Source organism: Phyllobates terribilis, unplaced genomic scaffold, assembly GCF_046119375.1.
Source record: "Phyllobates terribilis strain yellow unplaced genomic scaffold, ASM4611937v1 Scaffold_5__5_contigs__length_657084704, whole genome shotgun sequence".
Lineage (NCBI taxonomy): Eukaryota > Metazoa > Chordata > Amphibia > Anura > Dendrobatidae > Phyllobates > Phyllobates terribilis.
This window is the reverse complement of record NW_027362765.1, coordinates 111725268-111797356: the sequence shown is the minus strand read 5'-3', so window position 1 is coordinate 111797356 and position 72089 is coordinate 111725268.

Here is a 72089-nt window from a genome sequence, read left to right as displayed (position 1 = left end):
AAGGGCTGTCAAAATTTGGGAAAAACCCTACTAACAATTTAAAGACACATGGAGCTGGGCTATAGTAACGAGGACGACATGTTCCCATTAAAAAGGAGTGGGTCTCTCATACTGTTTGCCTATGGACTGAATGTAATAGCTGCCAAAAATGTGGAGGAACTCCAGTGTCCCTTGCAAGAGACGTAGTGGTCGGAAGGCCTCCTGAAAACAATATTCCCATTAGGAAGTGGGTCTCCCATACTGTTTGCCTATGCAGTGAATGTAATGGTTGCCAAAAATTTGGAGGCACTCCAAAGCCCCGTGCAAGAGACGTAGAGGTCGGAGGGCCTCCTGAAAACAATGTTCCTATTATTAGGAAGTGGGTCTCCCATACTGTTTGCCTATGCAGTGAATGCAACGGCTGCGAAAATTTGGAGGAACTCCAATGCCCCTTGCAAGAGACATAGAGGTCGGATGGCCTCCTGAAAACAATGTTCCCATTATTAGGAAGTGGGTCTCCCATACTGTTTGCCTATGCAGTGAATGCAACGGCTGCCAAAAATTTTGAGGAACTCTAATGCCCCTGGCAAGAGATGTAGAGGTCAAAGGGCCTCCTGAAAACAATGTTCCCATTATTAGGAAGTGGGTCTCCCATATTGTTTGCCTATGCAGTGAATGCAACATCTGCCAAAAATTTGAAGGAACTCCAATGCCCCTTGCAACAGAAGTAGAGGTCAGAGGGCCTCCTGAAAACAATGTTCCCATTATAAGGAAATGTGTCTCCCATACTGTTTGCCTATGTAGTGAATGCAACAGCTGCCAAAAATTTGGAGGAACTCCAATTCCCCTTGCAAGAGATGTAGAGGTCAGAGGGCCTCCTGAAAACAATGTTCCCATTATTAGGAAGTGGGTCTCCCATACTGTTTGCCTATGCAGTGAATGCAACGGCTGCCAAAAATTTGGATGAACTCCAATGCCCCTTGCAAGAAAAGTAGATATAGTGATATGGTAGATATGGTGGTGACATGGAGAAGGATGTGGAGGATGAGGGGAAGGAGGAGGTCAAGAGCAAATAGACAAAATCAGGAAGCGCATTGTTAGGCGTCGGTCTGTGGCTGGATTCGAAATGGGTCCAAGACCTTCTGTGGTCTCCCATTCCAGTCAAATGGGGCTGATGCTGCTCAGCATCATTGCCAGCCCCAACACCTAGCTGTTCCACGAGCCGTGCAGATTGTCTCCCAGGCATTTGTGCCTAGCAGTGTTAAACATAGGCTGCAGAGGGAGACAGGGCTTGTGGAGTCTAAGTCCAGGATTCGCCACACTGAGCATGTTCGTGACCTGGCAGATCATGATTGGTGGGTTGGCACCCACCTGACTCGGTGACCTGGCACCGCCTGATTGGTCCACGGGTAACATCACCAATGGCGCGTCGCTGGGCAGGGCTTAGTCTTTAAAAGGCCCGCCCACAAACATGGCGGCGCGCTCAGATCTTTTTAGCTGGTTGTTTGTGGTGTGCACGCTGTAACTCTTGGGCTCCTCTAAGAGCCATAGCTTTATGCAGGCAGGTAGCTTGAGCCATATAGAGCGGGTCTGCTCAGTCCGGTAGCACGCCGGCTGAGTGCATGAATACCCGGCGGGTATCACACCCACATACCAGCGCCTTCTCCTATAGCATAGCTCCTGTATCGAAGACAGGGCTACTGCTCCTAGTCCGGTCACACGTCTCCCTGCAGTTCTTGGAGATTGTGTGAACCGCTTTAGCGCCATTCCCCATAGCGTAGCACCTGTATCAAAGACAGGGCTACTGCTGCTCCCACGGTTGCACGTCTTCCTGCGGTTCTTGGAGATTGTGCGAACCATCTTACCCTTCCGTGTGCATTAACACGAAGGGCTAAGATTGTGTTAGGTGCGTTGCCGGTCGCTCTCCCTCCGTGCAGTTAACGGAGATAGAGCGTACCGCTTTACCCGGTCCGGTGTGCTGTTAACACGGACGGGTTATCAGTTTAATTGTCGGTTTCCTTTCCACCCGGAAAGTGTTCGGTAGCAGTCCATTAGGCTGCATTGCGGACCCCGGGGTCGGTTGCGTTCCATTAAATAAAGTTGTCTGCAACCGCCCTCCTAACACGTATACTCTTGTCTGGGTGTGAATATAGAGGTGCATGGGAATAGATTTAGATCTCCCACAAAAAACTACTGTATTTGAGTATATGTTATTCTGCTATCATTTTGTGGTGTTGAGAAGTCTGGACCAATCCAGCCCTTGTTAATTTTTTATAAGAGTCAGCCTGTCAGCATTTTCAGTTGACCGGCGGATGCGCCTATCGGTTATAATTCCACCAGCGGCACTAAAAACCCGCTCTGATAAAACGCTAGCGGCAGGGCACGTGTCCAGCTTGGATACCCAATAATTATAAGGCACATAGGAATCATGGAGGATGTTGGTACGATCAGCAACGTACTCCCTCATCATCTTCCAAAACTTTTCCCTCCTTGGGAGAGTAATCCGCGCCTCAGGGCCTGTGCGATGGGAGGGTCTGAGAAAATTGTCCAAGAACTTTGACAGTGTTCCCCTGCCTCTGCTGGATTGCATTTGTGTCTCTCTCGCCTGTACTCCTTGTTTGTCCAACGAACTGTGACCTTTGCTGCCAGCGTTTTCAGCGTTGTGTGGTTTGTCACCTAAGCACATTAGTTTCAGCACAGCCTGTTGCCGCTTGACCGAGGCAGTGCTGCAGTGCTTCCAGCTTGTGACTGATGTGGTCATTTCGTAGATGGAAGCTGAAGAGGAGAAGTAGGAGGATGTGCAGGAGCTGTAGAATGTGGGAGCAACCCTGATTGACCCAGGACCCACAATCCTTGGCATCAGGAGGACGTGTTCCATCCCAAGATCCGACTGGGTCCCAGCTTCCACTATACTAACCCAGTGTGCCATCAGCGAGATGTACCATCCCTGCCCACAAGTACTTTGTCCACGTGTCTGTGGTTAGGTGGACTTTCCCTGTAACTGCGTTGTTGAGGGCACAGCTAATGTTGTGGGACACGTGCTCGTGTAATGCGGGGACTTCACACCGGGAAAAATAGTGGCGACTGGGAACCGAGTACCGAGGGACGGCTGCCGCCATCAGGTTGCGGAAAGCTTCCATCTCCATGAGCCTAAAAGGCAACATTTCAAGCGCAAGCAGTCATGAAATGTGTGAATTTGCTAGTGTGGCCTGTAGGGCATTGGCTGTGTATTTGCACTTGCGTTCCAAGGACTGGGGTAGGGACAACTGAACGCTGCGCTGATGGTGCTAGTTAAGAGTGTGCAATGACACGTGTAGGGCGGGAGGCATCTTGGCATGCGCCATGAACAGGGAATTGACGTGCACGCACAACAGCGGAAGAAGCAATGGTGTCACCCGCAGACACTATTTCTGGACCCTGGGGTTCGGCCCACTTAGTCGGGTGCTTTGCTGGCATGTGTCTGATCATGCTGGTGGTGGTAAGGCTGCTAGTTTTGCTACCCCTGCTGATGCTGGTGTGACGCTCGCAGCCCACCCTGGGAGATGGGGTTACTCGGAGCCGGGTCAGATGTTGGGGGGGGTTGCAGTCGTGGCCTGGACCCGTTCCGTGCCCAGGGCCGTCACAATAAAAGATGTAATGGGCTTTCAGGTTTTGGTGTTAATCGAGTGGTTCTATTGACTACGCCACCTGTGGTTTCTGGTGATCCTCCACCAGCACTGCGTTCAGTCCTCTGAGGCGGGATGTAGTGGCAGCAGAAGATGGTACTACTTCCCACAGGCGGAGCAGGGCCTCAGGGCAGAGAGAGCAGGAGGATGGGAATTGTAGTGGGAGATGTGGTGCGGTGTCGTGCGGTGCCACGTTGCAATTAGAAACCGGAGGCGATAGGGGTAGTCTTCCAAGCTTTACTCACGGTAGAATGCACAGCGCTGCGGCCACCAGAACCGGGGGTCCGACAACCTCCGGGTAATTCAGGTGCTTTGGTCAGGACCCCGCACCAGAGTGTTCCTAGACGTTCCCACTAGGTCCTCTCCTGTCCGTATGTGGTGCGTGTACTAAGGCCGGGTCTCCCTCTGGACTATGCACAGAACAAGGGTACGGGTGGCGACTCCGCTCCATCCGTTACCCAGTGGGATCCACTGAGCCTCCGGGCTTCTCCGACTAAGACTTAAAGTGACAGAGTCAGATATCCGGGGCCGGTACCCCTCTTGCAGCAGGAATCCCTCTGACTAGGACAGAATAGTGAGGACAGGTGGCGTATGCCGCTCCATCTGCATCCCCCTGGGATCCTTTTGCCTGCGGAGCTTTACTCCTCCGCTCCCCTCCAGACCTTCTTAAGTAAGGACCTTGACCGGGTAGAGACAGCCATTAACTCTTGCCCGCTCCTCGACTCAAGGCCAGAGTACGAGGACCGTGTCCCCATCAACTGCAGGTTCACACAGAAAGCCACGTTCAGTGATGAAGATCACAATCAAAAGACCTTGAATTTAAGATGGCTGGCTATTAAATATGAATTATTAAGTGTAACCTAAATGTGCGTCCTCCACCCTCACCCACTACTAGGTTCCCCCTAACTTTGGTTCCCCCATCTCCACTTATCCCGGCTGGGGCAGCACCCTGGTGCATATAAGCCCCCCACAGGTGGGAGAGGTCTAGTGATGAATGCAGAGGTGGGGTCCTGACAGCTGCACCATCCTTACCTCGAAGGAGAGATACCACACCTCATTAAAGAGATGCAGTACCTCTGTGGCGACCGAACCCTCAGGGGCGCCACACTGGCCTGACAGGTGGTGCAAATGCCCTTTTTGGGGTTATCTGTAGAGTCTTTAAGAAACAATTAGACTCAGTAAGACCTAACAGTTGTACTGGCAACTTCTGTCGTGTTGGCGTTATGAGGAATTCTTTCCCTCCTTGAGTCTGTGGCCACCACACTGCTTCTTCCTGCCTGTTGTAGCGCTATGCCTCTCTCCCCCTGTGTGCTGCTGTCCTCGCTCTGTATGTCCCCCTGCCAGGTTTTGTCAGTTACTATATCATCCACCACCTCGTCTTCCATTTCCGCACCCTGGTCCTCCTTCTGACTTTTTGGCAATTGTGTCTCATCATCATCGTCATCCACCTCTTCCGACAGTAATTGCACTTTCCTACAGTTGCCTTCGTGTGACCGTGGCTGCTCCAATATTTGGGCATCGCTACATGCGTTTTCCTCTTGACTCACTTGAAGATGGCCGGGTGAGAGGCCCGAATCTACAAATGGAAAAGTAAACAGCTCTTCTGAGTGTCCAAGTGTGGGATCAGTTGTCTCCGGGCACTCGGCATGGTGGGAGGAAGGAGGATCAGGGTGAGGAATATGAGTCCAGACTCACGGCTACTGAGACTTGACCGTGTGGCTCATTTTGGAACACTGTTATAGGTGACATGTCTAACAAAGATCCACGGTTTTAAATAACAGGCCTGTAATTTACAAATATTATTCTACACAGAGACCTAGTGTCAATAGCTTGAGCGACACAATGCAACAAAATGAAAATGGAAGAAATGGCTGATTTTGGAACACTGTTATAGGTGATATGTTTGACAGAGAACCACGGTTTTAAATAGTAGGCCTGTAATTTACTAATATTATTCTGCACAGAGACCTAGTGTGAATAGCTTGACTGACACACTGCAACGAAATGAAAATGTAAGAAATGGCTGATTTTGGAACACTGTTATAGGTGATATGTCTGACAGAGAACCACAGTTTTAAATAGCAGGCCTATAATTTACTAATATTATTCTGCACAGAGACCTAGTGTGAATAGCTTGACCGACACACTGCAACAAAATGAAAATGGAAGAAATGGCTGATTTTGGAACACTGTTATAGGTGATATGTCTGACAGAGAACCACGGTTTTAAATAGCAGGCCTGTAATTTACTAATATTATTCTACACAGAGACCTAGTGTGAATAGCTTGATTGACACACTGCAACAGAATGGAAAAGGAGGACAATATTTTCCAGGTTCAGTTCAAATTTATGGATTTTTATCGCTGAAATATGGAACAGATCTGGCAGTATTCTGCAGTGCTAACAAACAAATGGAGCAGAAAAATTGTATAGTCTGTATTGCTTTTTAAGCACATAACCAGGATTAAGATTAAAAAAAAAATTGCCCTGGCCCCTGATATCTGGGGTTATGTCTACAAATATCTCTAATTATTACAGCAGCAGCAGACAGGACATTCAATGGACCCTCTTGAGCTATATGCACTTCAGTCTGCCACATACACTGCCTGCCTAACTCTTGCCTAGCACTGATTATATTCAGCTGGATTAGTCCTCAGAAGGACTGTTATTTCAGATGGATATATAGATATATGTTGAGGAATACCTATACTAACTATAAACAAGCAAATCTCTCCCTGACTCAGCAGCACCTCTTCCTACTCTGCCTGTTTCCGGGGTAGACTGTGACGAGCATGGCGGTGCCCGGTCTTATATACACCTGATGATGCTGTGCAGCCAGCCAATCACTGTAATGCCACAACCAACATGGCTATGGCATTACAGTGCGTGGCAGACAATCCCTGCATGTTCATTAACTCTCTAAAGAGCGCCAAACATGCAGGTAGGGGACCCGAGTTCCCACCCGAGCAACCCGGAAATACTCGCTGAGCGCCGGGCTTGTTGAGCACCGTGATGCTCGGGCGAGTACCGAGCAGTGGCGAGCACGTTCGCTCATCTCACTAGACAGCTTTATATTCACGGGGAATAACTTCTCTGCCAATCAAATTTTCCAGAAAAAAAATGCGCAAAGAGATAAATTCTAATTTTGTCTTGTCTGCTCATCTCATGTTGGATATAGAAATCACATTTTTAAATACTAAATCAAAAAGTTTGGGCAAATGGGCACCCAACAAGAAACCAGTAAGATTGAAAAAAATTTTGAAGTATAATATAGCTTTTTAATTCCTTTTTTGTAAAATTTTATTAAGAGAAAAGGAAATAACAATAGCAATTTTGCTATTAGCACTTTATAGTTAACACCATATAGCTGGTCAATGGCGATATCAAATGTAGACAGCTTTTTATTTTTTTTATGAGTAACTACTTTTTTTGATGACCTTTTCTATGCTTTTTTTTTGTGGGAGGGTGAACAAAAACAGCAACTCTAGAATTATTTTTCATTTTTAAATAGCATTCACCAATCACCACTCATAATAATAAAATAAACGTGCTAATTTTATTCTCTAAATCACTACAATTATTATGATGACAAATTTATATATTTTTATGTTGTACCACTATAACACAAAAACCCAAACATGTTTTTCCTTTGACACCTTTGACAATTTCTATGAGCCATAAGTACTAATTATATTTCTGGGAAATAATATACACTCTATGGACAGAAGTATTGGGGCACAATAATTGAATAACAGGTGTTTCATTCAGTCCCATTGCTCCCGGTGTTTAACATCCAGACCCTCACCATCCCGTCTGCTTTTGCTAATATGTGACAGAATGGCTGGTGGTAAAGAGCTTACTGATACCAGCCCAGTCCTGTAACAGGAGCCACTGGGATAACAAGTCAGTTCATGACATTTCTTCCCTCCTAAATATTCCACCATCACCTCGGTGAGTGATATTATTGAGAAGTGGAAGGATACGCAACAACTCAGCCATGAAGTGGAGATCATGTAAAGTTATAGAGCGTTGTCACTGAGTGCTGAGGAACAGAGGGCAGAAAAGTTAGCTACATCTGTCCCTTTCTTGGTCAAGTAAGTCAATGGTTTGGCTATCTTAGAAAATCTTTTAAGAAATTTATGATAGTAGTTGGCAAACCCAAGAAAAAGCTATAAGGTCTTCAGTGACTTGGGTTGTACCCACTCATCAACAGCTACGACCTTAGGGAGATCCATTCGGAAAGCATTAGCGGACAAGATATACCCTGGGAAATTTACTTCTTCAACCAAGAACACACATTTTTCAAGCTTTGCAAATAACAAATTGTCTCTCAGTCTTTGAAGTACAGTATGTGCATGTTGGATGTGTGACATAATATGAGGTGAATAAATCAAGATGTCATCCAGATAGACAACCACATATTGACCATTTATATATCTGAATATGTCTTTAACAAAATTTTGAAAAACAGCTGCCACATTATTTAGCCCAAAATGCATTACAAGATACTCATAGTGACCCTCAAATGTGTTAAATGCTGTCTTCCACTTATCTCCTTCTATGATACGGATCAGGTTATATGTACCCCTGATATGAGATGAGGGATGAGTGGCAGAGGATACTGATTCTTCATAGTAATTTTGTTAAGTTTCTGATAAAAAAAAAAGATCTGGTCAGAAAGTCCAGCAAAGAAACCATAGCATAGGGCCTGGTTATTCCACTGTGAATAACTAGCCCAGCGGCAAAACTTCATACAATAATCCTCAGTAGAACGTTGCCCCTGACAGAGTATGGTTAATTTACCTTAATCAAAAGCTACCTGGTCAGGGGCGTCATACTCAAAAAATGTGTCAACTGCGGAGAGCTCTGAAGTGTCAGGGGGTAGAGAAAAGCCCCAAGCCTGGGAGTCACCCTGCAGCAGGGAAATATTGAGTTCTACACATTGACTCTCTGAGCCAAATGATGGTGGGTGTAGCCTGAAATACAGGCGGCAGCTTTCCCTAAGTAAAAAAAAAAATTGACCTTGAACTAAATGGACCAGGTCTTACATTTGATCCACCACCTTACATTTGATCCACCACTGTTTGGAGGAAATCCATAATTTGTGGGTCAGTCAATCTGTCACGTCAGCCTGAGGCCTTCTGCTCAAAAAGGCTACTGTTATGAAAGGCTACAAGCACTAAGGAAAGACAGGAGATCTGTCCCTACAATAGAACTAAGCTAGATCCCTACGATGTAACGGGGAACCTGATCCTGCGATCAGACCCGCTAAAGTTCTCAGCTAGTCTGAACGAAGACCTATAGATGTGAGGGAGGGATCCCTACAAGAACTAGGGACTGGGAGAAAGATGAACACCTCCTAGCAGAAATTGTAGCAGTAAAAAGACAAACAAACAACATAGAACATAGAGGTCAAAAGACCTAGCAAAACTGACTGAGAAAGGTAACAATGCACCTGGCTAGTTTAAGAGTAGAAATTACAATGAAGTCCAGCATGGCCAGAAGGGTGGAGCAGGATTAAATAGGCAAAAAAGGTCATGTGACCAGCAAAATAGAAAAAACCTAACAGGAGAGTTCTAACAGTACCCCCTCTTCTATGAGGATCCTCCGGATTCCCTAGGGCCAGGCTTATCAGGAAACCTCTTGTGAAACGCTCTGACAAGTCTGGAAGCAGAAACATCATCCGCCCTCACCCATGAGTTATCCTCGGGACCGAAACCCTTCCAAGCGACGAGATACTGCAAACTCCCCCTATACCGTCTAGAATTAAGGATGCGGGAAATTTCATATTCCCCGTCCTCCACCACCGGAGGAACAGTGGCAGTGGCGTCTCTATCTGATACATCAGCTTTTTTCAATAGAGAAACATGAAACACCGGATTAATCTTCCAGGAGGTAGGAACCTCCAACCTAACAGCAGATTGGTTAACTACCTGAAGCACCTTAAAGGGCCCTACAAACTTGGGACCCAATTTTTTAGAAGGAATCCTCAACCGCAGATTCTTAGAGGACAACCAAACCATGTCACCAACCGTAAACAAAACCTCTTGACGTTTCCTGTCAAAGTACCTCTTAGATTTTTTGTTAGCCTCCTGAAGATTACCACACACATCCGTCCAAACTCTCTCCAAATCACCGGAAAAACTCTCCTCCTCAGGCACAGCCGATACCAATTTGGAGAATGACCCAAAAGACGGATGTCTCCCAGAACAACAAAAAAAAGCCGAACACCCAGCAGAAGAGGATGTATGGTTGTTAAGAGCAAATTCAGCAAGCGGCAGAAACTCAGACCACCCCTCTTGATTGTCTGCCACAAAACAACGCAAGAACTGCTCAACATCCTGATTCTTCCTTTCTGTCTGGCCATTAGACTCAGGATGATATCCAGATGAAAACGACAAATGAACTCCCAACCTGTCACAAAAGGCACGCCAAAAATGAGCCACGAACTGAGGTCCCCTATCAGAAACAATGTCAGTAGGAACACCATGGAGTCTGACAATTTTCTTGACAAAGGCCTTAGCGAGTGTCTTAGCGCAGGGCAGTTTGATGAAGGGAACCAAGTGACACATCTTGCTAAAACGGTCCACGACCACCGACGGAAGTGAGTACAATAATTTTCCTCATTACCTGATCCCTGCCTCAAAAGTCTCAATTCCGTCTCAGCAGATGAGACACGATCAGGATCATCATACAACAACCCCAAAGCAGAAAAAAAACTATCCACTGATCTAAAGCACGGATCACTAGGTTGGAGAGAAAAGGCCCATCCCTGAGGTTCTTCGCGCAAAAGTGACATTATGAACCCTATGCGCTGTGATTCATCACCAGAGGATCTGGGTCTCAAACGAAAATACAATAAACAAGCATTTTTAAAGGAAAAAAAATCTTGTTGTTCACCAAAAAATAAATCAGGCAATAGTATCTTTGGCTCCACAAAATGCGCTCCAGAACAGCTACTCACGTGTTGTTGGAGCTCGGCCACCTCCAGAGAGAGTCCCTGCAGGCGTTGAGCCAAATCCTGAACCGACACCATGATGGAAACTGGAGGTCTTTCCTTAGAGATATTTTTGGGCTGGACTTACTGTTATGATAGGCTACAAGCACTAAGGAAAGACAGGAAATCTGTCCCTACAATAGAACTAAGCTAGATCCCTACGATGTAACGGGGAACCTGATCCTGCGATCAGACCCGCTAAAGTCCTCAGCTAGTCTGAATGAAGACCTATAGATGTGAGGGAGGGATCCCTACAAGAACTAGGGACTGGGAGAAAGATGGACACCTCCTAGCAGAAATTGTAGCAGTAAAAAGACAAACACACAACATAGAACATAAAGGTCAAAAGACCTAGCTAAACTGACTGAGAAAGATTACAAAGCACCTGGCTAGCTTTAAGAGTAGAAATTACAATGAAGTCTAGCATGGCCAGAAGGGCGGAGCAGGATTAAATAGGCAAAAAGGTAATGTGACCAGCAAAAAAGAGAAAAAAACTAACAGGAGAGTTCTAACAGCTACCTCAGCCAGACTTGGCTCAAGACACAAGACACATATCAAGCCGTGGTCAAAGAACGGGAATAATCAAGACAAAACAATGAAGCACAGCATAGAGGTCTGAATTTGGAAAGCTGAACCATTGACTGGCAGTGGAAGCTGGCTCTCAGGGGTTTATATAGAACAGCCCCACCTAGTGCTGACAGAAGACAGAAACCAAAACAACAAGATTAAACCCATAGCTTCCGGACTGGCCAGAGCCACAAGTCCCAGGAATAAAATAGGATTGATGCTATCAAGCATCACTTGCAACAATGGTTTGGCGCCGCCTAGCAGCCGAAACAGAAACCGGCACAGATGTTACACTTCATGGCCGAGCAGCTGCATAAAGCCTTACATCCCTTAGCACAATGCCAAGTGTCAGATGGGAGTGGTGTAAAGTGGTGCAAAGTGGTGTAAACCACCAGACTCTGGAACAGTGGAAATGTGTTCTGTGCAGTGACGGATCTCATTTCTGTATCTGGCATCTGATGGGCGAGTGTGGATTTGGTGGATGACAGGAGACCGTTACCTGCCTCACTACATTGTGCCAGCTGTAAAGTTAGGTGGAAGAGGGATGATGCTATGGTTTTTTTTTCAGGACTTGTCCTAGGCCCCTTAGTTCCAGTGAAGGGAATTCTTAATTCTTCAATATACTGGACATTTTAGACAATTATACACTTTCAACTTTGTGAGAACAGTTTGGGAGACGACCCTCTTCTGTTCTCCATGACTTTGCCCAAGTGAACAAAGTAAGTTCCAGAAAGACATAGTTGGGATAGTTTGATGGGAAGAACATGACTGCCTGTACAAAGCCCAGAATTTATTCCAATCTAACACCTTTGGAATGAACTAGAAAAGAATCCAAAATCTTGTAGAATTTTTTCCCAGAAAAGTGAAAGCTGTTATAGCTGCAAATTGGGAGCAACTCCATAGTAATGCCTGTGGATTTAGGATGGGATGTCATGTAGGTACAATATGGAGATTTTCCTATTTTTTTTTCCATATAGCATAATAGATTGTACCCCTTAGCTCGATCAAGGTACTCATGTGACATAATCATATGTCTGTAAGGCACAACATGTTGGGGCAATGAGAATAACCTTAATCCTGACTTTCAAGATATTCTCATTTTTTCAACAGATTTTTGCTCAGAATTCATTGACACAGCTGATGTTTAGCATTTTCTGTGTCCTATAGTGATAATAAGGCATTATCCACTACAGTATCCGATTTCTCCTAGAACTGCTCATCCCCTGAATCATTCAGGCTTTTACATCGCTGCAGCCACCAGACTTCTGAGGGAAACACTTGTAATGTTTTCCGGATTGTTTACTGCCACATCTACAAAGTGGCTTCTTCAGATGTCGATCTTTTTATTCAGCAGATGCTTAGGAGATGGGCACCATCTCTTCTCCATTGCTTGCTTCACACTCCTGCCACTTTATACAAGGTACATTTAACGTGCTAGAAATAATTGCTTTACTACAATGAGAGTAAATGAGATTTTCTACCCTGAAGAGCATTAAAAGAGTGTGAAACCATGCAAGGTAATAACTGCTGGGGTGTCAATGCTTTCTCAGTGCTGTGACAGTACGGCAGAAAGTGGGAAAATTCAATGTTTCCATGTCCCTATGAAGATATATAGGATGAAAAATAAGTACAATGTAAGTCTACAAATAATATGTAATTCTCAGCTTCATATATTTTATATACCCTCCTCAACAGGTAAATTACAACACCAAGAATGAAACGTCGTGGAATTATGGAAATCACAGGATAGATAGATAGGTGTCACTGATCCGCAAATGATGAAAAAATGGAAACGACATTTTCAAAACATCTCTATTTATTCAGTATGGAGTATTAGCGCCACGTGCAGGAATCCCCGTACTTACACAACTTGGCTGCGCTCAATGAGATCATTGCCTTACTGCTATCAAACCCCACGGTATTGTAACACAGGTGCCGAAATGCAATGCACAGAGACCACGAGGCAGGAACAGTCAGGGGTTGATATAACCACTTTATATGTATAGCAATTATTTTAAAGAGGTTAGTAACAATGGGAACAACAATAATATGGAACAACAAAAAGAAGTACTTTCCGTAAATATCAGTAAAGTTCTTTGCAAAATTGTAATGCACCCAGTCATGGGAATCACCACATAAGTTCGCTTTATATATATACGGCCCAAGCTGGGGTCACCGGTTCTTCACGCTAAGCCATAAGTCTCTCCCGGATATAGTCAATCAAGTCCCTTTTAGCTTCCCACGCACCAACCGACCCCCTCCCAACCTGAAGTCCTAATCCCAACTGTCCCCAGTACCGTAGGTGAAAGTCGGAAGTGACAGCCCTGTTCACTCGCGCTGTTCCTCCGCTACTGCTGGCACGTCTCTCCTGTCGCAGTCTTCTCGGCTTGACCATCCACGGTAGTCTCTCAGGCTTGAGGCAGGGGGGTCCAGACCTCGGCTCTTGACAGGTGACGTCTGATTCCGGGAACTTAATCAGTGCTGAGCGCGGGTCCTGGCTCTGGCCCTCATGTGCAGAACTCGGGGCATTTCTGTGACGGGCCCGGACCTAATCAGGCGGTGTCTGGCACATGGCCTGCACATGATGCAAGCCTCCGGCTGAGGCCTGTCTTGTTGGGCTCTACACTACAGCACCTCTAGATCATGTCTGCTCTGCTCTGCAGTTTGGCATCAAATCCGCCTGCGGTTTGGCACGCAGGGCTTTTATATCCAGGAAATCTTTCCTGGAGGCCACCTGATCAGGTCCAGCATCTGAATTTACTCCCCCTTCAAATCTTCCAGCACAACTTGGTTCCCTTTGATTTCTTGATTTCGCCTGGCCAGCAGATGGCAGTCCTTCCTCGCTAATGGTACATCCTGCAAGAGTTCTCTGATGTTTCATTGCTTTCTACTACAGCAGTGCTGGCGAACCTATGGCACGCGTGCCAGAGGGGGGACACGCAGAGCCCTCCCGGTGGGCACGCGTACCATCGCCACAGCACTAGCGCTACTGGATCGGGCCCGGCATGTGAGAACTCTGAGCCCGCCGAGTGCCGACACCAGCCCCGCTACTTCAACTAGATGTGCGTTTTCGGACGCACATCTAGCTGAAGTGTATTGCAGCGCACAAACTTGCCAGGCCCGTCCGCTGCAATACACGCTGCTGGCCAATCAGAGGCCAGCAGCTAGCAGCTGACGTCATGCGCACCTTCGCTAGGACGCTGGAGTCAGCTGCTGGCTACAGGAGAGGCCGCTGCGCTGGAGAAGAAGGAAAGTGAGTAGGAGTGTTTATTATGTTTTTTTTTTTTTTTAATATGCGATGCACAGTGGCGCCAGCAGGCTGGGGGGGGGAGAATATATACATGGACAGGGGGAGATGGAGCATATATACATGGACTGGGGGGGAGCATATATACATTGACAGGGGGGGAGCATATATACATGGACAGGGGGAGAGGGAGCATATATACATGGACTGGGGGGGCATATATACATGGACGGGGGGGAGCATATATACATGGACAGGGGGAGAGGGAGCATATAAACATGGACTGGGGGGCATATATACATGGACTGGGGGACGGAGCATATATACATGGACAGGGGGAGAAGGAGCATATATACATGAACTGGGGGGAGCATATATACATGAACTGGGGGGGGCATATATACATGAACTGGGGGGAGCATATATACATGGACTGGGGAGGAGCATATATACATGGATTGAGGGAAGGCAGCATATATACATGGACTGGGGGGAAGGGCAGCATATATACATGGACTGGGGGAGGAGCATATATACATGGATTGAGGGGAGGGCAGCATATATACAAGGATGAGGGGAGGGCAGCATATATACAAGGATGATGGGGGCAGCATATATACAAGGATGGAGAGGGCAGCATATATACAAGGATGGAGGGAGGACAGCATATATACAAGGATGGGGGAGCGCAGCATATATACAAGGATGGGGGAGGGCAGCATATATACAAGGAAGGGGGGGAGGGCAGCATATATACAAGGATGAGGGGAGGGCAGCATATATACAAGGATTATGGGGGCAGCATATATACAAAGATGGGGGAGGGCAGCATATATACAAGGATGAAGGGAGGACAGCATATATACAAGGATGGAGGGAGGACAGCATATATACAAGGATGGGGGAGTGCAGCATATATACAAGGATGGAGGGAGGACAGCATATATACAAGGATGGGGGAGCGCAGCATATATACAAGGATGGGGGAGGGCAGCATATATACAAGGATGGAGGGAGGGCAGCATATATACAAGGATGGGGGGAGGGCAGCATATATACAAGGATGGGGGGGAGGGCAGCATATATACAAGGATGGGGGGAGGGAAGCATATATACAAGGATGGGGGCATATACCAAGATGGGGGTGAGCACATTCTTTATTTCTGCAGTCTCATACCCCTGCTCCTTCCTGTGGCTGCTCTATGCTGCCCTCGTCTGCTCTTTGTATCAGTTGTTTGTATCAGTAAAACCTCAATATTTAGGTTAAATTGCCGTGTTGGCACTTGGTCATAAATAAGTGGGTTTTGTATTGCAGTTTGGGCACTCGGTCTCTAAAAGGTTCGCCATCACTGTACTACAGTATAGCACAGCCAATCAGGAGTCCTAAGATAAATTTTACTTTGTTTAAGAGAGCTTGTCACCGCTCCTAACATATCTGTTTTAGTAAATGATTGCAGTTATTTTACAGTGAATCTGTCAATAGGGCTTCACCCCCAAACTATATATATATGCATGTAGCTCTTTCAAAGATAAGTCCAACAATACCTTTATATGGCCAGTGCGCGCCTCCATTACTGATAAATCAGTGTTTTAATTTATATGCAAATTAGAAGGAGGAACTATTTGTGGATCTGAAGCCTTTGTCACTCAAGCTCTATTCCTTGCCCAGTGCTGTCTCCTCTAGCTTGACCGAAGGATCCTTGGCATGAAGTCACACAGCTGATTTCTCAGTAATGCAGGACCAAACTGGCCATGTAAAGGGATTGCTGGACTTGTCTTTAAAAGAGCCACATATGCCTACAAATAGTTCCAGGTTGAAATCCTGCTGACAGACTCCCTTTAAAATAATTGAAATGCATTATTTATTTTAAATCCCTATTGTGCGGTTTCTCTGTTATTCTGCCTAAAAACTGAATAAATTGACAACTGGGTGTTACTAATTGGAGTTGTGCCCCTATTACCTGATGCTGTCCAATCAGTGAGCCCCAATGGGGACAGTGATAATTTCAGTAAGGCGCTATGGAATTAATTGCACTATATGGTTATTGAATAAATAAATCAGTGCTGCCAGTGTAAGATTGTAAAAGGACACGTCCTTATATAAAACGAATGGTAACAGTTGTCAATTTGGTTATATATTTCTAGGAGGAATAACAGAAGAGCCATACAATGCAGTGTTATTTGAAAAAAAAGCTTCATGAGGGTATTTACCAAAAATTACATGTCAGCAAAGGTGACAAGTCACCTTTAAGATGTATTCATACTCTGACGAACATTACTGAAAATGGTGATAACATAAAAAAATAATTGTTCTGCTTCCATTTTCTGCTTCTTTTAGCTGCCAAACTGACAGATAAGAATGGTTTTCTGAGATTATGATTAGAAAGGCAAAATACATAGACCTTTAATTGCAAGAGGGATTTGCTCTAAAACCAGATTAATTATTATATAACAGCTGTGATCATGGCTGCGCCCGACACATATTTATATCAATGGGATGAAACCTGCAGAAAAGTCTAGAAAAGAATTGAATTTTAAATGGCAAATCATGGAAAGAATTAGAGATTGATAAACTGTAGACCCGGGGGATGGTAAGCAAGAAAATCCATCACAGAGGGGAATAGACATCTGGATCTGGGCATCACTCCGGCCGAGTGTAAAGCCAATGGATCATGGAGCAAGTAATGTGTTGGCCCAAAGGTCGAGCTTGAAGTTCCTGGACCCTGATAACATTTATATTGGGGTCCCTCAAACTGCCAAATGTTGGGTAAAGCACTGTCATCAACTTATGCATTTAAGTGTCTGTTGGACCCCCTGTGGCACTAAGGTATGTCCTGTTGTAACTGCGTTCTTTGCACCTTCTATAGTTCCCCAAGTGTGTTGACCTTTTCTAGTCCGTTCAGTAAAGGATGGGCTGCAAGTAGGGATGAGGGAACCCAAACTTTAAAGTTCGGGGTTCGTATCAGACAGCTAGTGTTGGGTGCCGATGTCCGAACACTGACTTTTTTCCCAGCAGCGCCAATGAACTGTGGTGAACTCATTGAGCTGCCGTTGGTAGCGCAGCCTCAATGACTGCTAGTCAGTGAGGCTGAGCGCACAGCAGCTTCATTCCTTAATAATATCAGCTCTCAGCTGCCCCAGAAGATGCGCCAAATCTGGCGCTTAGTCTTCCCTCTTCCCACTGTCGTGTAGCTTGCGAATGGGGTAATAGGGTTGGGGTTCATGTCAACCTTGTATTGGTGGCTGACATGAAGCCCAGGTTAGTAATGGAGTGGCTTCTATAAGAAGCCCCCATTACTAATCCTATAGTAAAATTTGAGAAATAAAGACAGGGCCAGAAAAAAGTCCTTTATTTGAAATAAAGAGCACACACAATTTTATTTGATTCTTAATTAACAAAAAAAAAAAAATACTTACCTAACGCCAAATCCATTGAAGCCCTTGTCTCCTGTAACAAAAATAAAATAAAAAAAACCCATGTCCCTTACCTGTCCAACATGATGACACTCCAGATTGTCCCACAGCGATCCGGGTCACATCACTCTAAAATAGTCACATCACTGATATGACTGTTCTAGAGGACCGCAGGTTATACACTGACACAGAAGTGTAATCACTTGTGTGTCAGGGTACAGGCTGAGCTGCCGGCAGAGAGATCAGACGAGGTCAGAACTTGTGTGACCTGACTTACAGCATTACTGCTGCGTGAGAAAATTCTCACGCAGCAGTAATGTCATAAGTGAGGTCACGAGTTCATCAGCTGCTGAACTCGTCTGACCTCTCTGCCAGCAGTTCATCGCGATACACTGCGGGAGCGATCGGCTGCAGATATTTTTCTAAATACATGTAACACAAAAACCTTATTTAAAAAAAATGGTAATTTTCTGAAATTAGTTTTGCTTTTAAGAGCGAGTTCCCATAACTGTCTGCAACAATGTATATGCTATAAACACAGCAATGGACCAACTCAACAAAACAGTTCCAGGATATGTTCTCTCTAAGTAGCTTTGCCGAAGCTTCAAAGTCAACCTCCTTTACACAATAACCTATTAAACTGCAGTCTACTACATCTGTATAATCGACTCAATCAACACCAAGCTCGCACCGAACCTGAATCCTTAAGAGGCTTGAAACATGTCTTCTTATATTGCAGATGACTTTATTTTGTCTTAAGCCCATACTGAGCCGCTATTAAACTCTTCACATAGTTACAGGGAAAGCAAAATGAGCAATGAGACCATTTGAGGCCTAAGAAATAAAAACGCAAAGTACTTTCCCCGGTAAGTAAATGGCCCCCATGATATCCTTCAATATCCTTTTCCTTCATTCGGCAATGACACAGACTAAAAAAAAAGGAGATATGATAGTTCAATAAATATTCACTCTGGGTCACATTTAACTCCGTTTCCATTATTCACATACTGTATAGAAATTTTGCCTCCTGCCTTATCAGCACAGCCACGTCTGGGGAAAGTAAGTGCGCACCCACTAGATCCATTTAGAGATGGCTATTATATTCTTTTGAATTCATCCATTTGAGCTTTACACTGATTCTTTATTCAGGAATTGACAGCAGCTTCAGTATGAAAAGCTCAGTATAATGTAACAGGCCCATTTCCCTGAGATCATTTATATATATAACGAAAAGTACATTAAATTGAGAAAGGGAAAAGTGCCAACCCGCCATTACAAAAATAATGCAATAAAAAACTGCAGAAAAGTCACAAATTTGCCAGAGGCAACAGCCTATACAGCGCTGTGATCATTATCCAGGGGCTCGGAGCATAAATAATATAGAGTCCAAATTCAAACCACTGTACAAAATAACATAACTGCTTCCCTAAGGCAAGCTGCCAAGCACACAAACATGGATCACGGATCCTGACGATGTTCTCATGATCACGTCGACTTAAAACCAACAGCCCGACAACACTCACGTCTGGTCATGCGAAAAGTCGACATTGACTCTTGAGTATTCAGTAGTACCTGTACAGAGATAAAAGCAGTGTGCCACCCACAAAGGAAAAATATATGTGGTAAAAAATATGAATTAAAAAATATTACTATTATTTACTAATTATTCTAATTATTAAAGAAAAGGTAATGCGTTCACTTCAAATGTTCTTCACTAGATATGGAAAAAAGGAGACAGGGATCAGAAAAGATTTTGAGGTGCGAGGTGGTTGTACATTGAGGAGACAGGGCTCTATATTGACATTTTCAATGTAAACCCCTTTATGCGTTGGCTCTTATGGAGTCAAGTGTATCCAATACTTACTTACTCACTGCCCCTGCTGTTCATACGTCTCCACAAACTCTTCCCTGATCCATTCTGGCTACATCTCCTTAGGCATATTCTGGTCTGTCCCACATAAATCTCCATAAACCACCCCCTGATATGTCCCACCTACATTTCTATAACCCACACCCTAATTTGTCCAGCATACAGATGTGTCCTCCCTTAATAAACTACTCCAAGATCTACACTTACTGCATTTCTGTAAACCACACCTGTGCTTTCTATATCGTAATGTGTACTACTTACAGTTCAGACATTTCCATAAACCACACAGTAATTTGTCATTCCTGCATTGCTAAAAAAACAAATCCTGGTCTATCCTACTCACATCTCTTCAACCCACACCCTGGTCAATCCTGCCAACATCTCCATAACCCACATCCTGGTCTATCCTGCCCACATCTCTATTATCCACGCCCTGGTCAATCCTGTCCACATCTCTATAACTGACACCATGGTCTGTCCTGCCCACATCTCTATAACCGACACCCTAGTGTGTCCTTCCCACATTTCTATAATCTACATTCTTGTTTGTCCTGTCCACATCTATATAGCCTACATCCTAGCATGCCCTGCCACATCTCCATAACCCACACCCTGGTCTATCCTGCCCACATCTCTATAATCCACACCCTGGTCAATCCTGCCGACATCTCCATAACCCACACCCTGGTCTATCCTGCCCACATCTCTATAATCCACGCCATGGTCAATCCTGCTGACCTCTCCATAGCCCATATCCTGGTCTATCCTGCCCACATCACTATAACCCATTCCCTGGTCAATCCTGCCGACATCTCCATAACCCACATCCTGGTCTATCCTGTCCACATCTCTATAATCCATGGCCTGGTCAATCATGCCGACATCTCCATAACCCACATCCTGGATTATCCTGCCTACATCTCTATAATCTACGCCCTGGTCAATCCTGCTGACATCTCCATAACTCACATCCTCATTTATCCTGTCCACATCTCTACAATCCATACCCTGGTCTGTCCTGCCCATATCTCTATCACTGACACCATGGTCTGGCCTGCCCACATCTCTATAACCCACACCCTAGTGTGTCCTTCCCACATTTCTATAACCCACATTCTGGTTTGTCCTGCCCACATCTATATAGCCAACATCCTGGTGTGTTATGTCCATATCTCTTCAACCCACTGTCTGGTCAGACCTGTCAACATCTCTATAACCCACACCCTGGTGTGTCCAGCCACATCTCTATAACCCACACCCTGATGTGTCCTGCTACATCTCTATAACCCACACCCTAGTGTGTCCTACCACATCTCTATAACCCACACCCTGGTGTGTCCTGCCACATCTCTATAACCCACACCCTCGTGTGTCCTACCACATCTCTATAACCCACACCCTGGTGTGTCCAGCCACATCTCTATAACTCACACTCTGGTGTGTCCTGCCACATCTCTATAACCCACACCCTGGTGTGTCCTGCCACATCTCTATAACCCACACCCTGGTGTGTCCGACCACATCTCTATAACCCACACCCTGGTGTGTCCAGCCACATCTCCATAACCCACACCCTGGTGTGTCTTGCCACATCTCTATAACCCACGCCCTGGTGTGTCCGGCCACATCTCTATAACCCACGCCCTGGTGTGTCCTGCCACATCTTCATAACCCACGCCCTGGTGTGTCCTGCCACATCTCTATAACCCACACCCTGGCGTGTCCTGCCACATCTCTATAACCCACACCCTGGTGTGTCCTGCCACATCTCTATAACCCACACCCTGGTGTGTCCGGCCACATCTCTATAACCCACACCCTGGTGTGTCCGGCCACATCTCTATAACCCACACCCTGGTGTGTCCTGCCACATCTCTATAACCCACACCCTGGTGTGTCCTGCCACATCTCTATAACCCACACCCTGGTGTGTCCGACCCCATCTCTATAACCCACACCCTGGTCAATCCTGCCGACATCTCCATAACCCACATCCTGGTCTATCCTGCCCACATCTCTATAATCCACACCCTGGTCAATCCTGCCGACATCTCCATAACCCACACCCTGGTCTATCCTGCCCACATCTCTATAATCCACGCCCTGGTCAATCCTGCTGACATCTCCATAGCCCATATCCTGGTCTATCCTGCCCACATCTCTATAACCCATGCCCTGGTCAATCCTGCCGACATCTCCATAACCCACATCCTGGTCTATCCTGTCCACATCTCTATAATCCATGGCCTGGTCAATCCTGCTGACATCTCCATAACTCACATCCTCATTTATCCTGTCCACATCTCTACAATCCATACCCTGGTCTGTCCTGCCCATATCTCTATCACTGACACCATGGTCTGGCCTGCCCACATCTCTATAACCCACACCCTAGTGTGTCCTTCCCACATTTCTATAACGCACATTCTGGTTTGTCCTGCCCACATCTATATAGCCAACATCCTGGTGTGTTATGTCCATATCTCTTCAACCCACTGTCTGGTCAGACGTGTCAACATCTCTATAACCCACTCCCTGGTGTGTCCAGCCACATCTCTATAACCCACACCCTGATGTGTCCAGCTACATCTCTATAACCCACACCCTAGTGTGTCCTACCACATCTCTATAACCCACACCCTGGTGTGTCCTGCCACATCTCTATAACCCACATCCTCGTGTGTCCTACCACATCTCTATAACCCACACCCTGGTGTGTCCAGCCACATCTCTATAACTCACACTCTGGTGTGTCCTGCCACATCTCTATAACCCAAACCCTGGTGTGTCCTGCCACATCTCTATAACCCACACCCTGGTGTGTCCGACCACATCTCTATAACCCACACCCTGGTGTGTCCTGCCACATCTCCATAACCCACACCCTGGTGTGTCTTGCCACATCTCTATAACCCACGCCCTGGTGTGTCCGGCCACATCTCTATAACCCACGCCCTGGTGTGTCCTGCCACATCTCTATAACCCACACCCTGGTGTGTCCTGCCACATCTCTATGACCCACACCCTGGTGTGTCCTGCCACATCTCTATAACCCACACCCTGGTGTGTCCTCCCACATCTCTATAACCCACACCGTGGTGTGTCCTGCCACATCTCTATAACCCACACCCTGGTGTGTCCTGCCACATCTCTATAACCCACACCCTGGTGTGTGCTGCCCACATTTTATAAATTGCAACACGATGTGTCCTGCTGACATTTCTCACTCAAATAGGTTCTGCCTAAATAATCAAATTAATAAATTAGCTCCTGAGCTGCATGAGTATATTATCAGATCCTTCTTTCCGGCCTCCCATAAAGAAAACCCTTTTTATAAAGCTCCACCACTTACAATGCCTATAAAAAAAAATGAGCCCGGGCAAGTGGCCAATATTTGGAAAGTATAACACCTAATGGATGTGGCTATTCACATGCAACAAAATGACTAGATTTACTAAATAATAAAGATGAAAAGTCAAAAATAAGTTTTTCTGTTTGAAATTGAGAGAGAATTTTATTTCAAACATGTCCCAGAGTCGACCCAAAATAAAACACAACAAACTTTCTCTCCGTTTTCTCTTGACAGCGGGAAGGTTGCAGAGTTATCTTGCCGAGCTGTATTTACACCACGTTCTGTCTTAAGTAAATCAATTGATGATGTTCAGCTTGTAGTCAGTCTCCTCTTCAGTAGAGGGTTTCAGCTCTACAGAGCAAGGCAAAAAACAGATCCTTGATTAATTGATACAATTATGTCATTATGTGGATTTGCTCATTAGTTTTCTCTTGATACTTTCCTTAAAAGATGCAAAATAGTGACAGGTAACAAATTAACCAAAATTGTATCAAACACTCAAGGAGAATCTAAGTCTACACAGAAAATGTCATTCATTCAACATAAGGGTAAAAGGATGTGCAAAGCACTAGACAAGTCTTCATCTGGAAACAGTAAAATCTGATAAAAAAAATAATATTTTTTCTAAATTACTTCTACATACATACAAAATCAATATCATATGGGTAAAAAAAAGTATCTGTGCGGAGTCTCCGGCCGGAACTCCGCACAACCAGCGAGACACCTGCCAGCATCCAGCTGCAACCGGAGTGATGAGTTTCTTAACAGCGACTCTACCAGGAACCACCAAACAGACCTGATTCACAGAAGGCACACCGAGTCTCCAACCAAACATAACAAGGTCAGTCTCCCACGCTAGCAGTGAACTGCCACAGAGACTATCAGCTGCAAGACAGCAGCAGCCTCCAACCAAAGATGGCATGTTCCTCAGAACAGCAGTAAAACAGCGGCTCCATGTGGAGTCTCCTCTTCCTATACATGGGAGACACAGAATCAGCCTGCTGCCTATTATAGTTCCGCCTTGTCAGCGCTACTATTGCATACCATTACTGACTTTATCTTACAGGTGAGCATTTGGAGCTAATGTCATCTCCTTTACTTAGACCACCTAAGTAGTGACTCACTACCTAACCTTCTTTACCTACAGAGTGAGGACGTACCTCAACCACCAGCACCTATCTATAATCATAGGTGCAAATACTTACCTAGTTTCTCCTGCATCTACAGGTAAAAACCCCCAATAGGGGATAATAAGGTATAGATTCATCATTTGTCTGTATCATCACCTATACCAGTTTCTCTAAACTGTTTATATTTATCTTCTAGCCTCCATACGACAGAATGCTGGATCATAAACAACTCACCAACTCTACCCTACCCTTAGGATAACACCATTCAAGGTACCCGCTTCAGTAGGTCTAGATTAATCTGTCATTGTACCCACACACATACCTACAATTATCCCTTTATCAACAGGATACCTACAAGAAACCACCATGATCTAGTACGAATTTGGTTATACCTCCATCGTGGACCATATAGCCACCTGAATTTATTTGAGTACCTTTTAAATTGAATTTTGCAATAAAATCTTATAATTTTATAAAATCTTCTATTTAGTCTTCAATTTAAATGCCAAACCCCGAGGAACCAGCGCTGGTTATACCATTTTGATTTTCAAGGAATGACAGAATGGAGAAGGTGGAGAAACTTTTTTTTTCCTCTCCACCTCCGAGAAAAACTTATGTCACTCTAGTTTAACATAAAAAGAAGTACGACTGCGTCTGAGCAAATGAAACATTGACAAATCCCCCGGCCTAGATGGCATTCATCCACGGATACTTAGGGAATTGAGCTCAGTAATTGACAAACTGCTGTATCTCGTATTCTTAGACTCTCTTGTAACAGGGGTACTGCCACAGGATTGGAGGATAGCCAAATATGGTACCAATATTTAAGAAAGGTAAGAAGGTGGATCCAGGTAACTACCGTCCAGTAAATCTGACATCAGTAGTGTGCAAAGTATTTGAGGGCATCATAAGAGATGACCTACAGAGTTATATTGCAGAGAATAATATAATAAATGATAATCAGCATGGATTCATGAAGGAAAAGTCATGTTTAACCAACATGTTGGGGTTCTATGAGGAGGTAAGTGAAAATCTGGATGTTGGTAATGCGGCTGATGTGATATATCTGGACTTTGCAAAGGCTTTTGATACTGTACCACATAGCAGCCTTATACTGAAGCTACAGAAGCAAGGACTTGGGTGGACTATATGTAGATGGGTAAGGAATTGGCTAAATGATAGAAAACAAAGAGTCGTCATAAATGGTACACTCTCTAAATGGGATATAGTCAGCAGTGGGGTGCCACAGGGATCTGTGCTAGGACCGATTCTTTTTAACCTCTTTATTAATGACTTAGTGAATGGGATTGACAGTAAAGTTTCAGTTTTTGCTGACGACACCAAACTATGTAGGATATTAAAATCTGATCTTGACATTACGATATTGCAGAACGATCTGGATAAGATGTCTGAATGGGCAAACACTTGGCAGATGAGGTTTAATGTAGATAAATGTAGAGTAATTAACCGAGGACGGAGTAATCCTATTGCTGCATATACATTAAATGGGAGTATACTCGGGACGACAGAACAGGAGAAGGACTTGGGTATTCTGGTTACCAGTAAGCTGAGTGTTACACTCGCGCCGGGACTAACTGGCGTGAGCGTGATTAGTGACCCCACTGTACCATGAACCAAGGAGTGCCTGGAGGGGCGTAACTAAGTATCTACCCGATCCGACCAAGGTCGCACGGCGGCTAACGACTCTGTGAACCAAGGAGGAACCGAGCAGAGGGACCAGGTGCCACTCCAGGTCAGACGCCGGTCACAGCTGTTGACACACACCGGGGAATGCAGAAACAGGCAGGTTAGGCTGGCATACAGACAGGTGTGTATTGGCAGGCACGGCTGGTATGCAGATAGGTGGATACTGGTAAGCACGGCTGGTATGCAGACAGGTGGGTGCTGGCAAGCACGGCTGGTATGCAGACATGGGGGGTACTGACAAGCACGGCTGGAGTGCAGACAGGGAAATACTGGCAAGCACGGCTGGAGTGCAGACAGGTAGGTACTAGCAGGTTGGAGCGCAGGCTGGATAGAGTCCAGTACAGACTGGGAGGCAGGAACAGAGCCGCAGATGCGGTAGACAAGCAGAGTAAAGCGAAACCACCGGAGCGGAGGACAAGGCAGAGCAGAGCTGAACCGCAGGTGCGGTGAACAGGGCTGAGCAGAGAGGAACCGCCAGAGCGGTAGGCTAGGCAGAGCAGAGAGGAACCACCGGAGCGTTAGGCTAGGCAGAGCAGAGAGGAACCGCCAGAGCGGTGGGTTAGGCAGAGCAGAGGGGAACCGCCGGAGCGGTGAGCAAGCAGAGCAGAACTAAACCGCAGGTGCGGTGAACAAGGCAGAGCAGAGAGGAACCGCCGGAGCGGTGGGCTAGGCAGAGCAGAGGGGAACCGCCGGAGCGGTGAGCAAGCAGAGCAGAACTAAACCGCAGGTGCGGTGAACAAGGCAGAGCAGAGAGGAACCGCCGGAGCGGTGGGCAAGTCAGAGCAGAGAGAAACCGCCGGAGCGGTGGGCAAGTCAGAGCAGAGAGAAACCGCTGGTGCGGTGGACAAGGCAGAGAGGACAGGGCTCTGTTCACATGGAACAGACTGGAAAATACAGGAAGATATGGAGGAAGGGAAAAGGGACAAGCAGAACCAGATACACACAAGGTACTTACTATGAAGTAGCGAGTGGACACAAAACTCACAAACAGAAGTACAGCGACAACAAGTTGGAGTTAGGTGCAAGTTCAGATACTGCAGGAAAAGGGAAGGTACGGACATAGAGACAAACAGATAACAGGCTCAGATACAGTTCAGACAGGAACTGCTACTGCAAGGAGATACAAGTATAGGCCTGGGTATACAGCCCCCAGAGATGGCGGAGACAGACAAGAAGGCACAGATAACAGGTCTGGGTATGCGGCCCACAGAGATGGCGGAACAGACAAGAAGATACAGAACTGGATCTGGCAACTTCAGAGTCAATGCGCACACTGAAAGTTAGTGTTGCTCAGGCACCTCCTACTGGGTGGAGGGGGTTTAAATATCCAGTGACTCACAGCAATAGGCTGGAGACGCATTAGGGGTGCGCCCACAGCAGCTATAAGAATCAGGAAGTAACCAGGCCGCCGCCCTAAGCAGTCAGTCAAGAGACAAGCACACAGCATGAACAATAGCACGGTTTGCAGGCTGGACTGACAGGTAAGATTGCGGTCTTGCATAGTGGGAGGTGGTGCACTATGCAAGCACGCCGCCAGAGATCTTACACTGAGCAGCAGTACTCAATGTCAAGCAACAGCTGCAAAAGCAAAAAAGATTCTAGGGTGTATAAAAAGAGAGAGAAAATCCCGTGATCCCAACAACTTGTCACCCCTTTATAAATCAATGGTGAGGCCACATCTGGAATATGGGATCCAGTTGGGCTCCACATTTTAAAAAGGATATTCAGATGTTAATAGTCAGTTCAAAGGCGGGCAACTAGATTATTACAAGGGATGGAAGGCCTCTCATATGATGAGAGGTTGGAAAAGTTGAGTTTGTTTAGCTTGGAAAAAAAGCCTCAGAGAAGATCTCATTTACATGTATAAATATATGTGTGGTCAGTACAAAGGATTAGCACATGACTTATTCCTTCTAAAGACCATACTAAGGACCAGGGGGCACTCATTATAGAGGGAAGAAAGACTATTCCGGCACCTAAACAGGAAAGGGTTCTTTACAGTCAGAGCAGTCAGACTGTGGAATGCCGACCGCAAGAGATATTAATGGCCGACACTATAACAGTTTTCAAAAAAGGGCTGGATGATTTCCTCGATACACATAACATTGTGGGTTACAGTTAAATCAGTAACAAAATATATAATTTGAGAAGGAAGATTGAGCTTGATGGTCCAAGGTATTTTTTCAACTATGTAAGTATGTAACTATGATCAAACTCTGATCAAAGTCTGATTGGAATAATTGGACCGCTTTTCTCGGATGGAGAGAAAATCGGTCATGTGCACCTACACTAAATATAAGATGTGAAAAACAAACAAAAGTAATACCCACCTCAACACTCACCTCTCTTGCCGCCCTTCAGCTTGCTGTCGTCTTCTTCTTTCTGACGTCATGTGCAGTATCTTCGTCACCTTCACCATAGTCCAGGACTTCCAGCCCTGTTATGACGTTGCGACTTAATGACACCCAAAGCCTGGAAGTCCTGGCCTATAGTCTAAAGGTCGGAATGGCGGAAAAAAAAGAGGCCCTGGGCAACAAGCAGTGAGCAGCCGGGGAGAGGTGAGGTGCGTATTATTATTATTTTTTTATCATTTGCTTGTCATAAAAGGTTCACAAAAATGGCAGCTGCGAATTTTTTAATTTTGTAAATCCTGTATCGAATCGCAAAGTGTCTGAATTCACCTGGAACCACAAATTTCTTTAAATTCAACCCAAACTTGGATCAATCTGCTCATCTCTAGGGATGATTTATATAGGCACTGTTTACTATTGTTACATACCTATTTTATGGATCTACTGTTTTGGCACTACTTGGCTTTGTTATCTGGTAAGTTGATGGATCTATTATGTTGTCAATATATGGTTCTATTAGGTCATGGCTTCACTGAAAGCTCCATCAAACATCTGTGCTGAAAAAATCTGTCATATTCGAGGGGAATACAAGTGCAGTAAGTAGCCCTATTCTTCAATGACTAGCATCTGAAAGACTCCTTTGGAAACTTTTCAGATCATCTGTGTCAGTATGGATAGCTTTTATTTGGACACTGTATGGCTCTATCATTTGAACACTTTATTAATTTAAATGGAGAAATGCCTGGCTCTGTTAACTGGCAAAGCAGAGATAATCATGGCTCCTTTCTCAAGGTAAAGAACCAAGAAAGTTGTTGTTTGGGAAAGGCGCTGGACTAGCACCGAAAAAAACTTATTGGTGTGAATAAAAAAGCATTACTTATACTCTCTGGATCTGTTCTCCGTGAGCACAGAACGCACATCGTGATAATCTCCGCTTTGTTAAATTGCTATCAGGACGATACTCTCCACCAGCCATGATGATACAACTACAGCATATCCGGCTTCTACAGGTGTTATTTCCTTACACAACCTCTACAGGTGAATGCTGCCATCACCCCCATCTTGTTTCTTATGGTACTGCCCTATCTGTGTGCATTTGTCCCATCCAGATCTTCCCTGACTTTGTTAATTGGACATGTAAAGGATCTATTACATCAGAACTGTAAGGATCTGAGCACACATTGTGGTTTTGTAGCGTTTTTGATGCTTTTTTTTTAAGTGCAGATTCGTCACAAAACTTGAAGGATTTCCTAGAGTCCGCAAAGTGAATGACATCCTTGAAGCCTCATTGCTTATTCTTTCCTTGACAATTTACAGTGGATTTAAATCTGCAGCATGTCAATTCTTTCTGCTGTTTTTCTGCAGATTTCACCCATACAAAAAAATGCATCAAAACCGAAGCAAAAATGCACCGCATTTTTTTTCCTACCAAGTGATGCAGAGATGGTGCAGAAATATTTGAGTCAAATACTTAATTGCGTGCACCTACCCATAGGCTTTGACATGGACACTGTATAACTCTGTTATTTGGCTACTTTAGGAATCTATGTGGGCATAGATTTAAAGGGCTTGTATAAAGTTTTAAAGGGAACCTGTCAGCTGATTTATGCTGCTCAAATAACAGGTTGGTCACTTTTACTTTAAAACGCTCTGACGACCATAGATAAGACTAGGTTGGTTCTTCCAAGCACTGCTTCAGGTAATTGACAGGTCTCTTACTATGGGAGAGACCTGAAATAATGCAGAGGCAATGAAATAGAACAATTGTACCAATTATTTATTATCTATCTATTAAATGTTCAACCCAATCAAACATGAAAACATGTTCTCTGATTCATTGATCTGCATGCAAATCCCCTTTTTTTCATATAGTCAAAAAATATATATATTACAAGCAGAGCTGCAAGCAAAACTCAGAAAATTGACTTTTGCATTCTCTCTGTTTTGCTTATTTATTTGTTTTTTTTTTACTTTTAACCCCACATTAATTTTTTATCGCATCTGGTAAACACAAGGAGCCGGGAAAAAGCATGTGAATGTAAACTTGCTGTCCCCTGTTGTCTATTAAATCTGAAGTTAGCAAGGTCAGGGTTGAATAGAGAGAAGAACTCACACCGGTTTATTTTTTTTCAAGTTTATATTTATTCTGAAAATCAAAATAAATTCTTAAAAAGTTTTGTTGTGTTAGGAGACATTTATCTAACAACCAGATTGTTTTCTTCAGTCTAAACTGTTCCTTCAACCAGAAAACAAATTGGAATATTTTACCAAGTTTGCCCATTAAAATTGAACAAACTTGAAGCAATAGTCAGTATTATGGATGAAGAATACTCAGCCAAATGCATATGTAAAGTGTTTCCTTGGAAAACATGTACTGAGTAGCATGTACAAATATAAAGGGAATGTATCAACAGAAAAAAAAACATTATTTAATCCATCTGTTATAATAAACATTTTTTTCACTATTTCTGAATACGTTGAATATTTTTGTGACTGTCAACATAAAAAGTACTGAAATATTGCAGTTCTTACTCTCAAGCTTCCTCTATAGGCTAACAATTCCTGTTTTTTTTGTGGCTAACTTGTCAGCTTTGCTGTTTAGACTGGGATAGATTGCGCAGAGTCATCTCATTATCACTAAAAGTTACCAGTGTTAATAACAACATATTATCTCAATATTGTTCTTCTTACATCTAATTACTAGAGAGGAGTGGATGAGGCAAAATTGAAATTCACCGGTTCGCACAGATTTTCCTGAGAAATTCAATTAGCAGAGAAGTAATTTGCTGCAAATTTATTATCCATTTTATGCTTTGAGGTTCCTCCAGACTCCAGGGCATAATGAACATAAAATGTAGAAAAAAAATTCTTACACTCATAAACACATCAATACTCACCTTTGCGGCCTAAGCCAAAATGTGGATTTTTTTGTAACCTGCTTCTGCGACGCCACAGGCCGCCATTTTTCAGAGCCATAAAGCGCCACCAAAAGGTTAAAAGAAAACTCATGCTCATCTTTTCCACCGTGAGCAATGAAACCCCTGGTTCCCTCGCACTAGGCCAGTGCTTACGGCTCTGATGAGGCTCGGGAGGGTTCTGTGCAAATGTGTGAAAGATCAGGACTTTATAACTTAACAATGTGCGCTTTGACCTTGTGTGCACATGTGCAGAACCATTCCAGAGCCTGAAGAACCTGCCTAGTGTGAGAACCCAAGCGTTTTATTACTCACAATGGAGAATCGTCCCAGTCTAGCGTTAAAGAAACAGGGATTTTAGGGCTCATGAGGACAAGCAGAAGATGTCTCAAGGACAGGACGGGTGACGGAGAGGAGTGGAGAGGCTGGAGATGCAAGCGATAAGGTGAGTATAAGTATTTTTATTTTCTTTTTAACCCGTTGATGAAACTTACGGTTCAGAAAAATAGTCGCATTACTAAGAATCCATATTTTGGTGAATGCTGATTTTTGTAAGAGTGGAGAATTCAATTCCACTCGAATATATTCCCTCATCTCTACCAATTACAAAAACTAAGATGACACATTTTCAGCTATACAGTTGTGCACAAATTGTTCTATTTGTTCTATTCGTATTTGTACAACCTTTAGCTGTTAAGTAATTTCTCCCCATATAGGCAATCAACAGCAATTAGAACTTTTTTCCCAGCTTGCTTCTTGCTTCAGCTTCACAGAACAATGCACTGCCTCTTCAGCAAGTTTACTCCGGGTCATAGAGCTCTATGCCCAACTCTCAGGCTTGGGCTTCTGCACATGGCCCACTCCCTTAGAAAGTAGTCTAAATGGTCATTCCATATTCCTGCACCAACTGTAATGAAATTGAGTCTGGAGCTTCTATTACAGCTCTGCATTTTTTAGAGTAGAAGGATGCATGCTTAAGGGGTTGTTTTTTCGCAGAGGTCATTGATTTCTTTGCACTCCTTCCTCTTTGTCCACTGTTCTTGCTACAACGCCCACTGCAATGCATCCATCATCATCTTTATCTGGCAGCTCTGGTCACACTCTATACATCCAATTTACAGATCTCTATAGCATCATGTTTGAATAGTATGGCACAGAACCCCACATTATTGAGTTTGTGCCCCCACAGATCTGGCCCTATATATGGGAGCCAATGAAACAAAGGGCACTATTGCTAGTTGATCATGTGTAATGCCAATGATGCTCTACTCTGCCATAGGTCACACACGTGGTGTGCGGGTATTACCACTTCACTAAGGCAGGAATAAAAGTAAAAGAAAATGTAGTTTGTGATGCCAGGGTGCACGCTATTAACTTCAGTTTCCTGGTGTGATGATATGTAGTGCACCTGACAGTCCAGAAAAACAGAGAGGCCAATAGGCTATTGATAAACTTTACTTCTTGCAAAAAACTACAGATAAATCCAGACAGATGATTCAGCAGAGTTTCAATTTCAATGCAGCAAGCACAGTTACTTTCCAGTATGGTAATGCAGATACATAAACGGTGCAGTGACTCCTGAGTCCTAGCTTCTGCTTATCTGTACAGTCCTTAAAACACAGCTGATTGCAGCTGTGACTGTGGTCTCTCATACATCACATATCAGTCCATACCTGCTCCTCAGCTCATTACAGGCAAGACCAGACACCACACCATGTCTCCTCCTCTCTTCTTCTCCCTAAGTCCTCTCTGAACTAAGCTCAGGACCTTGTCATGTGGTCTAACCATGTGACCTTATTGCCATATATGGAAAGCAGGGCTGATTCATTAACTCTTAGTAATCTGATAGCAGAGCACAATAAGTACATCACTGTGCATATATAAACCATTCTGTATACTGGATCCTCATGTACATTATCTGCAAAGGGAAATATAAACATTGTGCAAACATAATGAGATAGCTGCTGACTCTGTACATCTTAAAGGTACATACACATACAACTTTGGGGTATTACACATGTCCTTCTTCCCATTTGGGTTTTGAACTTGAGCAACATTTTAGAAGGTACTGCAACATAAACAAAGAAGAGTCAAGAATGTATAGACAACACATAAAGGAAGAGATAGAGAGAGGTAGAAAAAATGTTTGATCAGTGCCCATAGCCCACACATGCAGGTCTACTTGAATTCTAACTTCCATGTATCCTCTGACCTCAGATCTAAATGTTACACAACAGTCGCACCTATTAAGAACATTGCAGGTTTCTACAGAGATGATTAATACTAGCAGCAAAAATATAGACAGTTGCCGTAATGAAGAGGGCAGATAGAATATGTTGACAGGCTGCTGGGACACAATTCCCTCTTTTGTTGCAAGATTTATTACCGTGATACCACTGAGAATGATGTTAGGCTCTATTATGTATGAGTTATGCATATCAGGTTACAAAAGGACAGATTTTTCACTTCTCTTTTTCTAGTTAAATGAACTTTTCATGAGTACAAGAACAGATAATGCCACGGAGGTGTCAGCGGTAACGCTTCCAACCTAGATGATCAAGTCTGATTGTTTTAGCAAAGGGAAAGTTTTTATAGACAGAATTCGGCATCAATTGCTCTACACTCTCAGATCTTTTTCACTATTCCGGTAGTTATTAAAGCGATGAGAATGCTGCATCGGATCTCTCGATGGGGATGTAAACATAATAGCTGAAAGGATAAAGATAAAGGGATGGACCAAGAATCAGGTGACCCATCAAATGGGTTACTTGTCATTTGCAAGTTACAACAGGAAGAATTCTCAGTATTTCACATTTTGAGAATTTTTTAAGCCTAATTTAAAGGTTAAGCTAGAAACATGTCCCCGTGGTTTATTTATGTACAGAAGTGGGGCTACATACACATTTCATTTTATGCACGGGTGGAGCTATATACACTTTCCTTTCTTGTTCAGGGTTGGAGCTATATACACTTTCCTTTCTTGTTCAGGGGTGGAGCTATATACACTTTCCTTTCTTGTTCAGGGGTGGAGCTATATACACTTTCCTTTCTTGTTCAGGGGTGGAGCTATATACACTTTCCTTTCTTGTTCAGGGGCGGAGCTATATACACTTTCCTTTCTTGTTCAGGGGTGGAGCTATATAAACTTTCCTTTCTTGTTCAGGGGTGAAGCAATATACACTTTCCTTTCTTGTTCAGGGGTGGAGCTGTATACACTTTCCTTTCTTGTTCAGGGGTGGAGCTATATACACTTTCCTTTCTTGTTCAGGGGTGGAGCTATATACACTTTCCATTCTTGTTCAGGGGTGGAGCTATATACACTTTCCTTTCTTTTCCAGGTGTGGAGCTATATACACTTTCCTTTCTTCTTCAGGGGTGGAGCTATATACACTTTCCTTTCTTCTTCAGAGGTGGAGCTATATACACTTTCCTTTCTTGTTCAGGGGTGAAGCAATATACACTTTCCTTTCTTGTTCAGGGGTGGAGCTATATACACTTTCCTTTCTTGTTCAGGGGTGGAGCTATATACATGTTCCGTCCTTGTTCAGGGATGGAGCTATGTACACTTTCCTTTCTTCTTCAGGGGTGGAGCTATATACACGGTCCTTTCTTGTTCAGGGGGGAGCTATATACACGTTCCTTCCTTGTTCGGGGATGGAGCTATATACACTTTCCTTTCTTGTTCAGGGGTGGAGTTATGTACACTTTCCTTTCTTGTTCAGGGGTGGAGCTATATAGACTTTCCTTTCGTGTTCAGGGGTGGAGCTATATACACTTTCCTTTCTTGTTCAGGGGTGGCGCTATATACACTTTCCTTTCTTGTTCAGGGGTGGAGCTATATACACTTTCCTTTCTTGTTCAGGGGTGGAGCTATATACACTTTCCTTTCTTGTTCAGGGGTGGAGCTATATACACATTCCTATCTTGTTCAGGGGTGGAGCTATATACACTTTCCTTTCTTGTTCAGAGGTGGAGCTATATACACTTTCCATTCTTGTTCAGGGGTGGAGCTATATGCACTTTCCTTTCTTGTTCAGGGGTGGTGTTATATACACTTTCCTTTTTGTTCAGGGGTGGAGCTATATGCACTTTCCTTTCTTGTTCAGGGGTGGAGCTGTATACCCATTCCTTTCTTGTTCAGGGGTGGAGCTATGTAAACTTTCCTTTCTTGTTCAGGGGTGGAGCTATATACACTTTCCTTTCTTGTTCAGGGGTGGAGCTATATACACTTTCCTTTCTTGTTCAGGGATGGAGCTATGTACACTTTCCGTTCTTGTTCAGGGGTGGTGCTATGTACACTTTCCTTTCTTGTGCAGGGGTGGAGCTATATACACTTTCCTTTCTTGTTCAGGGGTGGAGCTATATATACTTTCCTTTCTTGTTCAGTGATGGAGCTATGTACACTTTCCTTTCTTGTTCAGGGGTGGAGCTATATACACGTTCCTTTCTTCTTCAGGGGTGGAGCTATATACACTTTCCTTTCTTGTTCAGGGGTGGAGCTATATACACTTTCCTTTCTTGTTCAGGGATGGAGCTATGTACACTTTCCTTTCTTGTTCAGGGGTGGAGCTATACACACTTTCCTTTCTTGTTCAGGGTGGTGCTATATGCACTTTCCTTTCTTGTTCAGGGGTGGAGCTATATGCACCTTCCTTTCTTGTTCACGGGTGGAGCTGTATACACTTTCCTTTCTTGTTCAGGGGTGGAGCTATATACACTTTCCTTTCTTGTTCAGGGATGGAGCTATATACACTATCCTTTCTTGTTCGGGGTGGAGCTATGTACACTTTCCTTTCTTGTTCAAAGGTGAAGCTATATACACTTTCCTTTCTTGTTCAGGGGTGGAGCTATATACACTTTCCGTTCTTGTTCAAGGGTGGTGCTATGTACACTTTCCTTTCTTGTTCAGGGGTGGAGCTATGTACACTTTCCTTTCTTGTGCAGGGGTGGAGCTATATACACTTTCCTTTCTTGTTCACAGGTGGAGCTATATACACTTTCCATTCTTGTTCAGGGGTGGAGCTATATGCACTTTCCTTTCTTGTTCAGGGGTGGTGCTATATACACTTTCCTTTTTGTTCAGGGGTGGAGCTATATGCACTTTCCTTTCTTGTTCAGGGGTGGAGCTGTATACCCATTCCTTTCTTGTTTAGGGGTGGAGCTATGTAAACTTTCCTTTCTTGTTCAGGGGTGGAGCTATATACACTTTCCTTTCTTGTTCAGGGGTGGAGCTATATACACTTTCCTTTCTTGTTCAGGGATGGAGCTATGTACACTTTCCGTTCTTGTTCAGGGGTGGTGCTATGTACACTTTCCTTTCTTGTGCAGGGTTGGAGCTATATACACTTTCCTTTCTTCTTCAGGGGTGGAGCTATATACACTTTCCTTTCTTGTTCAGGGGTGGAGCTATATATACTTTCCTTTCTTGTTCAGTGATGGAGCTATGTACACTTTCCTTTCTTGTTCAGGGGTGCAGCTATATACACGTTCCTTTCTTCTTCAGGGGTGGAGCTATATACACTTTCCTTTCTTGTTCAGGGGTGGAGCTATATACACTTTCCTTTCTTGTTCAGGGATGGAGCTATGTACACTTTCCTTTCTTGTTCAGAGGTGGAGCTATATACACTTTCCTTTCTTGTTCAGGGGTGGAGCTATATACACTTTCCTTTCTTGTTCAGTGGTGGAGCTATATACACTTTCCTTTCTTTTTCAGGGTGGTGCTATGTGCACTTTCCTTTCTTGTTCAGGGGTGGAGCTATATGCACTTTCCTTTCTTGTTCACGGGTGGAGCTGTATACACTTTCCTTTCTTGTTCAGGGGTGGAGCTATATACACTTTCCTTTCTTGTTCAGGGATGGAGCTATATACACTATCCTTTCTTGTTCGGGGGTGGAGCTATATACACTTTCCTTTCTTGTTCAAAGGTGAAGCTATATACACTTTCCTTTCTTGTTCAGGGGTGGAGCTATATACACTTTCCGTTCTTGTTCAAGGGTGGTGCTATGTACACTTTCCTTTCTTGTTCAGGGGTGGAGCTATGTACACTTTCCTTTCTTGTGCAGGGGTGGAGCTATATACACTTTCCTTTCTTGTTCAGGGGTGGAGCTATATACACTTTCCTTTCTTGTTCACTGATGGAGCTACGTACACTTTCCTTTCTTGTTCAGGGATGGAGCTATATACACTTTCCTTTCTTGTTCAGGGGTGGAGCTATATACACTTTCCTTTCTTGTTCAGGGGTGGAGCTATATGCACTTTCCTTTCTTGTTCAGGGGTGGAGCTATATACACTTTCCTTTCTTGTTCAGGGGTGGAGCTATATACACTTTCCTTTCTTGTTCAGGGATGGAGCTATATACACTTTCCTTTCTTGTTCAGGGGTGGAGCTATATACACTTTCCTTTCTTGTTCAGGGATGGAGCTATATACACTATCCTTTCTTGTTTGGGGGTGGAGCTATATACACTTTCCTTTCTTGTTCAAAGGTGAAGCTATATACACTTTCCTTTCTTGTTCAGGGGTGGAGCTATATACACTTTCCGTTCTTGTTCAGGGGTGGTGCTATGTACACTTTCCTTTCTTGTTCAGGGGTGGAGCTATGTACACTTTCCTTTCTTGTGCAGTGGTGGAGCTATATACACTTTCCTTTCTTGTTCAGGGGTGGAGCTATATACACTTTCCTTTCTTGTTCACTGATGGAGCTACGTACACTTTCCTTTCTTGTTCAGGGGTGGAGCTATATACACTTTCCTTTCTTGTTCAGGGGTGGAGCTATATACACTTTCCTTTCTTGTTCAGGGGTGGAGCTATATATACTTTCCTTTCTTGTTCAGGGGTGGAGCTATATACACTTTCCTTTCATCTTCAGGGGTGGAGCTATATACACTTTCCTTTCTTGTTCAGGGGTGGTGCTATGTACACTTTCCTTTCTTGTTCAGTGATAGAGCTATGTACACTTTCCTTTCTTGTTCAGGGATGGAGCTATATACAAGTTCCTTTCTTGTTCAGGGGTGGAGCTATATACACTTTCCTTTCTTGTTCAGGGGTGGAGCTATATGCACTTTCCTTTCTTGTTCATGGGTGGAGCTGTATACACTTTCCTTTCTTGTTCAGGGGTGGAGCTATATACACTTTCCTTTCTTGTTCAGGGGTGGAGCTATATATACTTTCCTTTCTTGTTCAGGGGTGGAGCTATATACACTTTCCTTTCTTGTTCAGGGGTGGAGCTATATACACTTTCCTTTCTTGTTCAGGGATGGAGCTATATACACTATCCTTTCATGTTTGGGGTGGAGCTATATACACTTTCCTTTCTTGTTCAGGGGTGGAGCTATATACACTTTCCTTTCTTGTTCAGGGGTGGAGCTATATATACTTTCCTTTCTTGTTCAGGGGTGGAGCTATATACACTTTCCTTTCTTGTTCAGGGGTGGAGCTATATATACTTTCCTTTCTTGTTCAGGGGTGGAGCTATATACACTTTCCTTTCTTTTGTTCAGGGGTGGAGCTATATACACTTTCCTTTCTTGTTCAGGGATGGAGCTATATACACTATCCTTTCTTGTTTGGGGGTGGAGCTATATACACTTTCCTTTCTTGTTCAAAGGTGAAGCTATATACACTTTCCTTTCTTGTTCAGGGGTGGAGCTATATACAATTTCCGTTCTTGTTCAGGGGTGGCGCTATGTACACTTTCCTTTTTTGTTCAGGGGTGGAGCTATGTACACTTTCCTTTCTTGTGCAGGGGTGGAGCTATATACACTTTCCTTTCTTGTTCAGGGGTGGAGCTATATACACTTTCCTTTCTTGTTCACTGATGGAGCTACGTACACTTTCCTTTCTTGTTCAGGGGTGGAGCTATATACACTTTCCTTTCTTGTTCAGGCGTGGAGCTATATATACTTTCCTTTCTTGTTCAGGGGTGGAGCTATATACACTTTCCTTTCATCTTCAGGGGTGGAGCTATATACACTTTCCTTTCTTGTTCAGGGGTGGTGCTATGTACACTTTCCTTTCTTGTTCAGGGATAGAGCTATGTACACTTTCCTTTCTTGTTCAGGGATGGAGCTATATACACGTTCCTTTCTTGTTCAGGGGTGGAGCTATATACACTTTCCTTTCTTGTTCAGGGGTGGAGCTATATACACTTTCCTTTCTTGTTCAGGGGTGGAGCTATATACCCATTCCTTTCTTGTTCAGGGGTGGAGCTATATGCACTTTCCTTTCTTGTTCAGAGGTGGAGCTATATACACTTTCCTTTCTTGTTCAGGGGTGGAGCTATATACACTTTCCTTTCTTGTTCAGGGGTGGAGCTATATATACTTTCCTTTCTTGTTCAGGGGTGGTGCTATATACACTTTCCTTTCTTGTTCAGGAGTGGAGCTATATGCACTTTCCTTTCTTGTTCAGGGGTGGAGCTGTATACACTTTCCTTTCTTGTTCAGGAGTGGAGCTATATACACTTTCCTTTCTTGTTCAGGGATGCAGCTATATACACTATCCTTTCTTGTTTGGGGGTGGAGCTATATACACTTTCCTTTCTTGTTCAAGGGTGGAGCTATATACACTTCCTTTCTTGTTCAGGGGTGCAGCTATATACACGTTCCTTTCTTGTTCAGGGGTGGTGCTATGTACACTTTACTTTCTTGTTCAGGGGTGGAGCTATGTACACTTTCTTTTCTTGTACAGGGGTGGAGCTATATACACTTTCCTTTCTTGTTCAGGGGTGGAGCTATATACACTTTCCTTTCTTGTTTAGGGGTGGAGCTATATATACTTTCCTTTCTTGTTCAGTGATGGAGCTATGTACACTTTCCTTTCTTGTTCAGGGGTGGAGATAAATACACTTTCCTTTCTTCTTCAGGGGTGGAGCTATATACACTTTCCTTTCTTGTTCACGGGTGGAGCTATATACACTTTCCTTTCTTGTTCAGGGGTGGAGCTATATACACTTTGCTTTCTTGGTCAGGGGTGGAGCTATATATACTTTCCTTTCATCTTCAGGTGTGGAGCTATATACACTTTCCTTTCATCTTCAGGGGTGGAGCTATATACATTTTCCTTTCTTGTTCAGGGGTGGAGCTATATACACTATCCTTTCTTGTTCAGGGGTGGAGCTATATACACTTTCCTTTCTTGTTCATAGTTGGAGCTATGTACACTTTCCTTTCTTCTTCAGGGGTGGAGCTATATACACTTTCCTTTCTTGTTCAAGGGTGGAGCTATATATGCTTTCCTTTCTTGTTCAGGGATGTGATCGGACTCAAAGGGTGGTTGTAAATGGCTTCACATCCAGCTGGATGAATGTCTCAAGTGGGGTACCACAGGGCTCCGTCCTGGGACCTGTATTGTTCAACATCTTTATCAATGATTTAGATGAAGGAATTGAGGGTAAGCTGATTAAATTTGCTGATGACACAAAGCTAGGAGGGATAGCTAATACTAGAGAAGAGAGAGAGAGGATTCAAAAAGACCTAAATAAACTGGAGCAGTGGGCAGCAACCAACAGAATGGTTTTTAACAGGGAAAAATGCAAAGTACTACATCTGGGCAATAAAAATGAAAAAAGCATATACAGAATGGGAGGAATAGAGCTAAGCAACAGTACATGTGAAAAAGACTTAGGTATACTAATAGATCATAGACTGAACATGAGTCAACAGTGTGATGCAGCAGCAAAAAAGGCAAATACAATTCTGGGATGTATTAACAGAAGCATACAGTCTAGATCACGTGAAGTCATTATCGGTCTTTACTCCTCTTTGGTCAGACCTCATCTGGAATACTGTGTACAGTTTTGGGCACCACATTTTAAAAAAGACATAGACAAACTGGAGCAAGTTCAGAGAAGAGCGACCAGAATGGTGACTGGTCTGCAAACCATGTCCTATGAGGAACGGTTGCAGGATTTGGGAATGTTTAGCTTGCAAAAAAGAAGACTGAGAGGAGACTTAATAGCTGTCTACAAATATGTCAAGGGCTGTCACATTGTAGAAGGATCATCTTTATTCTCATTTGCACAAGGAAAGACTAGAAGCAATGGGATGAAACTAAATGGGAGGAGACACAGATTAGATATTAGAAAAAACTTTTTGACAGTTAGGGTGATTAATGAGTGGAACAGGCTGCCACGAGAGGTGGTGAGTTCCCCTTCAATGGACGTCTTCAAACAGAGGCTGGACAGACATCTGTCTGAGATGATCTAGTGAATCCTGCTTTGAGCAGGGGGTTGGACCAGATGACCCAGGAGGTCCCTTCCAACTCTACCATTCTATGATTCTATAATTCTATGATTCTATGTAGCTGTATACACATTCCTCTCTTGTTCAGGGGTGGAGCTATATACACTTTCCTTTCTTGTTCAGGGGTGGAGCTATATACAGTTTCCTTTCTTGTTCAGGGGTGGAGCTATATACACTTTCCTTTCTTGTTCAGAGGTGGAGCTATATAAACTTTCCTCTCTTGTTCAGGGGTGGAGCTGTATACACTTTCCTTTCTAGTTCAGGGGTGGAGCTATATACACTTTCCTTTCTTGTTCAGATGTGGAGGTGTATACACTTTCCTTTCTTGTTCAGGGGTGGAGCTATATGCACTATCCTTTCTTGTTTAGGGGTGGAGCTATATACACATTCCTTTCTTGTTCAGGAGTGGACCTATATACACTATCCTTTCTTGTTTAGGGGTGGAGCTATATACACACTTTCCTTTCTTGTTCAGGGGTGAAGCTATATACACTATCATTTCTTGTTCAGGGGTGGAGCTATATACACTTTCCTTTCTTGTTCAGGGGTGGAGCTATATACACTATCCTTTCTTGTTTGGGGGTGGAGCTATACACACTTTCCTTTCTTGTTCATGGGTGGAGCTGTATACACTTTCCTTTCTTTTTCAGGGGTGGAGCTATGTACACTTTCATTTCTTATTCAGGGGTGGAGCTATATATACTTTCCTTTCTTGTTCAGGGCTGGAGCTATATACACTTTCCTTTCATCTTAAGGGGTGGAGCTATATACGCTTTCCTTTCTTGTTCAGGGGTGGAGCTATGTACACTTTTCTTTCTTGTTCAGGGGTGGAGCTATATACACTTTCCTTTCTTGTTCAGGGATGGAGCTATATACACTTTCCTTTCTTGTTCAGGGGTGGAGCTATATACACTTTCCTTTCTTGTTCAGGGGTGGAGCGATGTACACTTTCCTTTCTTCTTCAGGGGTGGAGCTATATATACTTTCCTCTCTTGTTTAGGGGTGGAGCTATATACACTTTCCTTTCTTGTTCAGGGATGGAGCTATATACACTTTCCTTTCTTGTTCAGGGATAGAGCTTTGTACACTTTCCTTTCTTGTTCAGGGTTGGAGCTATATACACTTTCCTTTCTTGTTCAGGGGTGGAGCTATATACACTTTCCTTTCTTCTTCAGGGGTGGAGCTATATACACTTTCCTTTCTTCAGGGGTGGAGCTATATACACATTCCTTTCTTGTTCAGGGGTGGAGCTATATACACTTTCCTTTCTTCTTCAGGGGTGGAGCTATATACACTTTCCTTTCTTCAGGGGTGGAGCTATATACACATTCCTTTCTTGTTCAGGGGTGGAGCTATATACACTTTCCTTTCTTGTTCAGGGGTGGAGCAATATACACTTTCCGTTCTTGTTCAAGGGTGGTGCTATGTACACTTTCCTTTCTTGTTCAGGGGTGGAGCTATGTACACTTTCCTTTCTTGTGCAGGGGTGGAGCTATATACACTTTCCTTTCTTGTTCAGGGGTGGAGCTATATACACTTTCCTTTCTTGTTCACTGATGGAGATACGTACACTTTCCTTTCTTGTTCAGGGGTGGAGCTATATACACTTTCCTTTCTTGTTCAGGGGTGGAGCTATATACACTTTCCTTTCTTGTTCAGGGATGGAGCTATGTACACTTTCCTTTCTTCTTCAGGGGTGGAGCTATATACACTTTCCTTTCTTGTTCAGGGGTGGAGCTATATACACTTTCCTTTCTTGTTCAGGGATGGAGCTATATACACTTTCCTTTCTTGTTCAGGGGTGGAGCTATATACACTTTCCTTTCTTGTTCAGGGATGGAGCTATATACACTATCCTTTCTTGTTTGGGGTGGAGCTATATACACTTTCCTTTCTTGTTCAAAGGTGAAGCTATATACACTTTCCTTTCTTGTTCAGGGGTGGAGCTATATACACTTTCCGTTCTTGTTCAGGGGTGGTGCTATGTACACTTTCCTTTCTTGTTCAGGGGTGGAGCTATGTACACTTTCCTTTCTTGTGCAGGGGTGGAGCTATATACACTTTCCTTTCTTGTTCAGGGGTGGAGCTATATACACTTTCCTTTCTTGTTCACTGATGGAGCTACGTACACTTTCCTTTCTTGTTCAGGGGTGGAGCTATATACACTTTCCTTTCTTGTTCAGGGGTGGAGCTATATACACTTTCCTTTCTTGTTCAGGGGTGGAGCTATATATACTTTCCTTTCTTGTTCAGGGGTGGAGCTATATACACTTTCCTTTCATCTTCAGGGGTGGAGCTATATACACTTTCCTTTCTTGTTCAGGGGTGGTGCTATGTACACTTTCCTTTCTTGTTCAGGGATAGAGCTATGTACACTTTCCTTTCTTGTTCAGGGATGGAGCTATATACACATTCCTTTCTTGTTCAGGGGTGGAGCTATATACACTTTCCTTTCTTGTTCAGGGGTGGAGCTATATGCACTTTCCTTTCTTGTTCACGGGTGGAGCTGTATACACTTTCCTTTCTTGTTCAGGGGTGGAGCTATATACACTTTCCTTTCTTGTTCAGGGATGGAGCTATATACACTATCCTTTCTTGTTCGGGGGTGGAGCTATATACACTTTCCTTTCTTGTTCAAAGGTGAAGCTATATACACTTTCCTTTCTTGTTCAGGGGTGGAGCTATATACACTTTCCGTTCTTGTTCAAGGGTGGTGCTATGTACACTTTCCTTTCTTGTTCAGGGGTGGAGCTATGTACACTTTCCTTTCTTGTGCAGGGGTGGAGCTATATACACTTTCCTATCTTGTTCAGGGGTGGAGCTATATACACTTTCCTTTCTTGTTCACTGATGGAGCTACGTACACTTTCCTTTCTTGTTCAGGGGTGGAGCTATATACACTTTTCTTTCTTGTTCAGGGGTGGAGCTATATACACTTTCCTTTCTTGTTCAGGGGTGGAGCTATATACACTTTCCTTTCTTGTTCAGCGGTGGAGCTATATATACTTTCCTTTCTTGTTCAGGGGTGGAGCTATATACACTTTCCTTTCTTGTTCAGGGGTGGAGCTATATACACTTTCCTTTCTTGTTCAGGGATGGAGCTATATACACTATCCTTTCTTGTTTGGGGGTGGAGCTATATACATCTTCCTTTCTTGATCAGGGGTGGAGCTATATACACTTTCCTTTCTTGTTCAGGGGTGGAGCTATATATACTTTCCTTTCTTGTTCAGGGGTGGAGCTATATACACTTTCCTTTCTTGTTCAGGGGTGGAGCTATATATACTTTCCTTTCTTGTTCAGGGGTGGAACTACATACACTTTCCTTTCTTGTTCAGGGGTGGAGCTATATACACTTTCCTTTCTTGTTCAGGGATGGAGCTATATACACTATCCTTTCTTGTTTGGGGGTGGAGCTATATACACTTTCCTTTCTTGTTCAAAGGTGAAGCTATATACACTTTCCTTTCTTGTTCAGGGGTGGAGCTATATACACTTTCCGTTCTTGTTCAGGGGTGGTGCTATGTACACTTTCCTTTCTTGTTCAGGGGTGGAGCTATGTACACTTTCCTTTCTTGTGCAGGGGTGGAGCTATATACACTTTCCTTTCTTGTTCAGGGGTGGAGCTATATACACTTTCCTTTCTTGTTCACTGATGGAGCTACGTACACTTTCCTTTCTTGTTCAGGGGTGGAGCTATATACACTTTCCTTTCTTGTTCAGGGGTGGAGCTATATATACTTTCCTTTCTTGTTCAGGGGTGGAGCTATATACACTTTCCTTTCATCTTCAGGGGTGGAGCTATATACACTTTCCTTTCTTGTTCAGGGGTGGTGCTATGTACACTTTCCTTTCTTGTTCAGGGATAGAGCTATGTACACTTTCCTTTCTTTTTCAGGGATGGAGCTATATACACGTTCCTTTCTTGTTCAGGGGTGGAGCTATATACACTTTCCTTTCTTGTTCAGGGGTGGAGCTATATACACTTTCCTTTCTTGTTCAGGGGTGGAGCTATATACCCATTCCTTTCTTGTTCAGGGGTGGAGCTATATACACTTTCCTTTCTTGTTCAGAGGTGGAGCTATATACACTTTCCTTTCTTGTTCAGGGGTGGAGCTATATACACTTTCCTTTCTTGTTCAGGGGTGGAGCTATATATACTTTCCTTTCTTGTTCAGGGGTGGTGCTATATACACTTTCCTTTCTTGTTCAGGAGTGGAGCTATATGCACTTTCCTTTCTTGTTCAGGGGTGGAGCTGTATACACTTTCCTTTCTTGTTCAGGAGTGGAGCTATATACACTTTCCTTTCTTGTTCAGGGATGCAGCTATATACACTATCCTTTCTTGTTTGGGGGTGGAGCTATATACACTTTCCTTTCTTGTTCAAGGGTGGAGCTATATACACTTCCTTTCTTGTTCAGGGGTGCAGCTATATACACGTTCCTTTCTTGTTCAGGGGTGGTGCTATGTACACTTTCCTTTCTTGTTCAGGGGTGGAGCTATGTACACTTTCTTTTCTTGTGCAGGGGTGGAGCTATATATACTTTCCTTTCTTGTTCAGGGGTGGAGCTATATACACTTTCCTTTCTTGTTCAGGGGTGGAGCTATATACACTTTCCTTTCTTGTTCACTGATGGAGCTACGTACACTTTCCTTTCTTGTTCAGGGGTGGAGCTATGTACACTTTCCTTTCTTGTTCAGGGGTGGAGCTATATATACTTTCCTTTCTTGTTCAGGGGTGGAGCTATATACACTTTCCTTTCATCTTCAGGGGTGGAGCTATATACACTTTCCTTTCTTGTTCAGGGGTGGTGCTATGTACACTTTCCTTTCTTGTTCAGGGATAGAGCTATGTACACTTTCCTTTCTTTTTCAGGGATGGAGCTATATACACGTTCCTTTCTTGTTCAGGGGTGGAGATAAATACACTTTCCTTTCTTCTTCAGGGGTGGAGCTATATACACTTTCCTTTCTTTCTCACGGGTGGAGCTATATACACTTTCCTTTCTTGTTCAGGGGTGGAGCTATATACACTTTCCTTTCTTGGTCAGGGGTGGAGCTATATATACTTTCCTTTCATCTTCAGGGGTGGAGCTATATACACTTTCCTTTCATCTTCAGGGGTGGAGCTATATACACTTTTCTTTCTTGTTCAGGGGTGGAGCTATATACACTATCCTTTCTTCTTCAGGCGTGGAGCTATATACAATTTCCTTTCTTGTTCAGGGGTGGAGCTATGTACACTTTCCTTTCTTCTTCAGGGGTGGAGCTATATACACTTTCCTTTCTTGTTCAAGGTTGGAGCTATATATGCTTTCCTTTCTTGTTCAGGGATGTAGCTGTATACACATTCCTCTCTTGTTCAGGGGTGGAGCTATATACACTTTCCTTTCTTGTTCAGGGGTGGAGCTATATACACTTTCCTTTCTTGTTCAGGAGTGGACCTATATACACTATCCTTTCTTGTTTAGGGGTGGAGCTATATACACACTTTCCTTTCTTGTTCAGGGGTGAAGCTATATACACTATCATTTCTTGTTCAGGGGTGGAGCTATATACACTTTCCTTTCTTGTTCAGGGGTGGAGCTATATACACATTCCTTTCTTGTTCAGGAGTGGACCTATATACACTATCCTTTCTTGTTTAGGGGTGGAGCTATATACACACTTTCCTTTCTTGTTCAGGGGTGAAGCTATATACACTATCATTTCTTGTTCAGGGGTGGAGCTATATACACTTTCCTTTCTTGTTCAGGGGTGGAGCTATATACACTATCCTTTCTTGTTTGGGGGTGGAGCTATACACACTTTCCTTTCTTGTTCAGGGGTGGAGCTGTATACACTTTCCTTTCTTTTTCAGGGGTGGAGCTGTATACACTTTCCTTTCTTTTTCAGGGGTGGAGCTATGTACACTTTCATTTCTTATTCAGGGGTGGAGCTATGTATCCTTTCCTTTTTTGTTCAGGGCTGGAGCTATATACACTTTCCTTTCATCTTAAGGGGTGGAGCTATATACGCTTTCCTTTCTTGTTCAGGGGTGGAGCTATGTACACTTTTCTTTCTTGTTCAGGGGTGGAGCTATATACACTTTCCTTTCTTGTTCAGGGATGGAGCTATATACACTATCCTTTCTTGTTCAGGGGTGGAGCTATATACACTTTCCTTTCTTGTTCAGGGGTGGAGCTATGTACACTTTCCTTTCTTCTTCAGGGGTGGAGCTATATATACTTTCCTTTCTTGTTCAAGGGTGGAGCTATATACGCTTTCCTTTCTTGTTTAGGGATGTAGCTGTATACACATTCCTCTCTTGTTTAGGGGTGGAGCTATATACACTTTCCTTTCTTGTTCAGGGATGGAGCTATATACACTTTCCTTTCTTGTTCAGGGATAGAGCTTTGTACACTTTCCTTTCTTGTTCAGGGTTGGAGCTATATACACTTTCCTTTCTTGTTCAGGGGTGGAGCTATATACACTTTCCTTTCTTCTTCAGGGGTGGAGCTATATACACTTTCCTTTCTTCAGGGGTGGAGCTATATACACATTCCTTTCTTGTTCAGGGGTGGAGCTATATACACTTTCCTTTCTTGTTCAGAGGTGGAGCTATATACACTTTCCTTTCTTGTTCAGGGGTGGAGCTGTATACACTTTCCTTTCTAATTCAGGGGTGGAGCTATATACACTTTCCTTTCTTGTTCAGGGGTGGAGGTGTATACACTTTCCTTTCTTCTTCAGGGGTGGAACTATATACACTTTCCTTTCTTGTTCAGGGGTGGAGCTATATACACTTTCCTTTCTTGTTCAGGGGTGGAGCTATATACACTTTCCTTTCTTCTTCAGGGGTGGAGCTATATACACTTTCCTTTCTTGTTCAGGGGTGGAGGTGTATACACTTTCCTTTCTTGTTCAGGGGTGGAGCTATATACACTATCCTTTCTTATTTAGGGGTGGAGCTATATACACATTCCTTTCTTGTTCAGGGGTGGAGCTGTATATACTTTCCTTTCTTGTTCTGGGGTGGACCTATATACGCTATCCTTTCTTGTTTAGGGTTGGAGCTATATACACACTTTCCTTTCTTGTTCAGGGGTGGAGCTGTATACACTTTCCTTTCTTTTTCGTGGGTGGAGCTATACACACTATCCTTTCTTGTTCGGGGATGGAGCTATATACACTATCCTTTCTTGTTCGGGGGTGGAGCTATATACACTTTCCTTTCTTGTTCAGGGATGGAGCTATATACACTATCCTTTCTTGTTCGGTGGTGGAGCTATATACACTATCCTTTCTTGTTCGGGGGTGGAGCTATATACACTATCCTTTCTTGTTCAGGGGTGGAGCTATATACACTTTCCTTTCTTGTTCAGGGGTGGAGCTATATACACTTTCCTTTCTTCTTCAGGGGTGGAGCTATATACACTTTCCTTTCTTGTTCAGGGGTGGAGGTGTATACACTTTCCTTTCTTGTTCCGGGGTGGAGCTATATACACTATCCTTTCTTGTTTAGGGGTGGAGCTATATACACATTCCTTTCTTGTTCAGGGGTGGAACTGTATACACTTTCCTTTCTTGTTCAGGGTGGACCTATATACGCTATCCTTTCTTGTTTAGGGTTGGAGCTATATACACACTTTCCTTTCTTGTTCAGGGGTGGAGCTGTATACACTTTCTTTCTTGTTCGTGGGTGGAGCTATACACACTATCCTTTCTTGTTCGGGGATGGAGCTATATACACTATCCTTTCTTGTTCGGGGGTGGAGCTATATACACTTTCCTTTCTTGTTCAGGGATGGAGCTATATACACTATCCTTTCTTGTTCGGTGGTGGAGCTATATACACTATCCTTTCTTCTTCAGGGGTGGAGCTATATACACTTTCCTTTCTTGTTCAGGGGTGGAGCTATATACACTTTCCTTTCTTGTTCAGGGGTGGAGCTATATACACTTTCCTTTCTTCTTCAGGGGTGGAGCTATATACACTTTCCTTTCTTGTTCAGGGGTGGAGGTGTATACACTTTCCTTTCTTGTTCAGGGGTGAAGCTATATACACTATCCTTTCTTGTTTAGGGGTGGAGCTATATACACATTCCTTTCTTGTTCAGGGGTGGAACTGTATATACTTTCCTTTCTTGTTCAGGGGTGGACCTATATACGCTATCCTTTCTTGTTTAGGGTTGGAGCTATATACACACTTTCCTTTCTTGTTCAGGGGTGGAGCTGTATACACTTTCCTTTCTTGTTCGTGGGTGGAGCTATACACACTATCCTTTCTTGTTCGGGGATGGAGCTATATACACTATCCTTTCTTGTTCGGGGGTGGAGCTATATACACTTTCCTTTCTTGTTCAGGGATGGAGCTATATACACTATCCTTTCTTGTTCGGTGGTGGAGCTATATACACTATCCTTTCTTGTTCGGGGGTGGAGCTATATACGCATTCACTTTTATGCAGGGGAAGAGCTATTTTCCACATTCTTATACACACATTCCTTGTTCATATAGGGGCAGAGCTATAAACAGATTCTTTTTTAAGCATGTTGGAAGCTATTTATGCAATCCTTGTTTGCACAGGGGTGGAGCTATTTACACATTCATTGTACCGGGGTAGAGCCATATACACAGTCATTTTTATGTAGGGACAGAGCTATACACATTTCTTGTTTGTACAGGTGTGCAGCTATAAACACATTTCTTTATATGCAGGCGTGAAGCTTTTTACAAATTCTTTGTTTCTACGAGGGTAGAGTTATATACAAATTCCTTTTTATTCAGGGGAACCGCAGTACACACATTCTTTGTGCAGGGGCAGAGGAGCTATATGTACATCTCTTATTTGTCCGGGTGCTAGACTGTATACATGCAGTTTTTAATCCATAGTACAAATATTAATTGTTCTGGACTATGTACTGTAGGTGAAGATCTTTCCATTGTCATGGGGCTCATGGAGAATGTGATCCAGGTAAGGTTAAAACTGTAACCCTTCCATATGGCCAATTTGGACATAAACAATCCCAGATCACACCCACGAGGAATGTGAAGGACATACTTTACAGGCAAAGGAGGTGCTCCTTTTGTATTCTCTGGCCATCAATTGGATTGGCACACCATTACCACGTTTTCTAGAAATCCATGAACAAAAGTGGCCTAAAGGGGTTACCCAAGACTACATATTTTTTTACTATGAGCCAAAAAACTGACAGGCATGTAGATGCTAACTAGTTAGCAACTACCTGCCTGTTCTATGTGGTGTTGTTTCAGAGTGGTCACTGACCGCTCCTGCTGGCAATTCAGTTGCTCCATAACAACAGAGCCATGATGACTGACAACCAGCTTCCTGCAGTTAGGCAGCGGGGAGCCAGCTGTTAATCAGCATGACATCGGCAGTCATGCTCCGTCAACAGAGTAAAGTGCATGAGAAGTAGCTGCTCTGTCGACATGACATGAAGCCACAGAATCGCTGGCAAGAGCGGTCAGTAACCGCTCTGTGCCGGAGAGATCTGTACTGGGCAGAGCGGACCTGTTAGTTCTTAGGCCTCCAGTAGAAAATTAATATAGTACTGGAAACCCCTTTAAATCAAATTAGGAGCTGTAACACAAGAGGTACATATATAGTCCTTGCCCATGGACCCTTTGTTGTCAAAGTTCAACCCTGTCTATGGTCCAATTTTCCCTACATTTCAGTTATCCCTAAATATAACCTGTAGCCACTTAACAAAATTAACCCTATACCCTTAATAGCCTTTTAAAAATTGATTTCTCACCTGATGGACTAGAATGAACTTGTGTCTCTATATTCAGTAACTCCATAACAATTCTGAATAATCTTTTCCAAAGTTTTATAAAACAATGAATCACATGAAATAAAAAAAAATCCACTTTATCCATTCAGCTCTGTGAATGTGGCACATTAAGTGAGGGGTCATCAGCGAGACGACTTCCAATTGATTTGCGCAGAGCTCATAATGAACATTTTTCTGGTGTCTGCTCGGCAGTGGTCTCTACTTACATTATGCCTGACTTGTAAATAGAATAGCAGTGCATTGCTTTTATCCCCGCTGCTACAGCACAATTGTTAACAGGAAAATGCACCAAGAAACGTTCTTATTTTCTCTATAAGGCTATGTGCCCACGATGCAGAAATGAAGCAGAAAATTTCTGCAGCATTTCTGCATCTCCCTGGCAGAAAAAAACGCATGCAGATTGTGCATGCGTTTTTCCTGCAGAATACATGCGGATCCACATGCGGGTTCACATGCGTTTCCGCATGCAGATTGACAAGCACTTTCCAGGCGATAGCATCCCTTGGAAAGTGCTTGACAACTAGGTCACACTATATAAATCCATGCAAACAGCATGCATTTATACAGTGTGACCGTAAAAATTAAAACAAATAATAATAGAACAAATCCTTACAGGGAGGGCAAGACGCATCTCTCTTCTCCTCCGAATCTTTAAGATGGGGGAAAGCATGTCCATTCGTCATGTCTGATGACCCGCTGGTGCTCTAAGTGAGGTGTCTGTACCACTCATAGTCACCATTGTTTTAGGTCAAGTATCTTTTGTAAGGATAACCATTTTTTGTTGGTTGTCGCTGTGTTCCTCCATTTTAGACATCTAAATAATAAGATCATATACAGATAGATTGAGATGCTTTCTGTTGTGAAGTCTTGTGTCGCGTGTAAGGCGAGAAGTTTTAATCCTTCTTATTATGTTTTTAACAATATATAAAAAGGAAAATAGATAATTTTTTTAAAGTAAGAAATTTACTTTATTGGCTCGCCCATATTAGCGTATAATACGGAGTAGTCAAATACGAGAAAATCTCGCATTGCACTCTTCCCAGTGTTATTTAATGAGCTAGGGCAGATCTGTGAATTTTTTCTTATGCCAATTAGGCATGAGAAAAAAAATCACAACATGCTGCAATTAGCAGCATATCTCGCATGGCACTTACCCCTTTAAGTCAATGGGTACGTGCAAAACATCACACTGCACTCAGATGTCACCTGAGTGCAGTCTGATATACACCGAGACAGGCAATGTAGAAGATGGAGAAATTAAACTCTCCTTCTTCTCACCTGTGATCCGATTCTCGCATGCGAGAGGATCAGATCACCATATGCCCTGGATCTCTAAAAAAAGTGAAAATGCAGATTCTTTTTCTCATCAGTTATTGGTAAATACCCTTTAGCTTTCTTTGGTAATAAATAAAAGTAAGAGGCTCTCCTCCACCATCTTTAACATGCTGGAAAAAAATCCAGAATTATCATCTTCCCGGTATGTCCAGAAGACTTGCATAAATGAGTCCTCCCAGACTCTTAGAAGAATTGAAAAATTCCTCGGGCACCATCAAAGCCTCCTAGAAAGTAGCATTATTGAAAGATTTTTTGTGTTAGATGAAAGGGTGTTCCAACGTTAGACAAAGCCCAGGAGCCCCAGAGTCCAAATGAACATTCAAGAGTGCATAAAATATGGTGTGACCTGAAAAGAGAACCAGGTTCTGAAAAGACCAGACAGACATCATCTAATATTGGCAAGTATGATTAGAGGGTTACTCCCAGATTTAAACATTACCATCTATTTATAGGATTATGAAGGCTTGATGATCAGAGGGATCCAACTGCTGGGACCCTCACCGATCTGTCTGTATGGTTTGGTGGCCAGACATGTGCCCCGACGCTCCAGTTAATCTCATGGGCTGGCAGAGATAGGTGAGCACAGAACTTGGCTTTTTCCAGTAGTCCTCTAAAGAATGATGGTGGTGTGCATACCTGGCCACTGCTCTATTTAGATGGTGTACTGCTAAGCCCTGTTTTCAAGATCAGTGGCGGTCCCAGCAGTCAGACTTCCAACCAATCAGCAAATTATCACCTATCCGGTGGATAATTGATAATTTGTAAAGATGGGATAACCCTTTTTTTATATCTGCCTGTAGATTGCAAAACATGATCTGGTTTAGAAACCAAATGTTAATATTTATATGATCGACGTGAATGTGTCGCTAAGCAAAGCCTTTATTGTCATTTGTAGTTTGCTTAATTTTGATGGTAAACCTAATTTATGGGTGACATAAGTTGGTACGAAGTCAGATCCTCTGCCTTTTATCTTAAATAGAAATTAATACTGTCACGGGTGTGTTAGGTGTAATAGACAGTTGCTCTGGATCTGGCTATAGAAGGTCACTGCGCTTGCCATTACAGACGCCTTCTTAATCCTTCTTCCTTTAGGACCCAGCGGCGAACTTCCTCCTGCGGCTGATTGACACATCCTTGCCTGGGAGTAAAAACCACTCAGTTTGCTCCTGGGAAACACGGGTGATACTTCTATGTACCTTTGTGCAGGCTTGGAGCACTGGCAGTCGGCTAGCTTTTTCTCTGGTACCCTTAGAAGACAATTGGCATTACTCCTCTGGTGTCTGTTCAAGCTAAGTTTATCCCCTTTGCTTGTCTACCTTGTTGTCTTTAGTTTGTAGTGGGGCCTGACCAGTGCTCACCCCTCCCTCTCCCTATCTAGGGCCAAGCTCTAGGGACATCCAGAGCTTAGGATCCTGCTCAGTGATAGGTGTGGAAGCTATATAAGGGCGGTAGGGTAACCAGGTGATATTAGTTCTGCCTAGGGGTCTCCCCTCCCCCCTTTCCCTAGTGTTTGGGCTTCCTCCCCCTCTTCCCTTAGTGTTGCACTTATTTTTTCCCACACCTTGCGTGACAAATACCTGTGCAAAAAAGAAAGCTAAAACATAAGGGGCTAAATACAGATAAAAGGTGTGGCTCTATTAGAAAATTACTCTTGCGATATTATCATTACTTTGGCATCATATAATAATTATTGGGCACTTAGGACAGAATGGACATAGGAATTTTTTCTAAATTGCGAAGTATAATAACAGCAGCTATGGGACAAGTGGAGATTTATTTTACTCACTGATATAGCGCCATTAATTCCACAGCTCTGTACAGACATCATCATCACTGTTCCCATTGGGGGTCACAATATAAATTCCCTATCAGCATGTCTTTGGAGTGTGGGAGGAAATCAGAGAACTTGGAGGAAACCTACGCAAACACTAGGAGAACATACAAACTCCTTGCTGATGTTGTCCTTGGTGGGATTTGTACCCAGGACCCCAGCACTGCAAGACTACAGTGCTAACCACTGAGCCACCGTGCTGCTCCAAGATACACAAGGTGCACCTTTATTAAAAAATCTTAATGTCACTGAATAGATGGAGAGGTTTAGGCTGCGTGCCCACTATGCGTTTTTCAAGCGTTTTTGCCGCAAAATTTCCGCAGCGAAAACGCTTAAAAAAATTTCCGCTGCGGATTATCATTGCAGAAAAATACGCAGCATGTCCATTAATTTTGCGGACACGCAGCGTAATTGCCACCATTGACTTGCATTGAATCGCTTCATATCCGCATCACTACATGTGCACTTGCGGATATTAAGTGATTCAATGTGCGGATGGTACCCGGGTCTGGAGAAGAGGTGACTCTCATCCAGACCCGGGTACCATGGCACCTGTTAAAAGAAGAATTTAAAATAAAAAATAAACATTATACTCACCTTCCGATGTCCCCCGGTCTTTTCTCCGCTGCGTCTGGTTTCTTGTACGGCTCGCGGTGGTGTGAAAGGACCTTCCATGACGTCATTTAGTCATGTGACAGGTCACGCGACCACTGACGTAGGCGGTCGCGTGACCTGTCACATGACTAAATGACGTCATGAAAGGTCCTTTCACACCACCGTGAGCCGTACAAGAGACCAGACGCAGCGGAGAATAAAACAGGGGACATCGGAAGGTGAGTATAATGTTTTTTTTTTGTTTTTTTTTTACCATTTTTACTCTTTTTTTCAACTATTAACTTGATCACACTATATAAAATCCATGCCGATTGCTTGACAAACGCTTCTACCTGGCAGGAAAAACGCATGTAAAATCGCATGCATTTTTCCTGCCAGGGAGATGCGGAAAAAATATGCAGCATTTCTACATCGTGGGCACTTAGCCTTAAGCCACTTTATATTATTGACTAAAGATGAGCGAATATATTCCAGTGGAACTGAATTCTACTTAAATTTTACAAAAATCCATATTCTCCAAAATGTGGATTTTTTTGTAGTTTGCTTTTGCGACATAGCGGCCATTGACCACCACTTTTCTGAACCATAAAGGACCATCAAAAGGTTAGCAAAATAAAAATATACTTATATTCACCTTACCACTCACCTATCCAGCAACTCTGCTCCTCACCATCACTGATCCAATCCTCGCCGCATCTGCTTATTATCGCCGTGAGTGCTGAAATTTTCAGGCTTCTCACACTAGCCTGAGACTTCTGGCTCTGGTAAGGCCCAGAACTGTTCTGCGCATGCATCTGCAATGTCACGGTACACATAATGAATAATGTCTTGTTATGACCCTTTGTGCTCTTGCACAGAACCCTCCTTGGCCACAGCATTTCAGCGGCGGCAACCAGAAGATGCAACGGGGACCAGACAGTGGACGGTGAGCAGCTGAAGGACTGAAAATGTTAGCAGTAAGGTGAAAAAAATAATAATTTTTTATTTGATTTTTTTACAACTTTTGTTTATTATGCTCTGGGGTATAGAGAAACCCCAGAAAATAATAAAGGACATTAAATTTCTATAGAATAACTTGTCAGCGAATCTAATTTCCTGGGAAAATTTAAGTAAACATGCAAATTCGAATTCTGCCTGATCCACTCATCTCTATTGACTAATTTCTGTTCACTTCTATTCTTTTCAAGGCTTCTTCTCTGACATTCTGCCTGAGTAGCTGCAGGTTCTGAGCTTGGTGGGCGTTCTCCATGAAGTTTTTTCCCTTCCCTATCCTTCCTTCAGTTACTCTTTCTTCTGCCTTTCTTTGCACTATTATACTAACATGGTTTTGCAAGCTCGTACCTTTTTGAGAAGTCTTCACAGTAATATAAAGGCTGTTGTGATAAATCTGTCTCAATATTTGTTTGTGATCTATAACCATGAACAAACAAGTCTGCAAAGGAGCTGCATGCAAAAAATGGCAGACATTTTTTTAACAATCCTTTTTGCAAACTTTTTCTTTTTTACTTCTTTTCTTTTTTCCTTTACATGTAGGACAAATTTAGGACAAATTTTCTCTTACAGAATTAGCTGTTAAAAAAAAATCCAACCACAGCCACATTGTGCACATGGACAAGAAATATACAGTATGTGATGCTGAAATGTAAAACAAAATTACAGTTTATTCACTTAGTTTTCTTTGTAAAATAAAAAAGTAAAGGAAAAAATTGAAGAGAGGAACATTAACAAATGTGTTCCAGTCAATAGAGGCCCGCAATGTCCGCCAACCCCCACAACCATTTTCATACTTCAAGGAGACAGAGAGACCTTGGCTTATTCTTGTAACACAATTCATATAAATACCTGGTACGTTTTAGATATGAATAAGTCTATATACACAGAAACAGCTCTAGAGATGTCATTAGAGAAGAATTCTTCTGTGCTACATACATTTACGAATCATTTATATTTCATGTTTTACCTTATTTAAAGGAAAACTCCAATTATAACTGTTCTAAAATACAATGGTCCAATAACAAAGCTATATATATATATATATATATATATATATATATATAGTGTTGAGGCTGAAACGTGTTGTTCAATTTGAATAAAGCCATTGTTTGTTAGGCTGTGTGCCCACGATGCGTTTTTAAGCATTTCTGCAGCGGCAATTCCGCAGCGGAAATGCTTAAAAAACGCTTGTTAGTAGGTCTGCAATGTTCCCCAATGATAATCCGCATGTGCTGTGTACATGCTGCGGAAATTTCCGCTGCGGATTATCATTGCGGAAAAATCCGCCGCACTACCATTAATTTTGCATAATCGCGGCATTTTCGCCGCCATTGACTTGCATTGAATCGCATAATATCCGTATGACTACATGTGCACATGTGGTTATTAAGCTATTCAATGTGCGGATGGTACCCAGGTCTGGAGAAGAGGAGACTCTCCTCCAGACCCGGGTACCATAGTACCTGTAAAAAAAAAAGAGTTTAAAATAAAAAATAAACATTATACTCACCTTCTGATGGCCCCCGGTCTCCTTAGCGATGCATCCTGGCTCCCCGGCGGCTCACTATGGTCTAAAAGGACCTTTCATGACGTCATTTAGTGATGTGACAGGTCACACGACTGCTGATGTTGGCGGTCGCGTGACCTGTCACATGACTAAATTACATCATGGAAGGTCCTTTTAGACCACCGAGAGCCGCCCAACATATCGGACACACCGGAGAAGGAGACCGGGGGCCATCGGAAGGTGAGTATAATGTTTATTTTTTAATTTTTACCATTCTTTTTAACTATTAACTTGGTCACACTATATAAATCCATGCCGGTTGCATGGATTTATATATTGTGACCAAGTTGTCAAGCACTTTTCCAAGTGATGCTAAAATCGCTTGGAAAAGCAATTGACAACCTGCATGCGAAATTGCATGATCAAAACGCTTCACTTCCGCTTGTCCCTGGCAGGAAAAAACATGTACAATCCGCATGTACAATCCACATGCGTTTTTTCTGCCAGGGAGATGCAGAAATGCTCAGGAAAAAATCCGGAGCATTTCTGCATCGTGGGCACATAGCCTTAAAGGTGTTGTTCAGGACTTTAACATTGATGGCCTTTCCTTAGAATAGGTCATCAATATCTGATCAGTGAGGGTGCGACACCCGGCAACCCCGCCGATCAGCTGTTCCTAGTACCAGCGGCAAACGGATGTGCTGAGTTGTGGAGCTGAACAGCAGCTGCTCTGTCAAGTGCATTGTGGTCACTGCTGGATACTTCACATTTGGCCACTATTGATTTGAATAGGAGGTGGATGTCCAGTACCCGGTCACAGCCAATACTATGTTTAATATGCGTGCAGTTCGGCAACTCAGAACATCCGACCACTGCCTTCCAGAACAGCTGACTAGTGGGGATGCCAAGTATTGCATCCCAAACAATTAGATATTGATGACCTCTCCGACAGACCATCAATATAAAAGTTTAAGACAACCCTTTTAATTCCCTTATGAGAGCTTTCATTCTTGATATCAGTAAGAATAGATTTGTTGCACTACAGCATCAGAACAGTGTCGGCCAAGAAGGGTCCTGTTTGTGTTTGTGGTGTGTTTCAAGACACAGATATGTATTGCCATATAATATAGAATAACTCCCCAGCACTATCTACAGTAATGATTTCAATATAACTGCTACACTACTAACCTTTATGTACAAGGACATAATTACTATAATACAACCTTATTCCTGCAAGAATTAAACTTTTTATAATATTGTGACTTACAGTATGCACAAAAATATAACTAATATAGTACTACCCCATATACATACAAGAATATAGCTACCATAGTACTGCCCCCATGTACAAGCATATAACTACTATAATAATGCCTCTATGTACAAGAATATAACTACTATAATAATGCCTCTATGTACAAGAATATAACTACTATAATAATGCCTCTATGTACAAGAATATAACTACTATAATACTGCCCCCTATGTACAATAATATAGCTACTATAATACTGCCCCCTATGTACAAGAATATAACTACTATAATACTGCCCCCTATGTACAAGAATATAGCTACTATAATACTGCCTCCTATGTACAAGAATATAACTACTATTATACTGCTCCTATGTACAAGGATATAACTACTATAATACTGCCTCCATGTACAAGAATATAACTACTATAATACTGCCCCCATGTATAAGAATATAACTACTATAATAATGCCTCTATGTACAAGAATATAACTACTATAATACTGCTCCTATGTACAAGGATATAACTACTATAATACTCCCCTCTATATACAAGAATATAACTACTATAATACTGCCTCCTATGTACAAGAGTATAACTACTGTAATACTGATCCTATGTACAATAATATAAGTATTCTATATATTCTATAATCTATTCTAATCTATTATATATACTAAATTCCTTGATAGGGCTTTGATCCAGGGAACTAGTCTGATTGCCGTATGGAGTCAGGAAGGAATTTTGTTCCCCAATGTGGAGCGTAGTGTTTGCCACATTGTTTTTTTTGCCTTCCTCTGGATCAACATGTTAGGCTATGGGTTAAACTAGATGGACTTAGTCTTCCTTCAACTTTAAAAACTATGTTACTATGTTACTATTATAATGCTGCCCCTATTTACAAGAATATAACTACTATAATACTGCCCCTATGTACAAGAATATAACTACTATAATAATGCAACTATGTACAGGAATATAACTACTATAATACTACCCCATATGTACAAGAATATAACTACTATAATACTGTCCCTATGTACAAGAATATAACTACTATAATACTGCACCCGATGTACAAGAATATAACTACTATAATACTGTCCCATATGTCCAAGAATATAACTACTATAATACTGCCCCTATGTCCAAGAATATAACTACTATAATACTGCTCATATGTACAAGAAAATAACTACTATAATATTGCCTGCTATGTACAAGAATATAGCTACTATAATACTGCTCCTATGTACAAGAATATAACTACTATAATACTGCTCCTATGTACAAGAATACAACTATTATAATACTGCACCCATGTACAAGAATATAACTACTATAATACTGCACCCTATGTAAAAGAATATAACTACTATAATACTGCCCCATATGTCCAAGCATATAACTACTATAATACTGCCCCTATGTCCAAGAATATAACTACTATAATACTGCTCATATGTACAAGAAAATAACTACTATAATATTGCCTGCTATGTCCAAGAATATAGCTACTATAATACTGCTCCTATGTACAAGAATATAACTACTATAATACTGCTCCTATGTACAAGAATACAACTATTATAATACTGCACCCATGTACAAGAATATAACTACTATAATACTGCACCCTATGTAAAAGAATATAACTACTAAAATACTGCCCCATATGTCCAAGCATATAACTACTATAATACTGCCCCTATGTCCAAGAATATAACTACTATAATACTGCTCATATGTACAAGAAAATAACTACTATTATATTGCCTGCTATGTACAAGAGTATAGCTACTATAATGCTGCTACTAAGTACAAGAATATAACTACTATAATACTGCTCCCTATGTACAAGAATATAACTAGTATAATACTGCTCCTATGTACAAGAATATAATTGCTATAATACTGTCCCCTAAGTACAAGGATATAACTACTATAATACTGCCTCCTATGTACAAGAAAATAACTGCTATAATACTGCCCCCTATGTACAAGAATATAACTATGATAAAACTGACCCCTATGTACAAGAATATAACTACTATAATACTGCCCCCTATGTACAAAAATATAACTATTATAATACTGCCCCCTATGTACAAGAATATAACTACTATAATACTGCCCCCTATGTACAAGAATATAACTATTATAATACTATCCCCTATGTACAAGAATATAACTATTATAATACTGTCCCCTATGTGCAAGAATATGTGCAGACTCCCCAGGCACTTGATGTGGTCTCAGCCACATAATAACCAACTTCCTTTTTCTATAGCTCATGTTATATTCTAGGGCCTTACAGTGGCAAAGAGTGGCTATAAGTAACATTTCTAGTATACCTACATTGGATCCCAATAATTACACAGTGTAAAGCACTATACGGCACAGTATAAATAACTGTATCTCAAATGCATGTACATTAAGCCTTCTGTCAAGAAGGGGAAGCAAATGTGTCACTTATTATGCCCCCCTTCTCACTTCCATCAGACTTCACTGGGCAGTTGCCGCTAAGCCCACTGAGCGGGGTCACCTAATGGCAATTTACTTAATCTTAGATGACTTGTCAAGTGTGTCCCTGGCAGGGAACCCATTGTCAGCCAAAGTCTCACATACATATACAGTATAGCTGATTTTGGCCATGTGGCTCCTTCCAGATGGTAACTACAAAATAATTCAGTATTGGAGAGGGACACTTGAAAGTCCAGGGGCTGGAGTCTATTTTATTGTCTTAATATGAAACAATATATTATTTTAACTCCTTAAGGACAGAGCCAATTATGTACTTAATGACCAGGCCAAATTTTACAATTCTGACCACTGTCACTTTATGAGGTAATTACTCTGGAACGCTTCAACGGATCCCACTGATTCTGAGACTGTTTTTTCATGAAATATTGTACTTTATGATAGTCGTAAAATTTCTTCGATATGATGAGTTTAATGTGAAAAAAACGGAAATTTGACATTAATTTCGAAAATTTTGCAATTTTCAAACTTTGAATTTTTATACCCTTAAATCAGAGAGATATGTCACACAAAATATTTAATAAATAACATTTCCCACATGTCTACTTTACATCAGCACAATTTTGGAACCAAAACCCTAAACCTAACACAACCCTAATCCTAACCCTAACACAACCCTAACCCTAAATCTAACCCTGGAAAAAAATATATTTTTTTATTTTATAATTTTTATTTACCTAGAGGGGGCACAAAAGGGGGTTTGATTTATTATTTTTTTTTATTTTGCTCACTGTGATAGGGTTTGTCACAGTGATCAAAATGAACCAATAGGGAAAATTCCCTGTTGTTGCAGGGCACTGGCCAGCAGATCTCGGCGGACGCACTGCGCATGCGCTCGCCATTTTTTTCTGCAGCAAGATGCCAGAGGCAGGGGGAAGATCCGGGGGGTGATCAGAGGATAGCGGAGGTACTGGGTGGGCCCGGGGGGGCTTCATTTGTCTCTCCTCTGACATGTATATCATGTCAGAGAACAGACAAATGATTGTAAACTGAGGGCACACTTTTTTTTTTGTGATCGCCGTTATTCAGTGAATAATGGCGATCATGTGACAGGGGACTGTAAAAACCAGCCCTGATCATATTCTCCAGAGTCTCAGCTACCCCCTGTAGCTGAGATCCCGGAGAATTTCCAACTGTGGGGGGGGGGCTACAGCCTTATTCCTCAGTGACGCATTTTCACGGCTGCCATCGTGAAAATTCGTTACGGTGGTCGTTAAGGGGTTAAGAAGCATACATATACACAAAAATGGGACAATTACTGTTTCATTACACCCGTCCCCTATATACTACTGTATCATATATAGAAGACTTAGAAAAAATGTTATCCCATAATCCACAGCCATTATAAAACCTCTAATAGCAAATTTCAATTTCCCATTTTTCACTGATTCAGAAAAAAAAAATCTAAAACACAGAATGTGAATTTACCATATTCATAGAATTTTTATTCTTATCTGAGCTTATTTGGCCATCCCTGAAATAAACCTCCAGCTCTCGGCATCTCATATTCCAGTCATGTCCGTAAACTTATTTATCACACATTTTCAGCAAGAAACTTTTAACCAGTCTGTTTCACATTCAAAGAAATGGAATGTGTCGGCCGGTTAGCAAAAGACAAACAACTTACGGGCAGAATAAAAAAAAAAAAAAAGAAACTGAAAGAAACAAAAATAAATTTATTTTTTATTTCCTGTAACAAATTAAAAAAAATTATATCAAGACAAACAGACACCTGAAATGGCAGGAGTCAGCCTGCTGGACACTCTACAGATACGTGAAATCTCCAAAACACCTGTGGTCGAAATTTCACCATCATTTTTTTTTCTTTTTCGTAAAGACTTTACTGAGATGTTTTTGTCTAACGCTGGAAGTTAACAGATCCCAGCGCCTTTTATTGAGTAAATTGTCCTTTTATCTGAGATTTTGTTCTTGTGATGTGTTTACCACCTGCTCCGATGCTTTCATAGCCTTCTGTTCTTTTGCCACGAGATATATATTTAAAACCAGCACTACACATGGTGCAAAGTAAATTGGAGTAGATTATGTACTCTTAAAATTGTTATCCAATTGTGTTTGTCATTTTATTCCCACAGTGGTATCTGCCGGTGCTTGGATTCATTTGCACAATCACAGCTATATATTGGCTTTCATTGTATTTTGGGTGATATATAGATTGTGTTCTTTCATTTTCTTATGATGACTAGTTAATCTGGATGACTTGCGTCACTTTTGTACATAAAGATTAGGTTCATTTGAAAATAAATCATTTTTGAAAAATTTTTCATGAAAATTTAAAGCCATAAGATGGCACTGCATTAAGGTAAAGTGACACCATCTGGCAGGTCATACTTGTAACAGATGTATATGTGCCGGCTGGCTGCTGTGGTCATGGTACTGGTGCACAGCAGTCCAAGTGCTGGTCAGGTCCGACCAGGAGCGCACGCCAGTCTTTGTCAATTGTGGGGCTAATAATAAAATAATTAAAAGGTTCATGACTCCAGTTGGGATGTTCGGCCTGGTATAGCCGGGCACTCATGAAGGTCCCTGGGAGTTAGCTGGTGATGAACAGTGCCAGATGATTAACCCTTCCCAACCAAGGCTGGTTCCCAGGAGAATTGGAACAGGAATGGTGCAGCAGAGAATAATCAGCATTAGACAGGGTAATAATCAGTTTGTGCCTTTTACTGAAGAGCTGAAAACATTTCCAGAAGATTCCATACAACTCACACAAAGGGTTTTGGTCAGACCTTCACAGTGAGGGTTCAGTTTCTCTGCTGTGATGTAGTGTAGCCTTCCTGCTGCTAATTATATTTCTGGTAAAAGATTCCTTGGACACCAGGGATTCAAGATAGACAGGTACTGGATACGTGATCCCTTCCAGCAAGTAGGCAACTCGAATCCTGTCAGAACACTTACTTTCTCTTTCAACAGTGTCCCTGATTCTGTGCAGCTGCTGAGCTACTGGGCAAAGCACTTCACTTGCTATATGAAGACCGAGCAGTCTCTCAGTTTACCACAGACTCTGGAAGTCTCAGTGGCTCTAGGGACTAATACCCTGCCTCATTCAGCTTGTCCTTGTAGAGAGCACACTGCTCCTTACCCCATATGGATCTCCATGCTGCTACTTCTCCTCACATTACAACTACTCTAGCACCTTCCCCCCACCCCCCGATGGATTGTGCACACTTCCTGGTTCAAGCAAAATTGCACAATCCCCCAATAAGGGATCGGGTACAATGTGTGGATGCAGTTTTCCCAGCAGAGAAACCAGCCCTCACCATAGCTGGTAATATATATAAAAGTATATCACACATGCAGGCATTTTGTGGCGCTACAGACACAGACGGCACATATACAGGAGACAACTGGCCTTGGGGCTTATTCACATGACTGTTTTAAAAATCCTCTGGTTTCCATCCTGAAAAATTTTGTATTTTGAAATCCATTTTGAAGCATCCATATTGGGTTGGCATCAGACATGAGCATCAGACTTTTAAAATTCAATTTGTGCTGGCACCGGGCAGGTTAATAACACTATTAACCTGCAGATTACCCCCATATCTGCAGGTTAGTAGCGTTTTTCTGTTGACAGGTTCCCTTTAATGGATTCAATTTTTAAATATGAATACACTGTCATATATAGCCAAGTTTACCTGAAAGAGAATTAAATGTGTGTGTGTGTGTGGGAGCAAATGATGATGAATTGAGGATGTGGAACTGGGAACAGTGAATGATGGTGTATTGAAGCGGGCGAGTGCAAATAATGATGAATTGCGGACAGCAAATGATGAATTGAGCGTTGGGGCGGTTACAGCAAATGATGAATTGAGGGTAAGGGACAGCAAATGATAAACTGAGGGTGGGGGACTGGGGACATCAAATGATGAATTGAGGGTGGGGATGGGGTACATCAAATGATGAATTGAGGGTGGAGGACGGGGGATAATGATGAATTGGGGACAGCAAATGATGAATTGAGCGTTGGGGCGGGGACAGCAAATGATGAATTGAGGGTAGGGGACAGCAAATGATAAATTGAGGATGGGGGACAGGGGACATCAAATGATGAATTGAGGGGGGGCATGGGACACCAAATGATGAATTGAGGGTGGGGGCAGGGGACATCAAATGATAAATTGAGGGTGGGGGACGGGGAAAAGCAAATGGTAAATTGAGGGTGGAGAACGGGGAACATCAAATGATGAATTGAGGGTGGGGGACACGGACAGCAAATGATGACTTGAGGGTGAGTGGTGGAGAGAGCAAATAATGATGAATTAAGGGTAGAGTACGTCAAAGGATAATGAATTGAGGGTGGGGGGAGAGCAAATAATGATGAATTGAGACTGGGGGATAGGGGACAGCAAATGATGATGAATTGAGGGTGGGCACCAGAAAATGATGAATTGGGGGTGGGGGTGGGAGAGAGAAAAGACATGGCATAATGAATTGGGCTGGAGGGGGGCATGTAAATATAATGAATCGGGGGAGCGGAAGGTACCGAATGGGGGGCAATGAGGATGCAGGGGTATGACTGGTAATGAATAGAGGGAGAGAGTACAGGTTCTAATAATTTAAATATTTATTGGGTGGGGAAAGTGGCTATTTATAGTTAGTGGGGGAACATTGGTGGATTACAATTTATATTTGGAATGGTGGGTTGCATAATAACTAATTATATATTAATGGTGGGTGCACGTCTGTATTCAGCTGCGTAGAGTAGAAGTTGGGGGAAAAAGTGGGGGGAATGTGCTCTGGAAGCAGTGCTTTAGAAAACTGTGCGTTATATTTAGAGATGAGCAAATGTTTCAATGTTCGATTCAGATTACGATCGCCGAATTTGCAATATTCGCCGAATTATTCGTCGAATGTTACCGAAAGCCATAGGATTCAATGCGAGGACAAAAAAATGCATATGTAGCACCCTGAGGATTCGGCTGCTACAGGGGTATTGCACCTCAGCCAGAGGTGTGATATTCCACTCCCGGGTAAGGATGGAGTGTGGAACTGAGCTCAGAAAGCTGCATGCACTACACTCATCCCATTTCCGGGGAACAGACCGATGGTACTCCCACTAGAGAAATGTGCAGGTACGACAGAGTCTGTTCCTGGCTGGAGTGGGAGGGGGGTGGAGCATCCCAGTAGTGTAGGGGCAGATAGGGGGAGCAGCCTGGGTAAAGGTAGGAGCTCATTGGGTGCTGGTCACCTGAGCTCACACATAGAGGGAGTATAAAAGGTGGGAACCATCTAAGATCAGGGTCAGACAGGCAGACAGCAACCAGTCAGCCTGTTGTAGTGAAGACTTTGCAGAGCAGTGGAAGAAAGCAGAGGAGCAGAGCAGCCCCAGGCCCAGAGTGAGAGAGGAGAGAACGAAAGACCCAGAGGGGGAGAAAGAAGGAACTCTGAGAGCCCAAATACAACCACAGGGTGAAGAGTTGGCAACAGGGTACCGGATCCCAAACTGGTGGGGGCTACAGCATACCTCAGCCAGAGACCGGAGGCCGTGGGCAGCATCTGCCACGGCCACCCACTATATCCACCCGGAAGGCAGACCACGCATAGGGTCAGGGAACCCAGAGACAAGGGTTCGCCAACAAGAGGCCCGAGGGAGCCGGACATAGGTGGATCCCTGGTGGGGAAGGCCAGAGACGAGGACAGGACAGAACGGGAGCTCAGAACCACGCTCCAGAACTACTTGGGGGTTGGCCGAGTCCAGGACCTGGTGGACGCAGCACGGCTCGGGTGGTCACTCAAGGCTGGAGTGACCGGAACATCTGCAGTAAGTAAAAACCCTGAACTGCACAACCCGACTCTGTCTCTGATTACCATCCTCCCTGCACCTCCACAACCACCATCCTCTGCACCTGACCCCCTGAGGCTATACCCCTCCCGTTGGGGGTTATACTACCTAAGCTGCACCAACACCATCAGCCTCAGCGGACCCTGCTGCAGCGGCGGCCGAAGTGACCGCAATTCAACGGGTGGCGTAGTCGACATAAAGAACTTTAGTAACATCAGTAAGGACTGCCACACACTGAGCTTGACACCCTGGGCACGGACCGGGTCACAGCCACTCGGAGACTACAACCCCCATCTGATTCGGCTCCGGGTATCCCCAACAACACTGGCCCAGGGGGCGCGTCAACTTTGGCGTAGTCGGCAGGATCTCGTGCCCGCAACACCCGGGTACTGCGTGCCTGAAGAAAAGAACAAGTTTACCTCAAAAAGAAGTCTCCCGCCGGTTCCGGAGGGTCCCCGCCATCGGACTCCATCACAGATCGATTCCCGCCGGTTGTCCGCCATTAACAGCTTTTTCCCGCCATCTGCAGAGTTTCCCGCCACTGGGAGACGATTCCCGCCATTTCCAAAGGTTTCCCGCCTTGTCAGAGCGGACGCCATTATGGGCGTGCCAGAGGGTGGCAAGAGGTCACCTCCCATCGTGGGCCAGGTCGAAGAATGGCGCCAAAAGCGGAAACCGCGCCCACCAACAGAGACTGTGATGCTGGAAGTGTCCATCAGCGTAAGAGAACTGTCCCTGGAACTGAAGTTGCCCCGGGACCACCCTCAATGTGGGCGTAGACAGAACAGGAGAACAAAGATGGGTGTCGCCTGGAGGAGTCTGGAGAGAGCGCACCCGGAGACAAGACGTCTGGAAGAGAGTCCAGAAGAAGCTTACCCGGAGATGGAAGAAGAGCAGAGCAGCACCGGCCCGTTGGCCAGGAGCCTGCTGGAGACAACGGAAGGAGAGCAGAGCAGCACCGACCCGTTGGTCAGGAGCCTGCTAGAAGCAACGACCCCACTAGGCTTAGTGGAGGTCCTGGCACAGCTCCCCCGAGATCGGGAGTGTGCACAGACTGCGCTGGAGGGCCTCGCACGGAGGATGGCCCGGGTGCAGCGAGAGACGTTGGCGGAGTGGAGCCGTGAGATGGCCCAGCAGACAAGAACCCGTCAGCGGAGCACGCCACCCGAGACGAGGAGACAGACCGCCTCTGAGGATGGTGCAGGAGGACTGAAGGCCGGAGACGGCGCCGAGAAGGGAGCCGAACGAAAGGAGGCAGGTAAAGGGGACGTTTCTACCCCAAACCGGGAAACCGCGTACCTGCCCCAGCTCCCCGTCGCAGAGCCCGAAGTATCCCCTGCCGTGCCCGTCGCTGCAACGTCACCGCCGCAGACTAGGCCTCAAGCAGAAGCCGCGACCCCTGTGACGTCACACGCCTCGACCTCGAGCGTGACCAAGCAGGAAGTACCACCAGCCTGGTCGCAGGGCCTAGTACCCCCGGGCGCCGCAATACCAACAGCGCCCCCTACCTCCGCGGAGCCACCGGCCTGGTCGCAGGGCCAAGTAGCCCAGGGCGCCGCCGTCCTTACGGTGCCCTTCACTTTCCAGGTGCCCCAGGCCTGGCCGCAAGGCCTGGGCAACCCGGGCGCCACCACCACCGCGCCCATAAAACCAAGAGTGCCGCATCTGGGAGAAGATCTGTTCGCCCAACATACGTGCCCGGATGGGCAGCCCTTTATATGGCCACCGGAGTTTCACCATCCCCGACTCCGGAAAGAGAGACCCCTAGACGAACCCCTGATTCCGGTTCCAAAGCCCGTAAAAAGGACCTCGCCCCCGCTAGAGGAGGCACAGTTTGAGTGGGACCTCACCGGAGAAGACCTCATGGGGTTCACTCAGGAGACTCGGGCAGCCGCAGCGGAGCGTGCAGAGTGCTGCCGCCAGCAGCTCGAGGTCTTTGAGAGGGAGCGGAGAGAGAGGCGGGTCCGGGAACAACAAGCCCAAATAAAGAGGGTGGAGCAGAAGAGCCGGGCCAGGAGGAGTCCCCGTGCAGCTCATGGTCCCCCTTCCACCGGGACTGTGATCAAGTTTAATATGCAGCACGGGTGGGGCTTCATCCGAGATCATCGCACCCCAGGCGACGTCTTCGTGACAAGAAGAGACGTTGAGTCCCACCTACCGGAGGGACACAGAGGACGTGACCTGTATATAGGGGACGAGGTCACCTTCACCCGGCACAAGTGTGCCAAAGGACCCTACGCCCTCAATGTGCATCGCCTGACGGAGGAGGAGCTGCGGTGTGAGGAAGAGCAAGAGGACCCGGACGGGTCTGAAGCTAAAGGTAACCACAAAGAAAGAGCAGGAGGACGTCGTCGTTAAGTACAGCAGAGTACAAGCTGTATATAGTTGCCCGTCGGGGCACAGTGAACTGTTGCTAATATAGTCCCCGTTGGGACCAGAGAATTGAACTGTTACCCGTATTTCCCTTAATCCCACTGACCGAGGACTGAGAGCGGTCATCCCTATTCCCATTAGCTGGCCGGGGACTGAGAGCGGCCCTACTACCCCTTGTAAATAGTTGCGCTTCCTAAAGCGCCCCCTACCGGTTTTATAGGAAAACCATTTTTTCTAAGAGAAACTGTTGCACTTTTCCCGGGCACACGTTGCACAGTGTCCGGAGGAGGAACCAGAAGACGAGAATGCTATTTATGAAAAAGTTTTATGATGCTGCTAATATATGTTTTATATGTTTTATTATGTTGTTTATGAAAAAAAATTGTATGTTTGGATGATGTTTTATATCTTACAGCCCGAGGACGTGCTGTGATTTACCAGGGGGGAATGTAGCACCCTGAGGATTCGGCTGCTACAGGGGTATTGCACCTCAGCCAGAGGTGTGATATTCCACTCCCGGGTAAGGATGGAGTGTGGAACTGAGCTCAGAAAGCTGCATGCACTACACTCATCCCATTTCCGGGGAACAGACCGATGGTACTCCCACTAGAGAAATGTGCAGGTACGACAGAGTCTGTTCCTGGCTGGAGTGGGAGGGGGGTGGAGCATCCCAGTAGTGTAGGGGCAGATAGGGGGAGCAGCCTGGGTAAAGGTAGGAGCTCATTGGGTGCTGGTCACCTGAGCTCACACATAGAGGGAGTATAAAAGGTGGGAACCATCTAAGATCAGGGTCAGACAGGCAGACAGCAACCAGTCAGCCTGTTGTAGTGAAGACTTTGCAGAGCAGTGGAAGAAAGCAGAGGAGCAGAGCAGCCCCAGGCCCAGAGTGAGAGAGGAGAGAACGAAAGACCCAGAGGGGGAGAAAGAAGGAACTCTGAGAGCCCAAATACAACCACAGGGTGAAGAGTTGGCAACAGGGTACCGGATCCCAAACTGGTGGGGGCTACAGCATACCTCAGCCAGAGACCGGAGGCCGTGGGCAGCATCTGCCACGGCCACCCACTATATCCACCCGGAAGGCAGACCACGCATAGGGTCAGGGAACCCAGAGACAAGGGTTCGCCAACAAGAGGCCCGAGGGAGCCGGACATAGGTGGATCCCTGGTGGGGAAGGCCAGAGACGAGGACAGGACAGAACGGGAGCTCAGAACCATGCTCCAGAACTACTTGGGGGTTGGCCGAGTCCAGGACCTGGTGGTCGCAGCACGGCTCGGGTGGTCACTCAAGGCCGGAGTGACCGGAACATCTGCAGTAAGTAAAAACCCTGAACTGCACAACCCGACTCTGTCTCTGATTACCATCCTCCCTGCACCTCCACAACCACCATCCTCTGCACCTGACCCCCTGAGGCTATACCCCTCCCGTTGGGGGTTATACTACCTAAGCTGCACCAACACCATCAGCCTCAGCGGACCCTGCTGCAGCGGCGGCCGAAGTGACCGCAATTCAACGGGTGGCGTAGTCGACATAAAGAACTTTAGTAACATCAGTAAGGACTGCCACACACTGAGCTTGACACCCTGGGCACGGACCGGGTCACAGCCACTCGGAGACTACAACCCCCATCTGATCCGGCTCCGGGTATCCCCAACAACACTGGCCCAGGGGGCGCGTCACATACACAACACCTTAAAACGGGCCCAAAAGCTGCCAAAACACATCAAATTAGGGGTAGACACCTGGAAAGTGCCATCAATTGACCAAGAGTACAAGTACTATAATTATTATTACTATTACAGCCACATTTATTCTGTGGCGCTTTACATGTCAAAAGGGTTCACCGACTGGTACAAGAGGAGAGAGGACCCTGCTCACGAGGGAGCACAGACAATCTACAAGGGATGGGTGAGGATACAGTAGGTCAGGGTACAGCTAGTCGTGCAGCGGTATGCTGGAGTGAGGCTTGCCGCAGATTGTACACTTGTCACAAGAAGTTGGTCTTCAGCTTCCTTTTCAAGGTCTCCACGGTAGGCGACAGTCTGATATGTTTGGGTACAGTGTTATCATAGTAGGGGAGATGCACAGGACAAATCTGTCAAGAGACTAACTGTAAGCTTCCAGGAGCTCACAACTGAGCAGATTAACCCCTGCATCGATTAATATGAAGGCGAAAGGCTTCTTTTTAATGACTGCAGGAGTGGGAGGAATCAGACGCTGCAGTCTTCTGGCTCCTCTGTGTCACGGTAAACCCGTGACACCTTGCAAGCTTCAACACAATGTTCACAAGGTAGACAGCAGCGGTGGTCGGTCCCCTAGACAACGAGCTAACTCCTTTATGATGATAGAGGACAACATCTGCAAGTAGTTTGTATGTGCTCCCCGTGTTTGCGGAGGTTTCCTCCAGGCTCTTTGGTTACCTCCTCAGTAAAAAAGCAGCAATACGGGAGTGTTCACAGTTCAAAAAATTAGGGCCTGACACCACCATTTCTGTGGCCAACAGATTGGAGATGGTGGATTTCCACTTCTTAGCTTTGTCATGTGTGGGAGGAAACAATCTTTTACGTGACCACAAATGTGGGACCGAGAGCTGGCAGCAGTGCTGA